The sequence below is a fragment of the Malaclemys terrapin genome, chromosome 20, assembly GCF_027887155.1.
Source record: "Malaclemys terrapin pileata isolate rMalTer1 chromosome 20, rMalTer1.hap1, whole genome shotgun sequence".
Classification (NCBI taxonomy): domain Eukaryota; kingdom Metazoa; phylum Chordata; order Testudines; family Emydidae; genus Malaclemys; species Malaclemys terrapin.
In genome coordinates, this window is record NC_071524.1 from 15,845,712 (window position 1) to 15,916,429 (window position 70,718).

The 70,718-nt window shown below is 56.6% G+C and overlaps 1 protein-coding gene across 1 annotated transcript; it reads left to right on the plus strand.

The window, feature by feature from the left end:
• Positions 1-7,553: 7,553 nt before the first annotated feature.
• LRFN1 (leucine rich repeat and fibronectin type III domain containing 1) lies at positions 7,554-59,377 on the plus strand. Its single transcript, XM_054010236.1, has 4 exons — positions 7,554-7,764; positions 45,003-45,060; positions 53,489-54,897; positions 57,164-59,377. Exons 3-4 carry the CDS (start codon positions 53,522-53,524, stop codon positions 57,987-57,989), a joined length of 2,202 nt encoding a protein of 733 aa, XP_053866211.1. The 5' UTR covers positions 7,554-7,764; positions 45,003-45,060; positions 53,489-53,521; the 3' UTR covers positions 57,990-59,377.
• Positions 59,378-70,718: the final 11,341 nt, after the last annotated feature.

Sequence of the window (70,718 nt, forward strand, 5' to 3'; positions counted from 1 at the left end):
GGGAAACCTTGGCCGCCTCCCTCGACCCGCACTTTGTGCTCCCTGAACCAAGGCGCTGGGGGCTGGGCTCGTTGAATAGCCAGGCAGGGCTGGGGCCGTGCTGGGAACAGAGACCATGACGGCTGTGCGTATCAGAGGTAGGGGAGAGTCACATGTTCCCTTCCATGGGAAAGGCCCATATACTTTTGGGGGGAGGGCGGAATTTGTTCTGTTTTGGAACAAAAAAGCAGAAAATTCAAAATTTCCCGCAGAGGGGAAATCCGGGGAAGGGGGAGGTTCATTTTGAAATAATCAACCCCCAGAATCTGAAATGCAATTTCATCCGGGAGCCCCACCGCCAATACTCAGCCATGGCCCCCAGAGTCTAGATCTGTGGCCTACAGTCACGGCTTCCACTGCTCCCAGCTCCGGGGATGGGAATCTGGGATGCCCTGGGGTCCCGGACCAGGCAGGCTGCCCCAGAGAGCAGAGGAGGGCTGGTGTAGGATACCAGGCTGGATCCTGGCAGGCAGGACTCCATTGAAACCGGCACTTTCCCACAGTGGCACTGAAACACTTGTAATAGTGGGGTGCTGAAAGCCAGCTCCCTTATCCCTTTCCCCCGTCCCCACTGAGCTGGGGCCGGGAGCAGGGAACCTGGACAGGGGTAAGGGGGCCGGCAGCCAGGACCCTGGGCCCAGGGGGCCGGCAGCAGAGCCCTGCATAAAACCTAGGGGTGCTGCAGCACACCCCTAGATCCCACGCCTACGCTTTCCCACCAGATCAGGGCAGCGAGCACAGGCCTGATGGAAGCTGTTGACGCTAATCCCATGCTCAGGCCCTGTGCGTGGCTGTGTGAAACTTTGCCCAAGTTGAGCAGTTTGGGTTGAAATTTCCCATGCTGGGTGCCCGCCTCGGGGAGACGTTTTCTGGAACATTTCTGCCCGCACGGTTCAGCTGTTTCTGAGAACAAGATAAGAAGGTGGGGGGCGGAGGGAAACCACACTGTTTGGCCCGTGTTGAAACATGTGGGGGACCGTTTCTTTGGAGAGCTCTAGCACCCTCTGGACTTTGGAATAGGGGTGTGTCCCCGGGGCCGAGGATGTGCCTTTTGCCCTCCCCAGGAAAGCCTGCCCAAATTTGGCCAAGGGATGAGCCAGTTTGCGGACGCTCACGACAGACTTGTTAGAGAGCAGGGAGCCTGGCCTCTCCTGTGCTCCCAACCAGCCCGTGCTGGGCCCGGGAAGCTGCCTGATTCAGTGTCAGAGGGGACAAGAGTCAGACCGATCAGATAATGAGCCGGGGGGGAGGGGATCTGGGACTGCTGGGCAAGGAGAATGGGACTGAGGCAAGGAGCCGGGGGTCGGGGGCAGACAGGGACAGACTGGAGGCGAGGGGCAGGATGGGATGGATAGGCAGAAGAGGCCGTGTCCTCCAGAGCCTGGAATGGAGCCCAAGGTCTGTAATTCTCACCATGCGTCTGTGAAACCTGGGGCAAAATGTCTGACCCCCCCCAGAGCCAGTCCACATAGAGGATGACAACCTACTACTGCTACCACTTCCGCCATTAACTCAAGTCGCAGAGGCCTGTGTGGTGGATCTAAAGGCGCCAGCCCGGCTGATGACCCATGGGGGCGTGTGTGTGTCAAGATGATGCCACAGGATGGAATTTCTGTTCCCCCCCCCCCCCAGATTGATTTTTTTTTTTAAATCTTGGAAGCGACACACACGAAACCTCCGTTCAAAGACTGGGTTGCAAAGTCAAGCACTTGAAAGTCCCGAAACACTGGAATCAAGGCTGCCCATGTCTCCGGGGTGGCGTACGCACAGCGATCCGCTCTTTAGTTACGTGGCCGCACACTAGTTTCCCCTCGGGCCCCCTGCCCCATTCCCGATGCCTGCGCACGGGACGCTCTTCACTCAGCAGGTGCTAACTTGGGCGTTCTTGATGCTGCAAGCTGAAAAATGGTTTTTTTTTTAATGTCGGGTTTTGTGTGGACCAGGTACCTAAGGAATCTCTTGGAGGGGAGAGCGACGGAGGGATGGAGACGCTGCGGAAGGATGGGTAGACAGTGGCGTGTGGGCTATGGGGTCAGTACGGGAATTAATAACCCCAGAATATAGGGCATGTCTATCTCTTTCTGCTGTGTCGCTGATTCAGAGGGGAGAGCGCCCCCTACTGAGCCCCCACCCCATTCCCTGCAGCACAGTGCCCCCTAGTGCCACATTGGGGCCAGCATTGCCTGCAAGGGGAGAGCGCCCCCTGCTGAGCCTCCACCCCACTCCCTGCAGCACAGCGCCCCCTAGCGCCATGCTGGGGCATTGGGGTCAGCACTGCCTGAGCAGGAAGGCAGTTTCTGTCCGTGTCCACCCCCGAGATGGGTAGATTGGGTAGATGCTGAGCTGGGGGAGATGGGGGGGGCACACACATGGCAGAAGAGACATAGCACATGTGGGGCTCTCTGATATGGGGCAGGCTTGGGGACCAGGGAGAAGCTGAGAGCAATGCCCCCTTCCCCAATCTCCATCCCCACAGAACGCCCATGGATTCATTCCTTATTTTCCAGGCCGGTTTACATCAATCCGAAAGGATTTAGCTGGTAGTTAGGGTTATGGGCTGGGGGTTCTATTCTCGGCTCTGGCAGGGGAATGGGGGCTACTGGCTTAGAAGAGGAGAGAGAGGCCTGGGAGTTAGGACACCTGGGTTCTATTCTCGGCTCTGGCAGGGGAATGGGGTCCAGTGAGTTACAGCAGGAAACTTGGAATCAACCCACTAGGAGGCGCCGTGCTGCAGGGAGCAGGGTGGAGGGGTCTCAGTAAGGGGCGCGCCCCCCAGACAGTCAGATCAGACCCCAGCATGGCAGAGAGGAGCGCCCTGCTGCAGGGAGGGGAGTGGGGTGGAAGCTCAGATCTGGCATCGAAATCGCACTAATTTCCCGTGGGCACCGATATCATCTGCTCCTCCAGCAGCCCCGCTCGCTCTGCCAAGCTGCAACGGGCAGCGCGCCAGCTGCTAAGGGTGGCAGGGTATGAGACAGCCTGTTATCGCACCAGGACCTGGCCACCGGCGAGCGGCTGTGGGGGTTGATCCTGGCCCTCGGGGGGAAAGCAAGTGCCGCCTTCCCCCTGCAGCCTCCTGCGGGGGGCGCTGGCACAGAGCACCCCGGGGCAGGGAGAACCCCAGGGGCCCACTGGGGGAGACAGGAGGTTGCCAAGGAGCCTGAACCCCCAGATCAGAGACCCCCAGCCCCCCCAGCATGCTGGATCGGGGTCCCGGCCTCAGGCCCACCCATTCTTACAGCCTGCAAGCCAGGGGTGTACGGAAGGTGGGTAACCACCAGGGGGCGCTGTTGGGAGACACTTGCATCGTGCTGTGAGACCCCAGAGCATGTGAGTAGGGCCGGGGGGGCACTGGGAGTCCTGGGTTCTATCCCCAGCTCAGGGAGGGGAGTGCGGTCTAGTGGTTAGAGCCAGGAGGACTGGGAGCCTGCACTTCTGGGTTCTCTCCCCAGCTCGGGGAGGGGAGTGGGGTCTAGTGGTTAGAGCAGGGCTGGGTCTGGGAGTCAGGACTCCTGGGTTCTATCCCCAGCTCTGGGAGGGGAGTGGGGTGTAGTGGTTAGAGCAGGGCTGGGTCTGGGAGTCAGGATTATAGGGGCCAGAGACATGAAGCGACATACCCCAGGGCAGTCTGAGGCATCGCCAGGAATTGAACCCAGGAGTCCGGGTTCCATGGCCAGTACCTTAACCACTAGGTAATGCTGCCTCTCATCTAGACAACCCCTCAGTCTCCCACTCCCCTTTGCTCTCCTTTCACTAGTCCAGCCTCTTCCTTCATTCGCCACCCCACCCCACCCCACTTCCTCCCTTCTCCCTTCCCAGGACAATTCGCCCTCTGGGGCCCAGGCCGCTCCTGGCTAAGAAGGAGCCAGCTCCAGGCTGATACATTTTGCCCTGGGATCTCTTCTGCCCTGGGGAGCTGGGCTGAGACCCACCCAACTTGTTTCACCTAAGCCGGCGAATGGGCCAAACTGGATTGGGCCCCTTAGTAGTGAAAAGCCACCCGGGGCCATGTGGTCCCCTGTAATGCAGTGCTCTCGGTCGCCCCCTGGAGGCCAAGCCAGGCACAGCCATTTGGGTGCCCTCTGTGCTTTCAAGGGTCATGGGTTCGATCCCCCGCTGAGTCAGCCGGTGACCGGCTGGGGAAGGGAACAGGGGCTGCACGTCTGGACCAGCTGAGATCACATCGCTGCCTGTTTAGCCTGAGATAAAAACCCAGCTCGGCTGCAGAACCGGGACAATGGTATTCTTGGACAGAAGCAGCCTTTGAACAGAAGCGCCAGACGCGCGGCCTCACAAATCAGATGCTAATGGCTGGGGGGGGGGGCTTCGCTCCCCAAGCAGCGCATGCATCATTCATGAATCTCCAGTCCTAACGAGGTGACTCCGTTATGATGCTGGTGTTGGAACGGCGGAGTGGTGGGGGGTGGGGAGGGTCAGCTCATCTGCCCTCCCCCCTGCTCCCCTTCAAAGCAGAAGCCGCTGTGGGCGCTCAGCATGAAGTGGCACGTGCCAAAGTGAATGTGGAAACGAAACAGTGATGATAGATCAGTGGACGCAGCTGGCCCGGTATCCCCCCTCCTCCCGCGGGGTCTTGGAGCCTGGTATCCTGCCACCCCGCCGCACCCACTTCAGATCTTATCTGTGGCCCACAGAATTGGGTCTTGCTTCACGCGGTTCCAGCTTGGCCCACGGCTCCTTCCCTTCGCCTTTTACAGGCCCAGCCACCAGTTTGGTTGCTGATGAAGGAATGCACTGAGAGTCCAATGAATGGAAACCCACTGTGGAGTGGATGGATGGAGGGTGTGTGGGGATGGATAGATAGACAGATAAGATAGAGGGTTTAAGGGGATGGATAGATAAGATGGGGTGTAAAGGGATGGATGAATAAGATGGGGTGTATCGGAATGGATAGATAAGATGGGGGTGTAAGGGGATGGATAGATAGGTGGAGTGTAAGGGGATGGATAGATAAGATGGGGTGTAAAGGGATGGATGGATAAGATGGGGTGCATGGGGTTGGATAGATAGAGGATGTAAGGGGATGGATAGATAGGTGGGGTGTAAAGGGATGGATGGATAAAATGGGGTGCATGGGGTTGGATAGATAGAGGATGTAAGGGGATGGATAGATAGGTGGGGTGTAAAGGGATGGATGGATAAAATGGGGTGCATGGGGTTGGATAGATAGAGGGTGTAAGGGGATGGATAGATAGGTGGGGTGTAAAGGGATGGATGGATAAGATGGGGTGCATGGGGATGGATAGATAGAGGGTGTAAGGGAATGGATAGTTAAGATGGGGGTGTAAGGGGATGGATAGATCGATTCTATAGGCATAGATAAGCTTGACAGATTTCAGTTTTTATTTTTGATAATTTCAACTGATAATCTCAATGTTGATTTTCAAGCATTTCCCCTGTTTAAATGTTGGGGGAAATTTTGGGGAAGGGGGATTAGACGGCGGTGGCGGGGGAGGGGTCAGATGCGAGCAGACCCTGAGATTCAAAAAGTGAAAGCTTGCTAGCTGTGAAACCACAAGTGGGCAACCGCCCATGGCAAAGCAGGCCAGGGAAAGGGCCGTCCCGCACACGCACTTGTCTTACTTTGTCTGTTTGTAAAGGGGGATTGTGAGGGATGGGAATATTTTGGGGGCGGTTTGAGTGCATCTGCGGTGAAATCGACAGGGAGCGACGTCTACTGGTGAAAATTAAATCCTTCCAAGTGCACACGCATGCACGCACACGTTTGCACACTGGACTACTGTGCTTCAAGGCTGGGTTGGGCATGGGAGCAGTGGAGGAAGTCGCCCCAAACCTGCAATCAGCTCTCCCAGGGCGGCTGGGGGGGGGTGCACATTGCTAAGTGAACACTGCACCAGTCCGTGATCCCCGTGTCTCACCCCTGCCTGTGGGGCCTGTGCCGAGCGGGGAAAGGGTTAATAGAACTGGGGACATGCGTGGCCATGTTCCCTTCCCCACTCGCTGGCTGCAGCCACTAATGGCTCCTGGGAAAACGCCCCCTAGTGGCCAAGCCCTCATGGACAGGGAGGGGCTCGGGGCTCTTGGCTGGCCCCAGCTGTGCAGGGAGGGTGCCTGGGGTACTGGCTAAGTCCCTGGTGTGGTGGGGGGAGCTTGGGCCTGCTAAAAGCCTACTGGGCCCAGAGCTGGGGGGCGGTAGTCTCCGGGGGGGGGCGCTGAGGCCAGAGGGGGAACTTGTGCAAACTCTTGCTTTGGCCTCAAGTGAGCTCCACTCTGCCCTCATGTGAGCTCGTGCCCTACCCTAGTGCAAGCCTTTACTCTGCCCTTGTGCAAGCTCCTTTCCCAGCCTCTTGTGAGCTTCTGCCCCGCCCTTGTGTGAGCTTCCACCCCACCCTCGTGCGAGCTTCCGCCCCACCCTCGTGCGAGCTTCCACCCCACCCTCGTGCGAGCTCTCTCCTGCTCCACCCATGTGTCCCCTTTATTTAGCTGCCATCTATCCCTCCAGCTGCCCTTCCCTCCCCCCCCGACCGATTTCTCCATTTCCTTCCATCCTTCTATTCAGTTCTTTGACAGATCCTCCCTCCCTCTCCTCCACCCCTTCATCCGCGTCCTCCTGGGCGCTGCCCTTCTGCCCTCACCTGGGTTCCTTTTCCAGGTGGAAAATACCCTCCCCATCCCTCTGCCTGCCTGGCTCTGCCTCTATCCTGCCCCCTCCCTGTCTATCTGTCTAGCCCCCCACACCTCCTCCTGCCTGGCTGCCTCTCTCAGTCCATCCCCAGACACACCCAGCCCAGCCTCTGTTCTCTCCCCCCGTCCTCATCCCTCTGTTCCTTCATCTCTCTCTTCCCTTCCCCCCCTCCCCCCTCCCAGCGCCCTGTCCCCTGGCTGCCCCATCTCTCTGCAGCTTCCCAGCTGCGCCTGTCCCTGCCCTTCCCCTTCCTCCCGCCCAGCTCCCCCCCTGCTCCGGCTCCGGCTCCTCCGTGCAGCTGCTGCAGTGCTAAAGATTTCCAATGTGGTGTTTCGCCCCGCCTCCCCGCGCGTCCCTCCCTCCCCAAATCCCTCCCTCTCCATCTGCAGGAAAGGGGCAGACCCGCCTCCCTCCCTCCCTTCCCCTCCCCCCCAGCCTCCCGCTTTCCCCATCACCCCACCCTCCCGTCCCTGGCGTGGGGCGGGGGGGCTGCGAGGCGACCCGATCCTGCCGTGCGCCCTGGCCCGTGCGCCCTGGCCTCTCCGCCCGGCTCCGGCGAGGCGCGTCCCCTTTGCGCTCCGCCTCCCCCTCCTCCTTCTTTCCAGCCCAGCCCCGGCTCTGCGGGCTGGGAAAAGCCAAGGAAGGAGCCGCGAACGGCGGCGGATCGGACCCCCCCCCCGCCCCTTCTTGATCCGGATCGCCGGGGAACCGAGCCGGGCCAAAGCCCCCCCCCACCCCTCTCCATAGCGCAGGATCATCGGGGGCAACCCCAGCCCAGGAGGGAGTTGGGGCCCAGCCAGCCCTCCCCCCCCCAACCCCCCGCCTTCCCTTTGCGGATCCAGCCCCGAGACTTGCTTTTGTTTGTGGATTTCTCCGATGGAGCCTGCAGGGGACCGGCCTGGTGGGGCCCCTTGAGCGCCCCCCCCCGCCCCCGCTCCGAGCAGGGCGCACGGAGCCCTCTGGATCCATCCGGCATCCCTGGGGGGCGGGGGGGGGAGAGAGAGAAAAATCCAGGATGGCACCTCCCATAGGCTGAGCGAGCCCCGCTGCTCCCCGAAAAGGTAGGTGCTACCTGGGCTGCGGCGCGGATTCCCCTTCGCCAGCGGTGGGGGAGGGGGGAAGATTTGGGGTGGGGGCTTCTGGGGCTGGGTTTTATCGGAGGGGGGGGGTTTGGAGATGTGATGCCCAGGCTTGGGGTTGGTAATGTGCGGTGCGGGGAGGGGGGTATGAGACCCTGCCAGGGCTGGGCTGTGTGTGTTGGGGGGGTGATCGTGCCAGGGATGGGGAGTTGGTGGGTTGGGGGGGAATCATTCCAGGAATTGGGGGGGGGGGGTTGGGTGGGATCGTGCCAGGGATGGGGGGGGTTGGTGAGGGGTGTGTGGTGGGGAAAGGGGGGGATTGTATTGTGTTATACCAGCACTTGGATTTGGCAAGGTGGTAGGGGGATTTTTTTGGTGTGGGGGGGTAAGGAGGGGGCATTGTCTGGCATCTCTGCCAGTTCTCTGCCTGGCTCAGATTCTCATCCGCTGCAGGGGCTGGGTGGTGCTGCCAGACACTGGGGTGGCACCTGGTTACGAAGCTTGTGTGTGTGTGTGTGTGTGTGTGTGTGTGTGTGTGATCCTCGCCAGCTCTCAGGGAACCCGGGTCTTAGACGCCCCAACCCAACCCAACCCAACCAGCGCAGGGTGGGATCTTTGCTCTGCTGCTGTCCATGGTGTTGAACTGCAGAGAGCTTCTCTGGGGAGACATTTCCTCACCTGGTGCATGGGATGGCGGGGGACGGGGGGGGGGGTTATCAGACAAATAACAGGGCAGAGCTGGTCCATAGACCCCCCCTCGATCTGGTGCATTTGCCTCTCCCCTCGGAGCCCTGCAGAGTCCTATGGAAAATCATTGCACCCGGGAAGCTGCAGCGCCGGCGCATCGCGACCTGGAAAACCTTGTCCAGGCTTCGGATTTGATCTGCCAGCTCCCACCCCAGCCCCCTCCACGGCCCCTCGGGTGGGGGGGTCGGTCACCATATTGGTAGCTGGGCGGAGTAGGGTGACCCCCCTCCTCCAGATGCGCATCCACACGGAACCCAGTCGTACCTGGCCCCGGGGTGCCGGTGCCCAGCTGCAGGTTGTTGCTAGACTGGCATGTTTCTGTCTCCTGCCCCCAAGGTTGCTGAATGATGCTTTTGGAGCTGGGCTCAAGGGTGGGTGGGAAGCCGGGGAGCACACGCAGTGTCGGCCGCCTTTCTGGTTTTTTAAAATTGTGGCTCGCTCTCGTCTATTCACACACACACACACACATACACTGACACACATTGGGATTCACACACAGTGACATGCACACTGGCACACATTCGCACACACACGGACACACATTGACATGCTCACACTGACACACTGACGTTCACACACACGGACACACGGTGACATGCTCACACTGACACACATTCACACACACACATGGACACACTTTGACATGCTCAGACTGACACACACATTCGCACACACACGGACACATGGTGACATGCTCAGACTGATACACACATTCGCACACACATGGACACACGTTGACATGCTCACGCTGACACACATTCTCACACACACACACGGACACACGTTGACATGCTCACGCTGACAGACATTCTCACACACACACACGGACACACGTTGACATGCTCACGCTGACACACATTCTCACACACACACACGGACACACATTGACATGCTCACGCTGACACACACATTCACACACACACGGACACACGTTGACATGCTCACGCTGACACACACACGGACACATGATATGAAAACAATGATACACACTGACACACATGGACACACATTCACATTCACACCTAGACACATTCACACACCCTGACACACATTCACACACTGACACACACACACTGACACACATTCCTATATAGACTCGGGCTTGCACTGACACACACACACACTCCCACACATCCTGACTGGGGCACACACGTACATTGGCATGCCCAATCTCTCTCGCACAGACATTTCACTCCTCGGATGAGTGCCAGCCGTGCATGTGAACCACCCAGGACAGCAGTCCTCGTGCAAGGAGTGTGTCAGGCAGGGAGGGGCGGAGCCACAGCTGGTGTAGATCAGCACAGTCCAGCAACTTCAGGGGAATGACATTGATTTACTCCAGTTGCTGATCAGCTCCACACTGGAGCGGGCCAGAAAGTGGCTTTGAAGTAGCCAGGCCCCTTGGCTTGGCTAAATTTCCCCTCTGTTGCATGCGGGCTGCTGGGGAGTTTGGGAGGGGGGCATGCGGTGCCCCAAAGAGGTTAGTCCTCCCCCTTCAAATATATACATGTATTTCATTCCGTGCCTTTCCTTCCACTGTCAGACACCTGAGACATCCCGCGTGTGTGGATGTGGGAGTCTATGTGTGTCAGTGCGTGACTGTGTGTTTGTTAGTGTGTGACTGTGTGTGTATCAGTGTGTTTGGGTGTATATCAGTGTGCCAGTGTTAGTTTGTGTGTATCATTGTGTTTGTGTGTATACCAGTTTTAAGTTTGTTCGTATGTGTGTTTCTGTGTTCATGTGTGTGTAATCATGTGTAGCTGTGAGTTTGTGTATGTTTGTTACCGTGTGCACATCAGGGTGGGTCAGTGTGTGTATTTGTGGGCCAGTGTGTATCTGTGTGTGTTGGTTTGTATGTATCAGTGTGTTTGTGTGTATCAGTGTGTGTAGTTGTGTGTGTTTGTTAGTGCTTGTGTGTCAGTGTGTGTGCAGGTGTGTATCAGTGCCTGTGTATCTCTGGGGATGTGTCAGTGTGTATGTGTGTGTAGCTCTGTGTGTGCTGTGTCATTCCCAATGTGAGAGTGTGACGAGTGTGCGTTACCTGGGTAAAAAGCAGCAACCCTGCAGGCCTGGCTCCCAGCTGACGTGAGCTGGTAATGAAGGACGGGAGCTCCCAGCCACTGATCCCAGCGGAGGGTCTGGCCCAATGGGGACAGTCACGGAGGGCCTTGGGGAAAGCAAAGAGCCTCATGTCTCACCTCCTGGGGTCTGCCCCTGCCCAGCTCCCAGGGAATCCAGAGCCATGAGCAGCCCCGTTTGTGACAGCAACAGGGCTGCAGGGCTGTCACATGTTCAGGACATGTGGCCTGGCCCCTTGCCTTGCTAGTCCTCCGGTCTGCTGCCCCTCTCTGTTCCTTCCAGAGCCGTCTACTCCTCCCATCCCTTCCCCTAGCATCTAGCTATCTAGGTCTTCATGCATCCATCCATCCATCCATCCATCTTCCTACACCCCATCCATCCATCCATCCATCCATCTTCCTACACTCCATCCATCCATCCATCCATCCATCTTCCTACACCCCATCCATCCATCCATCCATCCATCCATCCATCCATCTTCCTACACCCCATCCATCCATCCATCCATCCATCTTCCTACACCCCATCCATCCATCCATCCATCCATCCATCCATCCATCCATCTTCCTACACCCCATCCATCCATCCATCCATCCATCCATCCATCCATCCATCCATCTTCCTACACCCCATCCATCCATCCATCCATCCATCCATCCATCCATCCATCCATCCATCTTCCTACACCCCATCCATCCATCCATCCATCCATCCATCCATCTTCCTACACCCCATCCATCCATCCATCCATCCATCCATCTTCCTACACCCCATCCATCCATCCATCCATCTTCCTACACCCCATCCATCCATCCATCTTCCTACACCCCATCCATCCATCCATCCATCCATCCATCTTCCTACACCCCATCCATCCATCCATCCATCCATCTTCCTACACCCCATCCATCCATCCATCCATCCATCTTCCTACACCCCATGCATCTGTCCATCCATCCATCCTTGTACACCCCCATGCATCCCTACCCATGCACCCCATCTATCAATCCATACACCCCATATGCCATCCCTCCATCCATCCCCATACCCTCCTTTCTATCATACACCGCCTTGCTATCTACGCACACACAGATACACACACCCCATCTCTCTATTCCCATATGCACCCTCTGTTTCTATCCCCATACACTCCACCTTGCTCTTTCTACTCCCATACACCCCCTCTGTCCCCATACACCCCCATTGCCCCCAGACACCCCCTCTGTCCCCAGACACCCCCACTGCCCCCAGACACCTCATCTCTGCCCCCAGACACCCCATCTCTGCCCCCAGACACCCCCACTGCCCCCAGACACCCCATCTCTGCCCCCAGACACCCCATCTCTGCCCCCAGACACCCCCACTGCCCCCAGACACCTCATCTCTGCCCCCAGACACCCCCACTGCCCCCAGACACCTCATCTCTGCCCCCAGACACCCCCACTGCCCCCAGACACCTCATCTCTGCCCCCAGACACCCCATCTCTATCTCTATCTCCATACCCACTCCCAATCCCTATACGCACCATCTCTCTCATCTCTCTTGCTGTCCCCATGCACATATCTCTGTCTATCCCCCCAGCCCCATACAGCTTTCTTTCTTTCTTTCTTTCTTTCTTTCTTTCTTTCTTTCTTTCTTTCTTTCTTTCTTTCTTTCTTTCTTTCTTTCTTTCCCTGCCACTTCATTCTGTTGCTGGGTGGCTGGCGGGGGAAGGAGCAGGGGGACGGTGCAGCGGTAGGCGCAGAGGAGGGATGGAGTCCATGTCTATAACAAGATGTGCCCTGCAAATGCTCCTCTAGACATCATGTCTCTAAATGGGCAGCCGTGGCTGAGCTGGTGGATAAGTGGCGGGAGCAGCGGAGAGCCACGTCATGGGCACTGGCTGGACGCGTGCGGTGTCATTAGCGGTGCAGGTAATGCAAGGAATTAATCACAGGCAGGGCTGCTTCTCTAGCCGGGGTCACAGAGGGAGGCGCTGAGAGAAGCAGCATGTTGAAAGGTGCATTGGCAGTGTGATGGGGATGCACTGGGGCAATGGCAGGGCTGTACTGGCAGTGTGATGGGGATGCACTGGGGCAGTGTCAGAGCTGTACTGGCAGTGTGATGGGGATGCACTGGGGCAGTGTCAGGGCTGTACTGGCAGTGTGATGGGGATGCACTGGGGCAATGGCAGGGCTGTACTGGCAGTGTGATGGGGATGCACTGGGGCAGCGGCAGGGCTGTACTGGCAGTGTGATGGGGATGCACTGGGGCAGTGGCAGGGCTGTACTGGCAGTGTGATGGGGATGCACTGGGGCAGCGGCAGGGCTGTACTGGCAGTGTGATGGGGATGCACTGGGGCAGTGGCAGGGCTGTACTGGCAGTGTGATGGGGTGCACTGGGGCAGCGGCAGGGCTGTACTGGCAGTGTGATGGGGGTGCACTGGGGCAGTGGCAGGGCTGTACTGGCAGTGTGATGGGGATGCACTGGGGCAGCGGCAGGGCTGTACTGGCAGTGTGATGGGGTGCACTGGGGCAGTGGCAGGGCTGAACTGGCAGTGTGACAGGATGCACTGGGGCAGTGGCAGGGCTGTACTGGCAGTGTGATGGGGTGCACTGGGGCAGTGGCAGGGCTGTACTGGCAGTGTGATGGGGTGCACTGGGGCAGCGGCAGGGCTGTACTGGCAGTGTGATGGGGATGCACTGGGACAGTGTCAGGGCTGTACTGGCAGTGTGATGGGGTGCACTGGGGCAGCGGCAGGGCTGTACTGGCAGTGTGATGGGGATGCACTGAGGCAGTGTCAGGGCTGTACTGGCAGTGTGATGGGGGTGCACTGGGGCAGTGGCAGGGCTGTACTGGCAGTGTGATGGGGATGCACTGGGGCAATGGCAGGGCTGTCTGGCAGTGTGATGGGGATGCACTGGGGCAGTGGCAGAGCTGTACTGGCAGTGTGATGGGGTGCACTGAGGCAGTGTCAGGGCTGTACTGGCAGTGTGATGGGGTGCACTGGGGCAGTGTCAGGGCTGTACTGGCAGTGTGATGGGGATGCACTGGGGCAGTGGCAGAGCTGTACTGGCAGTGTGATGGGGTGCACTGGGGCAGTGTCAGGGCTGTACTGGCAGTGTGATGGGGTGCACTGAGGCAGTGTCAGGGCTGTACTGGCAGTGTGATGGGGTGCACTGGGGCAGTGTCAGGGCTGTACTGGCAGTGTGATGGGGATGCACTGGGGCAGTGGCAGAGCTGTACTGGCAGTGTGATGGGGTGCACTGGGGCAGTGTCAGGGCTGTACTGGCAGTGTGATGGGGTGCACTGAGGCAGTGTCAGGGCTGTACTGGCAGTGTGATGGGGTGCACTGGGGCAGTGGCAGGGCTGTACTGGCAGTGTGATGGGGATGCACTGGGGCAGTGTCAGGGCTGTACTGGCAGTGTGATGGGGTGCACTGAGGCAGTGTCAGGGCTGTACTGGCAGTGTGATGGGGTGCACTGGGGCAGTGTCAGGGCTGTACTGGCAGTGTGATGGGGTGCACTGAGGCAGTGTCAGGGCTGTACTGGCAGTGTGATGGGGTGCACTGGGGCAGTGGCAGGGCTGTACTGGCAGTGTGATGGGGTGCACTGGGGCAGCGGCAGGGCTGTACTGGCAGTGTGATGGGGGTGCACTGGGGCAGCGGCAGGGCTGTACTGGCAGTGTGATGGGGTGCACTGGGGCAGTGGCAGGGCTGAACTGGCAGTGTGACGGGGATGCACTGGGGCAGTGTCAGGGCTGTACTGGCAGTGTGATGGGGATGCACTGGGGCAGTGGCAGGGCTGTACTGGCAGTGTGATGGGGTGCACTGGGGCAGCGGCAGGGCTGTACTGGCAGTGTGATGGGGTGCACTGGGGCAGTGGCAGGGCTGTACTGGCAGTGTGATGGGGATGCACTGGGACAGTGTCAGGGCTGTACTGGCAGTGTGATGGGGTGCACTGGGGCAGCGGCAGGGCTGTACTGGCAGTGTGATGGGGATGCACTGAGGCAGTGTCAGGGCTGTACTGGCAGTGTGATGGGGGTGCACTGGGGCAGTGGCAGGGCTGTACTGGCAGTGTGATGGGGATGCACTGGGGCAATGGCAGGGCTGTCTGGCAGTGTGATGGGGATGCACTGGGGCAGTGGCAGAGCTGTACTGGCAGTGTGATGGGGTGCACTGAGGCAGTGTCAGGGCTGTACTGGCAGTGTGATGGGGTGCACTGGGGCAGTGTCAGGGCTGTACTGGCAGTGTGATGGGGATGCACTGGGGCAGTGTCAGGGCTGTACTGGCAGTGTGATGGGGATGCACTGGGGCAGTGGCAGGGCTGTACTGGCAGTGTGATGGGGATGCACTGGGACAGTGTCAGGGCTGTACTGGCAGTGTGATGGGGTGCACTGAGGCAGTGTCAGGGCTGTACTGGCAGTGTGATGGGGTGCACTGGGGCAGTGGCAGGGCTGTACTGGCAGTGTGATGGGGTGCACTGGGACAGTGTCAGGGCTGTACTGGCAGTGTGATGGGGTGCACTGGGGCAGTGGCAGGGCTGAACTGGCAGTGTGACAGGATGCACTGGGGCAGTGGCAGGGCTGTACTGGCAGTGTGATGGAGATGCTCCAGCTTTGGCAGGGCTGCACTGGCCCAGTGGTAGAAGCTGATCCCAGTGAACGAGCCCCTCTGTGCACTCAGGAGGCGGCATTTGGACAAAATAGATTGGAGCAAACTTTGGGGAGTGAACGTGTCCCCCCCCATGACAGGCTGATGCCCTCCAGACCTGGGCAGTGTGGAGGCAAACTCAGCTGAAGGGGGGCACTGAATAGTCCTTGCCCATGACAAGGGACCGTGAGAATGACGCAGGGGCCTTGTGGCAAAGGCCGACATACCTGAGCTCCCTGCATAGTGTGTCATCAGTTTCACAAGCCAGGGTTCAGAGCCCCCCGCCCCCCAAAAACCCCATAGGCCCTGCAATACCCTGGCTTCCCTCTTTCATCCCGGCCCGGCTCCTCCGCCTGCCACGTGGGTCATTGAAACAGTCCATCTTCTGCCCATGGGGGTTTATTGAATTGGATTGAACAGCACTCAGCCGCCACTTAGGGGTGTGTTGTTGGGATTTTGTTGTTGTTGTCGTTTTTTGTCTTCTTTCGCAAGCGAGCGCGGGGGAAGGAGCTTGTCAGCGGGGTGGGGGGGAGCGGGAGGGCCTGCATTTGGAACATGGCTGCCCACAGCTCGAGGGAGGGTTAAAAAGATGTCAAAGCGCCCAGGGCAGCCCATTGTCGGTCCCGTCGCTGCTCCAACACAGAGGGCGTCAGGGACGCAAGGTCAAGGGCGCGGGACAGTTGGTCTCTTCCGCAGGTGTCCGGCAGAAAGGCTGGCGAAGCGGGCCAGGACTTTCCCCACGCAGATGGCAGAGCCTTGGTGGGCCTGGCGAAGGGCCAGGGGTGGCTGGAAGGAGACGAAGTTCAGCTCTGGTGGGAGTCTTGGCCGTGATTTCCCTTGGAGAAGAGCACAGAGGTGGGGCTGGCTCGGGCAATGGTGCAGTGGGCTGGGTGCTAAGCTGGGATTTAGTTTTGCCAGTGACTCCCTGTATGGCCTGGGGCACATCATTTAACCTTCAGTCCTCCGGCTGTACGAGGCGGACGAGAGACTCGCCCCGCCTCCCGCAGTGTGTGAGGGGTGATTGCGGGTGCTCAGATGTTAGGATAATAGGGGCTGTAGCAGTACCATGGGTAGATTGCACCACCTGGCCCTGTTAGTAGGTGTAATATGGTAGCATAGTGGCGCCAGCTGAGATCAGGGCCCCGTCGCGCCGGGTGCTGCCCAGACCACAGCCAAGATCAGGGCCCCGTCGTGCCGGGCACTGCCCAGACCCCAGCCGAGATCAGGGCCCCGTCGCGCCGGGTCCTGCCCAGACACCAACCGAGATCAGGGCCCCGTCGTGCCAGGTGCTGCCCAGACCCCAACCGAGATCAGGGCCCCGTCGCGCCGGGCGCTGCCCAGAAACCAACCAAGATCAGGGCCCCGTCGTGCCGGGCGCTGCCCAGATTCAGCGTGAGAGACAGCCCCTGCTAGAAAGAGCTTCCAGTCTAAATAGACAAGATAGAATTATCCCTATCGATGGAGAAACCGAGGCACAGAGAGGGGAAGATGCTTGCCCACAGTCACCCAGGAGAGTCTGCTGCATGGAGAGGTGGCACATCTGCCAATGGATGGGCCTCTCCTGAACCAGGCTTGTTCTTGGCAGACACTGGGCCATCTGGTTGGCTGGTGATTCCTTCTGGGTTGTTGGCAGGTGGACTGCCCTGCATATTCCCCGTGCGTTACCCTAGCGGAGCTGGGACCCGATCCTGAAAACACTTACACACCCAAGTAACTTTCCTCACCTGAGCCGCCCCATGGGGCTCAGCGGAACTCCTCGCCGGAGGAAAGTGACGTAAGCCATTGCAGGGCTACCGCCTGGGGTTGTTGCCTAGGGCAGGTTTGTAGCTGGCTTTGTGCTTCAGGCACTCACTTGGGACCCAGGAATCGTGGGTTCAGTTTCCGGCAGTGTTGGTGGGACCCCGTGTTGCTTTTTTTCCCCCAAAGTGCCCATCCTGATACTTATGACCATGGTTTCCATAAAATAGAGCACCCAGAACGCCGAGAGCTTCTGAAAACCTGGCCACTGTCTTCGGTGCCGAAGTAGGAGACAAGCTCTTTAGAAGGGCAGGCCCTTTAAAAAACAACAACAACCCTCTGTGCCTCAGTTTCCCCCTCTGTACTATGGGAAGAATGATCCTTTGTCTTTTTAGATTGTAAACTTTTCAGGGCAGGGACTTTCATTGTGGCTGTGCAGTGCCTTGTGAAAAGGGGGCCCTGATCTTGGTTGGGGTCTGGGCAGCGCCCGGCGCGATGGGGCCCTGATCTCGGTCGGGGTCTGGGCAGCTCCCGGCAAAACAGGGGCCCTGATCACGGTCGGGGTCTGTGCAGCGCCTGGCACAATGGGGGCCCTGATTTGGGTTGGGGGTCACTATATACTTCAATAATAATACATCTGTTGTATAAATAATTCCTGGCAAGTGCCTCACTTGGCTATTTCATTTCGTTTTAAGAGGAATTGGGTTGGGTTCCTCTCTGTTTTATGCTGACATAACACAAATTGGCCACATCCCCAGAGAGTGTAAATCAACGTAATTCCATTAAATGGAGTGATGCCAGTTTAGACCAGCTGAGGACCTGGCCGACGGAGTCTTTAAAACCAGACACTGGGGGAGGGGAACGGGGTGGGGGGGGATAGAGCTGATTGGAAGAATGTCATCAGAATAATTTTCCGACGAAAAAAACGCCCTTTTCACAAAACCAACATTGTCCATGGGCAAAATCCAGTTTTGCCGAAGAAATTCGATTTGCCGGGGGGGGAATTGAGACTCTGCTGTCCTGGCTGCCCACCCCCCCGCCCAGGCTCTTGTCTATTTCACAGTCAGGGGAAAGTGCAATTGACAAAAGCGTGCGGGGGGGGGGGGGGGGGGCTGTTGAGGGTCAGCACCCGGATTCTCGGCCTCACAAACCCTGCAGCTGAGGTGGGTAAAGTGGTCTGGTTCTGCTCCTGCCACGGGAAGATTCTTGTCAATTATCCCCCAGCCAAACAATTCCCGGTCAGTTCTCCCGGTTTTTCTTGACATTCCCTCCTGTGACAAAATTGGCCTTTAACCGAGACTACGTGTTTGGCTCCACACCGTGCCGTTTTCCCCAGGGATTTCAGTTGTCCCGTCAGCTCTAGCGGGGAACGTCACCCAGGCAAAAGAAATGAATCCGGCTCATAATCATAGCAGAAGAACACCCCCCAAACATTTTGCGCACCAGCTGTTTCTTGCTCCCCCGCCATCTGATAAGGACCGCGCCTCGGAAGAGCCGGGCGTGTTTCAGGAGTGAAGCGTGGTTATCGGGGGAACAGAACCCAAGCAAACTGATCCGGCGCTATTCATATCAGCGAGCTGGCACTGTTCCTGTGCGGAGACCTTGCTCGAGACGTCCCTGTTAACGCTAAAAAACCCAGGGAGATAGGATGAAAGCTTCTTGAGAGGCACATTTACCTTGCATGAGAGCTCTCCACTCTGCAATGATTATTTCCTGCTTAATGTTTCTTGTTTTAAGCGCGGCCTGATGTTGCTACATGTCTGTTGCTCCCCGGTTCGGCGCATGGGCTCTTAATTGAGTTAACCCACAGGCTGATGTGTGGCTGAAGGGCTCTGGGTGAAGTCTCTTTTGTAGTCAGGGCTTGGCAGGAAAGGTTGTCCGTCCCGCTAGCAGACACGGCTGATCGCTGGCGGGGAGGGAAGGGCGGGGGAATCGAAAACCAACAGATTGTGAAAGAACAGGGGCACCAGCAAACAGCTCGGTTCGGAGCTGGTGGAGTTGGCCTCACTGGTGCAAACTGGTGCCGCCTCACTGGTTTGAGTGGAACAGGGGCCAGGTGCAAACCCAGAGCGTCCCCGTTGATTTCAAGGGCGTGTGTGTCGGCTTTGGCTCTCAGCGGCACACAGGGTGAGCCCCCCACCTTTAAAACCAAAGGTGTGTCTGTAATTCAGTTTAGCGATCCTCTCCCCATCTGCCAAGGTCGGGCAGGAAGGTCCCGGTTAAGTCTGCAGCAGGGAAGATTTAGGGTGGATATTAGGAGAAACCTGCTAAATCTCAGGATAGTGGAGCCCTGAGACAGTTGACCACAGGCGGTTGTGAGATCCCCGGCATTGGAGGTGTTTAAGAACAGGCTGACAACCCTTCTCTGGGGTAGTCTAGGGATACTTTATCCTGCCTCAGGGCAGGGCAGGACCCTGCAGGTCCCTTCCAGCCCACCATTGCTATGATTCTGTTATTCCAACCTGGGTCAAAATAGCACCAAAGTCATGGCGGGAATCCCGGCTCCCCTATAAACGTCAACCAAAGTCTCTGCATCTTCACGGCTATTTTAACCGGAGTTAAGGACCTGCCTTTTTTTGGCAGTGTAGACACACCCTTGGATGTGGAGTGAGAGACAGGGCCTGCCCCAAAGAGTGGGGGGAAACTGAGGCACAGAGCAGGGCTGTAACTGGCTCAAGGTCACCCAGGATGTTCATGGCCGAGGTGAGGATAGAACTGGGTCTCCAGACTCCCTTAGCTACTCGACCATGCTAAGAAGTTGGTCAACTGATAACATGGTGACTAGCTGGAGGGATCATGTGACTATAGATATGGGCCGTATACCAGTTTGACAAAGGCAAGGTATGACAGGTTCGGTCACAGAGACCCCCTTGGGACCGTCACCTGACATGCTGACGTTACCTTTGAGCCTGTTTCCCCTGCCAGCTTGGGACTTCAGACACGCTAGCCTGCTGCAACACAGACCCAGGGTCTGACCCATGCCCCCAAAGCTGCAGGCTTTAACTGAAAACCACTCAGCAGGTTAGCTATCTCCAGCACCCAGACACCCAGTTCCCAATGGTCTCCAAACCCCAAATAGATCCGTTTGACTCTGTATGAAGCTTATGCAGGGTAAACTCATAAATTGTCTGCCCTCTATCACACTGAGAGAGAGAGATATGCACAACTTGTTTGCTCCCCCAGGTATTAATCACTTACTCTGGGTTTATTAATAAACAAAAGTGATTTTATTAAGTATAAAAAGTAGGATTTAAGTGGTTTCAAGTAATAACAGACAGAACAAAGTAATTCACCAAGCAAAATAAAGCAAAAACACGCAAGTCTAAGCTTAATCCATTAAGAAATTGATTACCGGTAATATCTCACCCTCAGACGTGATCCAATAAGCTTCTTTCACAGACTAGATTCCTTCCTAGTCTGGGCGCAATCCTTTCCCCTGGTACCGTCCTTGTTTAACCCAGCAGACATCTTAGGTGGTAAGCAGGGGTTTTCTCATGACTGGCAGCCCCCTTTGTCCTGCTCCATCCCCTTTTATAGCTTTGGCACAAGGCGGGAATCTTTTGTCTCTCTGTGTCCCCACCCCTCTCCTTCTAAATGGAAAAGTACCAGATTTAAGATGGATTCCAGTATCATGTGACATGATCACATGTCCTGTGAGACCCTAGCCTCCATTCTTCCAGGGCTGGCCCACACGTACCCAGGAAGGTTTGCAAGTAAACAGAGCCATTTACAGGTCATTAATTCTGGAGCACCCTTAATGGCTTCCACTTAATATGTTTACATCCGTAATACAAGTTTATATCTTATTCTCCTAACTCCAGACATAGAAATAATACATGCAAACAAATCGGATTAACACACTCAGTAGATTATAAGCTTTGTAATGATACCTTACAAGAGACCTTTTGCGTAAAGCATATTCCAGTTACATCATATTCACACTCATACGCATACTTCCATATAACATATGGAGTGCAACATCACAGAAGGTCAAAGGGATGACTTGATCCCGATCTATAGATGTCTGGATGGGGAACCGACAACTGATCATGGGTTCTCCAGTCTAGCAGGCAAAGGTCTAACAAGATCCACTGGCTGGAAGTTGAAGCAGGACAAATTCAGACTGGAAATAAGCTGCCAATTTTTAACAGTCAGGGGAAATTAACCATTGGGACAACTCACCGAGGGTCAGGGTGGTGGATTCTCCATCCCTGGCAGTTTTTATGTAGAGACGAGAAGATCTGCTCACTTCAAACGGGAAATAATTTGTGCACGTTCACTGGCCTGTTCTGTGCAGGATGTCCGACTAGTTGATCACAGTGGATCCTTCTGGCCTTGGAATCCATGAATCTATGAACACCCCCTATGATGGCAAAGTGGTTACAGGAGTGAGATTGTTGCCACTGGGGGCTGATCGCTATCCCCTCATTGTCCCCTGGTGCTCCCCGTCTGTCGGTCTGGATCCATCTGCTGGCCCTTGGCTCACCCGTCGATTGTAAGATCCCTGGGGCATGCTCTGTGTTTGTACAGCTCCTAGCACCCGATCTGTGACCGGGGCTGCTAGGCGCTACGTGGGAACATTGGACGGGAAGAGACCTCCTGGGTCTTGGAGCCCAGTCCCTGCTGTCACAGCCGGCCCTATGAAATCATCCCATTCATAAATGGATCAAGTTATAACAGGGTTCAAAAATAGAACTAGCTAAGTTCATGGAGGATAGGTCCATCAATGGCTATTAGCCAGGCTGGGCAGGGATGGTGTCCCTAACCTCTGTTTTCCAGAAGCTGGGAATGAGCGACAGGGGATGGATCACTTGATGATCACCTGTTCTGTTCATTCCGTCTGGCGCACCTGGTATTGGCCATTGTCAGAAGACAGGATCCTGGCTAGATGGACCTTTGGTCTGACCCACTATGGCCGTTCTTAAGCTTTGTGTTCCCCCCACTCCTCGCGGCAGGAACTTTCCTCCTCTGATCATTAGAAACCGTCCTCTCCAGCCTCCACTGAACCCTGGCTGGTTCATCCCCAGCTGGGCTTGTCCCAGCGTCATCCCTGAGCTCCGATAGCGCTCCCCCCTGCCTGGTGTCTCCCAGACTGTGTGTTAGGCAGGGCAAGCCCAGATCCTTCCGTCTCCTTTCTAAGATCAGTTCTCCAGTCCCCGGATCATCTGTGCAGCCCTGGGCTGCCCCTCCTCTGGTTGGAATTCATCTTCCTTGAGCACAGGTGCCCCGAACTGGGCACAGGATTCCATCGTGTGAACACTCAAATGCTCCTCTTGAGAGCAGGCCGACGTTTCTCCAGGAGGCAAAATGTGGGCTGGTCGAAATCAAAGTCCCCGGTGGGAAAAGGTGGATTTTGACTCAGCTGCAGGTGGAGGTGAGGGGATAGATTTGGCCTTAACTTGCGCCATGGAGGTTAAAAACGGGCTGTGTCGTATCTCCGGGAGGATTTGGCACTGGGGGAAGCTATCGTGAGTCTGCTGTTTAGATGTGCTTTTTGTTGGTAGGGGAGGCAAAGCCGAAATTTTTCTGCTTTTCCGTTGGGAAGCCAGACTGGAAGCCAGGAATCGACTCACTTCAAAATGCGCCTTCTGACAGGGCAAATCTGGGTTGGAAATGTTGTCACAAATTGGTGTCGCCATGTAAAATGTCATCCACAGCAGAGACCTATTATTATTATTAATCCTGTTTATCATGGTAGCACCTCAGCACCCCAGACATGGCCCAAGCCCCCATCATGCCAGGTGCTGCACGTTTTTATTGTTATTAGGTGTATTATGGTAGAACCTCAGCATCCCAGTCATGGACCAGCCCCCGTTGTATCGGGTGCTGTACGTTTTTATTGCTATTAGGTGTATTACAGTAGCCCCTAGGCACCCCCGACATGGCCCAGGCCCCCATCGTGCCAGGTGCGGCACGTTTTCATTGCTATTAGGTTGCTTTGGACTCACCGTTTCAAATGAAAAATGTCCAACGGTCGCCATCAAAACATCGGCTTTTTTTGTTCCTGAATAAACGTTTTTCAGGACTTTTCGTGCGGTGAAACTTTTTCAGTTTGTTTTGACTTTTCGGTCCCAATTCGGAAGGAAAACGACTGTCAGCATGTAGGCCGTTCCCAGAGGGTGGACATTTCATTTGCTGACCATGTCATATGCCTGTCAGAATGATACACTCCTACGCAAACCCTACCAGTGACAACAGCCTGGCCAGGCAGACAAAAAGACAGAGAATCCTTCAGTTTCACCTATCGCTTTCCATCCATAGATCTCCAAGCGCTTTCCATCGAAGGCCAGTCTCATGATCTCCGCTTTCCAGAGGGGGAAACTGAGTCACAGAGAGAGGCAGGTTAGCGGCCGAGCCAGGAATAAAACACAGGTCTCTTGAGTCCTGTACTCTGTCCACTAGCTCATGCGACCTCTTTAAAGCTGCCCGCGTTCCAGCAAAGCTTTCTCTCTCCGCTGGCATCTGTCCAGATCCTGCTCACATCGCAACCTCGGGAGATCTTTTATTCAGGGCAGTAAATAGCAGGCTTCCCGGGCAGCCACGCTAGCACAGTGCAGCAGATTTGGTTTGCATTCGGTTGCATTTTCCAGGGGCCTGGGGAATCGTTCGTGGGCCAGGAATAACGTGAGATTTGTTCCCCTGACTTTATTTCCAGCATCAGGGAACGGAAAGTGGATCAGGAGGCTGGGCTGTGGCTTTGACCTGTAACTGGCTTGCTGGGACATTAACCCCAAATACTACCTGTGAAAATCTCAAAGAGGGATGGGGCTTGTGTGTATGTCCTGGAAACCAGGACTCCTGGGTTCCATTCCCAGCTCAGGAAGGGGAATAGGGTCTAGGGGGTTAAGGCAGCAGCGCTGGGAATTAGGATTCCTGGGGTCTGTCCCCAGGTCTGCAAGGGAGTGGGGTCTAATGGTTAGAGCAGGAAATTGGCAGGGGGGAGTTAAGACTCCTGGGTTCTATGGAGAGTACTGGGAGAGAGTGGTGTCTAGTGGTTAGAGCAGGGGCTGTGGGCATCAGGACTCCTGGGTTCTTTTGCTAGTTGGGGGAGGTCAACGGGGTCTAGTGATTAGCGCAGGAAACTGGAGGAGCAGGACTCCTGGGTTCTATTGAGAGTACTGGGAGAGAGCAGGGTCTAGTGACTAGAGCATAGGGTGACCAGCTGTCCCAATTTTATAGGGACAGTCCCGATTTTTGGGTCTTTTTCTTATATAGGCTCCTATTACCCCCCACCCCCATCCCGATGTTTTACACTTGCTGTCTGGTCACCCTACTAGAGCAGGGGCCGGGGGAGTCAGGACTCCTGGGTCCTATCCCCAGCTCTGCCTTTGTATGACCGTGTGCAAGTCCCTTGCCCGCTCTGTGACTCAGTTTCCCCATCTCTGCAATGGGGTTAAGGCTGTTCCTCTGCCCCTCAGAGGCGTTCTGGAGCCCGGGTGAGATATTGGCTGCAGGGGGCGAGGCAGGCCCTGCCGGGTGAGGCCAATGCCTGTTTGTTAACCCTTTCCCAACGGGAAGTGCCGCTGGCCGGTGCTCCCAACGCTCCACCCAACCGCGGCAGGTTCCCGGGTTCCACAAGCATCCAGTGGAAAGGAAAATCTGGACTGGGAAGCGCGTCAAGGGGGATTTATGAATGATGATGATTATGCGTGTCCAGTCAGGGAGCAGAAATGAGACCAGGTGGCTTGAGTGACCAATCACTGCCTCAGCTCTCAGTTCCACTAGTGTATCTCTATTGCCTCCTGATCCACGCCAGGGTGAGAGGGGAATCAGCCCCGTTGACTCCACTGGAGCGACGCCCATTCACACCCGCTGGGGATCTGGCCCCATTGACTCCAGTGGAGTGACACTGATTTAAACCAGCTGTGGATCTGGCCCTAGATTGCAACAAAGCTACAGCTGAGATACATGGCAGGGCGGGGGGCGCTAGCCTCAGAGTCACATTCATTCCTCCTCCTTCACCCCTAAAGCCCTGTGCCCCCCACTCGCTGGCTGCGGCCGCTTGGGTATTCTGGCCACCTCCGTCCCCTGGCGTCCATTAGCGACGTCCTGAGCTGCAGCCAACACCAACACGGGATCAATAGGCGCTTGAAACAGAAACGGGAGCCAAGCCGGGGCCGGGGACCCGTAAATCACCCTGCAGAAACCAGCTCCTTCTTCAGCCCAGCCTTTGCTTCCATCCTCCCAGCACCGCTGAACGCGGTGATGGAGCCAGCTCCACCTTGCCCGGGAGACGTCTTCCTCCCAGGGCTACCAGCAGCAGCACCAGAACCGACCCGCCTCCCTTCCCCAAGCTTCGAGCTCACCCGAGCAGAACCGGTCGGGAATTTTCCGATGCATCGACTGCCATCGAAAATCCTGATGTGTCTAAGTGGCAAATGTCTGCAAAAGGGGGTTGGACTGGAGGGCTGTCCCGGCTCCGTGGGGAGGCGAAGGGTTGAGATCTTCGAGACGCTGCCTCGGGACGTTTCGGGAATGAAAAATGCCGGCTCAAAAGGACGTTTTGGTTCCAATCGGAAGCAATTTAGGCTGGAAACCAAGAGGACAAGAAGGGACAAGCTCCAAAGCCGAAGAAAACGTTTTGAAACAAGGCGATCCAAGGGGAACCGAAACGTGGAGGGGTTTTTGTTTGGTTTTTTCGATTTCTGAAAATTTTGGAGTTTTCGACGCTTTGTCCTGGTTGGGAGAGTCCAAATTTTCGAGCTCTCAAAAACATTCACAAGATGGAAAAATCAGGACCCCCCCCCTCAATTCTCTAACTCCTGATCCACCCCCAAAGGGAGAAGCAGAGAAGACCCACAGCACAGTGTGCCCCAGACATACCCTCAGTCCATCCTTGATGGGCCCTGGGGGGCAGAGAATAGCCACAGCGCAGGGTGCCCTGGCCACGCCCCCAATCCCCCCCAGGCTGGGGACAGGGCCCTTGTGCCAGGGTTGGGGACCCTGCACGGGGTGGTGGATCTCAGGGGTCCATTCCCATCCCCAAAGCGTTACTCAGAGCCCAGCCCAGGGCGGGAGCAACCGAGGAGATGGAGCAGCAGGGGAAACGCTGGCTTTGGTGCCGGTATTGTGGCAGAGGTTTGGGGGTGAAATGGGGGACGGGGGACGCCCAGACTGCAGGGTTACCTGGCCGTTCGGTCCTGCTGCGAGCTGGAGAGATCGGGGTGCGAGCCGCCCTCCCCACCAAGGAGGGAGCTGGTGGCTGGGGGAATGGGATCAAGCGAGGTGGATTCAGTCCCTCGCCCGCTCCGTGCCCAGAGCTCGGGGGAGGCACAGCGGGGTCAGCCAGAGTGCCCCCACCCACAGCTGGCTGCCTCTCAAACAAAGGGGATTTTCTGCTCCATTTCCTGGCTGACAGACGGATGTTGGTGCTCGTCCGCTGGCTCTGTGCCTGCCTGCTCCCCTCCCCAGCATTGCCGGAGCACCCAGACGCCGTCCTCTGCAGCCCACCACTGGGCCAGGGGGCTTGCATGGGGCAGCCCTTGCATGGGGCAGCCCTTCTCTGTGCAAAACTCCTGGGGTTGGTTGGATCCTGGGTTAGGCTGGGCTGTGCCCGCTGGCATCGGGCACCGGATCTGTGGGGAGGGAGACGGCAGGGCGCTGCCAGGAATGACAACCCGCCGGGGGGATCTACTCGCCGTGCGGCCTGAGATCTCACCCTGGCAGCCTGCGGTTGTTCCTCACCCTTTTGCAGCACGTGCTAGGCCAAGATCGTCTCCTTGCAGTGAATCTCTTCCAGCACCGGCCCATGCCGGCTTCACACTTCATGAATCCACCCGCCCTGACTGTGTCCTCCACCTGCTGTCCGGGTGACCCATGCATCATGCGGGAATCTTTTATAATGCCATCCCCATGCTCCCACTAGCAGCATGGCACTCATGGCCACTGGCTCCCTGGACTTTCCACTCGGGACTAGGGCCTTTCTCGGCTGCCCACTTCTCCCCTGGCCCCCTCTGGCAGCGGGCTCTGCTGGGCAGGATGGCAGAGTCAGGACTCCTGGATTCTAGCCCCAGCTCAGGGGTGGGGGCAGTGGGGTCTAGTGGTTAGAACTGGGTGGGCTGGCAGTCAGGCCTCCTGGGTTTTATCCCCAGCTTGGGCAGGGGAGTGGGGTCTAGTGGTGGAGCCAGGACTCCTGGGTTCTATTCCCAGTACTGGGAGAGGAGTGGGGTCCAGTGGTTTGAGCAGGGGTGATTCAGAGCCGGGCCTTCTGGTTGTCTTTCCTAGCTCTGCGTGACCTTGGGCAAGTCTCTCTACCCCCACCCACTCCATGCCTCAGTTTCCCCATCTGAAAAGTAGGGCTAATAACCTTGCTCTGTCTTTGTACAGAGCTTTGGCGGCTAGCCAGGCACGGTCCCCACGAGCACTCGTGCTGCCCAGAGAACAGGCTTTCAGGCATCTGTCTGTCGAGCAGGGCCTGGGAGTCAGGACTCCTGGGTTCAGTTCCGACTTCTGCCACTGACCCACTGGGTGACCGTGGTTACGCCATTTTCCTCTTGGAGGTAAGAAAGTGGCTTTCTCCTTCAAGGCATTGCAAGTGGCCTCATTGACTGGGGACTTGGCCCTTAATTCTTTGAGAGCCTTGGCTTCGAGGTGCAGGACGGCCCATGCCACACGACGGTCCGTTTGAAGACAAATATTAGGGCGTTATTTGTATTCATTTAAAGAGACAGGGCCCTCCAGAGCTTGGGCTGCATCCCCAGCTGTGTAATCGGGAGTCACTGAGGCCAGATCTCCAGCTGGTGTGAATCAGATGATGCCGCTTGCCCTCAGTGGAGGGTTTGGGCCTGAGTTTCTGGCTTCCAAGGGCTGGCTCCTTGCACACCTGGGAAGAGCCAGTGATGTGAATGGGCAGCTCCCCCTGCACTCTGCAGAGCAGGCCGGTTGTTTTGGAATCTGCTTTCTCCAGGCTCCTTGGAGACCTTCCCTGGCAGCAACAGGACCCGAAGGGAGCATGAAAGGTGAAATTCCACCCCCGGGAGCCCAGTCAAACAGCAGGTTAGTCTCAAAGCCGGGGCTAGAGCCCAGCTGGCCTGATTTATTGCACCTCGCTCCAACCACTAGACCCCGCTCCCTTCCCAGAGCTGGGACTAGATCCTGGGAGCCCTGCCCACCTGCTCTAACCACTAGATATCACTCCTCTCCCAGAGCGCGGAATAGAACCTGCCTCCCGGCCCCTGCTCTAACCACTAGGCCCCACTTCCTGCCCAGATCTGGGGAGCGAACCCAGGATTCCTGGTCCCCAGGCTGCCCTGCTCTAACCACTAGACCCCGCTCCTCTTCCAGAGCTGGGAATGGAACCCAGGAGTCCTGACTCCCAATCCTTTACCCATTACTAGACACTGGGTCCTTCCAGCGCTGGTATAGAACCCAGGTGTCCTGAGCCCTAATTCTTTGCTCAGACCACTAGACAAATGCTTTTTCCCAGAGCCAGGAATAGAACCCAGGAGTCCTGATTCCACGCCCCTCCCCCCGGCTCGACCCACACTTATTTGCTAAATGCTAATATTTAATTACAGACAAAGGCTTTGGAAGTGGGATACAGTATGCGATGGAGGGGTGGTGAAGGCAGTGAGGTCAGATGGTGCTGTTTTAGCCTCCCCTACCCCCATCATCCCCGTCCCTCCCATTTCTCTGCTTGTTTTGGTATTTCTGTTTGTCAAACCTTGTTTATATTAAAACATCAGCTCATTAAAATTCCCTTTTCCTGCTCGGTGAGTTTTTTTATTATTTATTTTTAATTGGATTCCTGCCTCATGCTGCCCTTTAAAAAAATTGTGTTTATACAAAGACGCAAAGTGAGTCGAGTTTGTTTTCCAGAGGTTTAACCTTTGTCCAAATATTATTTATTATGAATCATTATTTATTATGACTACGTCATAATTAATACCATTTGGGTAGATTTTCATTTTCGTGAGTATTTTCCTGGCTTGTTGGGTCACTTGGTTTTGGGTTGAGTTTCTTTGAGTTCCTGAAATAAATAGATAAATCGATAGATGGATAGATAGAGGTATATGAATGGAGATAGGTAGATGGGTGTGTATGGGGATGGACAGATGGCTAGAGGTGTGTATGGGGAGGGATGGATGGAGGGCTGTGTATGTGGAGGGATGGAGGGGTACATATGGGGAGGGAGGGAGGGATGGGGGGTGCATATGGGGAGGGATGGGTGGATGGATAGAGGGGTCTGTGAGGGGATGGACAGATGGATAGAGCTGCGTGTGAGGCTGGATGGGTGGATGGAGGGGTGTGTATGTAGATGAAGGGGTGTGTATGGGGATGGATGGATAGAGGGGTGTGTATGGGGATGGATGGATGGATAGAGGGGTGTTTGAGGATCAACAGATGGATAGAGGGGTGTGTATGGGGATGGAGGGATGGAGGGATGGATAGAGGTGTGGGGGGATGGATGGAGGGATGGAGGGGTGTGTGTGGGGATGGATGGATGGAGGGACGGCTAGAGGTGTGGGGATGGAGGGATGGAGGGGGCGGTGTGGGGATGGAGGGATGGATAGAGGTGTGGGGGGGTGGATGGAGGGATGGAGGGGTGTGGGGGGGATGGATGGATGGAGGGATGGATAGACGTGTGGGGGATGGATGGAGGGGTGAGTGTGGGGATGGATGGATGGATAGAGGGGTGTGTATGGGGATGGATAGAGAAATGTGTATGGGGATAAGATAGATGGGCGTGCATGGGGATGGATGGATGGATAGAGGGGTGTGTGAGGATGGATGGGTGGATGGATGGAGGGGTGTGTATAGGGATGGATGGGTGGATGGATAGAGGAATGTGTATGGGGATAAGATAGATAGATGGGAGTGCGTGGAGATGGATGGATGGATAGAGGGGGGTGCATGGGGATGGATGGGTGGATAGAGGGGTGTGTGAGGATTGATGGATGGATAGAGGAGTGTGTGTGGGGATGGATGGATAGAGGGCTGTGTGTGAGGATGGATGGCTAGATGGATAGAGGGGTGTGTGTGGGGATGGATAGAGGAATGTGTATGGGGATAAGATAGATAGATGGACTTGCATGGGGATGGATGGATGGATGGATGGATTGAGGGGTGTGTGTGGGAATGGATGGATAGAGGGGTGCATGTGAGGATGGATGGATGGATAGAGGAGTGTGTGTAGGGATGGATAGAGGAATGGGGATAAGATGGATAGATGGGTGTGCATGGGGATGGATGGATGGATAGAGGGGTGCATGTGAGGATGGATGGATGGATGGATAGAGGGATGTGTGTAGGAATGGATGGGTGGATGGATAGAGGGATGTGTGTGGGGATGGATAGAGGAATGGGGATAAGATGGATAGATGGGTGTGCGTGGGGATGGATGGATGGATAGAGGGGTGCATGTGAGGATGGATGGATGGATAGAGGGATGTGTGTGGGGATGGATAGAGGAATGGGGATAAGATAGATAGATGGGTGTGCGTGGGGATGGATGGATAATTTGAAGACATCTTCTATTCACGGCGACATAAGGTCACTGCTTGGATAGTCTTTGCCTGGTTTCCAGATGCAGGATGTCATGAAAGGCTCTTACCGTGAGTGTGTGGGTCAGGCCTTCAGCTGGTGTAAATCAGCAATGTCTTCCATGGGAGCCGCCCCCGTTTTCACCAGCTGGGGATCGGGTCCCGGTGCCTTTCGGCAGTTGAGGGTTGAGTAAGGGGTGTGCTCCCAGGAGAAGAGGAATTGGCGCGGGAAATAGCAGGCCCATTAGCGACTATATTTAATGAATCTGTAAACTCGGGGGTAGTCCCGTTAGACTGGAGAATAGCCAATGTGGTTCCTATTTTCAAGAAAGGGAAAAAAAGTGATCCGGGTAACTACAGGCCTGTTAGTTTAACATCTGTAGTGTGCAAGGTGCTGGAGAAGATTCTGAAAGAGAAACTAGTTGAGGACCTGGAGGTTAGTGGCAAATGCGATAAATTACAACATGGTTTTACGAAGGGCAGATCGTGCCAAACGAATCTGATCTCCTTCTTTGAGAAAGTAACGGACTTATTAGATAAGGGAAATGCGGTGGACCTAATATACCTGGATTTCAGTAAAGCGTTTGATACTGTACCCCATGAGGAACTATTGGTTAAAATGAAAAACATGGGGATCGATATGAAAATCCAGAGGTGGATAGGGAATTGGTTAATGGGGAGAATGCAGCGGGTCGTATTAAAGGGTGAATTGTCAGGTTGGAGGGAGGTTACTAGTGGAGTGCCTCAAGGTTCGGTTTTGGGACCCATCTTATTTAATCTATTTATAACTGACCTCGGGACCGATTGCAAGAGTGGGCTGATAAAGTTTGCGGATGATACAAAGGTGGGAGGAGTTGCAAACTCGGAGGAGGATAGGGATACTCTGCAGGGAGACTTGAATGAGCTTGTGAATTGGAGTATCAGAAATAGGATGAAATTTAATAGTAAAAAGTGTAAGGTGATGCACTTGGGGACGAATAATAACAATTTTAGTTACAAGATGGGGACGCATTGGTTAGAAGTAACGGAAGAGGAGAAGGACCTAGGGGTCCTTGTGGACCGCAGGATGACTATGAGTCGGCAATGTGACGTGGCGGTGAAAAAAGCCAATGCGGTCTTGGGATGTATTAGGCGAGGTATATCTAGTAGGGATAAGGAGGTCCTGCTTCCGTTGTATAAGGCGCTGGTGAGACCTCATTTGGAGTACTGTGTGCAGTTCTGGTCTCCCATGTATAAAAAAGATGAACTCAAACTGGAACGGGTGCAGAGAAGGGCGACTAAGATGATCAGAGGAATGGAAAACCTGTCGTATGAAAGGAGACTAGAGGAGCTTGGGTTGTTTAGTCTGACAAAGCGAAGGCTGAGGGGGGATATGATTGCTATGTTTAAATATATCAGAGGGGTTAATACAAGGGAGGGAGAGGAATTATTCCAGTTTAGTACTAATGTGGACACGAGAACGAATGGATACAAACTGGCCGGGGGGAAGTTTAGGCTTGAAATTAGACGAAGGTTTCTGACCATCAGAGGGGTGAAATATTGGAACGGCCTTCCGAGGGAAACGGTGGGGGCGACGGACCTGTCTGGTTTTAAGATTAAGTTGGATAAGTTTATGGAGGGAATGGTTTAATGATAAAACATAGTAGCCAAGGAAAATCAAGCAATGGTACATGAACAGCATAATGGCCAACAAGGGTCAGGCTAGAGACTCTTGCCTATATGCTCGGGGTATTACTGATCGCCATATTTGGGGTCGGGAAGGAATTTTCCTCCAGGGTAGATTGGCTGAGCCTCTGGAGGTTTTTCGCCTTCCTCCGCAGCATGGGGCAGGGATCACTAGCAGGAGGGTCTCAGCCGATTGAAGTCACTAAAACACAGGATTGGGGACTTCAACGGTAGAGTCCAGGGAAGGGTCTTGGGGCCTGCAGCATGCAGGGGGTCAGACCAGATGATCATAATGGTCCCTTCTGACCTTAATGTCTATGAGTCTATGAGTCTATGGAAGAGAGACGGGGGGATTCTGAGGGGTGTTTTCACTGTTTCTCTGCTGGTGTAGATCAGGAGTCACTCCACTGCCGACACTTCGGTGCAAATCTAGTGTGACTGAGCTGCGAATGAAGACCCCCGGCATGTGCATCGCATGGGGGCCCCGTGCGCTCACGTACACCAGCCCAACGTGGGTGTGACGTGCTCCCATTCGGATCCAGTCGTGTCACACGCCCAGTTTGCGCTGGTGTGCAGGACGGCACGCGGTGCTCACCAATCAGCGTGGCTAACCAGTCCGCCCACGGGCGAATCAGCGCTAACTAATCAGCCCCCGCCAATGTCCACTCAGCCACGGCCTCGGGGCATCTCCAGAGAGCCATGAGCGAGGGACAGTTTAACGCAAGTCTTCGCATTCCTGCTCCCACCCTGGGAGAGCTGGCAGGGGGAGGCGGCGTGGCCTCGTGGGCTAGGACTTTTAGTTCCAGCTCTGCCTGCTGGGTGACCTTGGACCAGTCACCCCTCTCGGTGCCTCAGTTTCCCCATCTGTCAAATAGGGATAATGCTCCTGACCCCCACAGCTCTCCTTCCCCCACCCGCCCACCCACTCCTTTCCATTCTGAGCATGGCCAAGAGATCAAAGCAGGGACCAGTTAAACAAGGACAGGGGCAGGGGCCAGGATGTTCTGAGTCTAGTGTGGTGAATGGGTGAATCCCTTAAAATGGGTGTGTTGGGCCTATTGCATGGGACCATACTGAGTGGTTCCTGCTCCTTTTGGTGGATTATTATTATTAGCTAGCAGCACTTAGTGGCCCCCCGACAGGCCAGATGCAGCACAGGCCCCGGGCCAGAGAGCTCACAGTCTACGGAGACAGGGGACAGGAGGAGAAACCGAGGCACAGAGCAGGGCAATGACTTGCCCCAAGTCACCCGGCAGCGCCAGGACTGGAACCCAGGCATCCTGAAGCCCAGCCCTCTGGGTCACTCCATGTGTGCAGGACTCCGCTCTGCTCCCGCCTGCCCTCTGCCGGCCGAGCGGTCCCCCCGCCTTGCGAGTCGAGCGGTCCTGGAAGTGGTTGGAGGTATGCGGAGAGCGCCCGCCTGTGATGCCAGCCCTGTGAGTCGCTCCAGCCTGGGGCTCACCTGGGCGGAGAGAGGGGAGCCGAGGCTGCACGCTTGGGAGAAGCGAGGGCCGTTCTCTGCAGCCAGACCTGGGATGTCCTGATCAGTCCGGAGCCAGAAGGAGCTGGGGGAAGGACGGCCTAGTGGTGAGGGCGCCAGTTGGGCACCTCGGGTTTGAATCCCTGCTCTGTTGCCCTCCCTGTCAGGATCCCGGGTGAAGGCAGGCAGGACTAGTGGCAGGAGCTTGGGGATCCGGGAACCGACGCTGGGGGTGTGATACCAGGTACCAGGTCAGTGTTGGGGGGGGGCGCTGGGAGTCAATTGGGAATCAGGTTCCTAGTCAGAGCTGACGTCAATGCCGGGAGCTCAGAAGCAGGGTGATCACAGCAGCTAACTGAAGACCACCCCCATTGCTACCTGAATGCTTCCTCGTATGCCCCTTATATAGGATCCAGGAGCCGATCGTGGATTGCCAATACAACTGTCCGTCAGATCACTCGAGGCGGAACTTCCTGTGGTGTGCCGCCTCTGAGGAGGGCGGGGAGCAGGGTGGGGTTGGCTGTCCTGCGTTCGAGTCCCACCAATCCTTACACTTCGACCAGGATCCCTCAAAAGAGAGCTGGGCCTCTCCTCCCCATGGGACTGATTCCTTTGAAATACCTTTGAGGAGCCGGGCCTCTGAAATGGGGATTATTGCCTGAATTGGGCCCCTGCCTGACCTCCCAGGGGGCGTTCTGGGGATAAATACTTTAAAAGCTTGTGAGGCACTTAGATATTACAGTAGTAGACTCAGAAAAACCTAAGGTGGGTAGGTAGCTCCGAGAACAGCCACGTAGGTTGACGTACTAGGGAAGAGCTGTGTGTGTCTAGTGTGGTGTATCGAGGACTGTGATGGAATTGCAAGTTGTGATTACAGGAGTGAAGGGGTTTTCTGGATCCTGCTGGCAAGCTAGAGGGCTTTGTAGGGAAGTGTGTGATCAGATTCAATCTGCTGTGAGCCACCTACAGCAAGGTGGAGTGAATTACGCCCCTCTGCCTTAGTGAGCAGCCTGCTTTGTCTCTCTCTGTTTTGGGGTTCTTGCCTGTTAAGGGTCTGGATTGTGAGAAATAAAGTCGTGTTAAGTTGCAACCTTCCCACAAAAGTGTTGTATGTTTTTATCTAACTTCTCTGGGTATCTGCTGGGAACACAACACCTAGCTTCCAGGATTGCTAAGAGGGGCTGTGACTCCACCCACAGGGTTCTCTGCTTAAACAGGGCCGGGCACAACCACAAGGGGAGTTGTCAGTCCAGCCTTCCATAGGGTGGTACTTAAAATCATAGGACTGGAAGGGACCTTGAGAGGTATCTAGTCCAGTCCCCTGCACTCCTGGCAGGACTAAGTGTTACCGCGACCAGCCCTGACAGGTGTTTATTTAACCTGCTCTTAAAAATCTCCAACAATGGAGATTCCACAACGTCCTTAGGCAACTTATTCCAGTTCTTAACCACCCTGCCAGTTAGGAAGTTTTTCCTAATGTCCAACCTAAACCTCCCTTGCTGCAATTTAAGCCCATTGCTTCTTGTCCCATCCTCAGAGGTTAAGGAGAACAATTTTTCTCCCTCCTTCTTGTAACAACCTTCTACATAGTTGAAAACTGTTATCACGTCCCCTTTCAGTCTTCTCTTCTCCAGATTAAACAAACCCAATTTTTTTACTTTCCCCCATAGCTCATGTTTTCTAGACCGTTAATCATTTTTGTTGTTCTTTTCTGGACTTTCTCCAATTTGTCCACATCCTTCCTGAAATGCGGCGCCCAGAACTGGACACAATCCTCCAGCTGAGGCCTAATCAGCGCGGAGTAGAGCGGAAGAATGACTTCTCGTGTCTTGCTCACAATACTCCTGCTAATACAGCCCAGAATGATATTCTCTTTTTTTGCAACAGTGTCACACTGTTGATTCATATTTAGCTTATGGTCCACTATGACTGCTGGCATTAGGGTGGCCAGACGCACAGTTCTCGACCGGAAAGTCCGGTCATAAAGGGGACCTGATTGTGTCCGGTCAGATCTACTGACTGGACACCCAAAGTCCAGTTACTGTCAGCGGGGGAGGCACCAGGTCATCACCTGCGCTAGCCCCTACTCAGCCGTGGCCGCCTCCTACCTTCATTAGGCAGCTCCCAGCCCCAGCTCCACAAGCAAGTCCCTCGTGACTGAAGGGCGGCGGGATGGGAGGGAAAAAGCAACTAGTGAGGGGGGGGCATAAGGAGCGGATGGCTGGGGACTAAGGGGAAGAGGTGGGGCCTTGGGGGGAAGGGGAGGTTCCGGCATTCATGCTGGAGTGTCTGTTTTTTAAATATTACCAAGTTGGCCACCCTATCCGGCATCGATGCACCAGGTGGCACGTGGCAGAGCGCGGGCGTCCGGACAACCAGAGAGCTCCAGGGGGCTGCGTGCGGAAAGCCGCCGCGTTGGCATTTGGCCCGGCGGTTGCACCAAGGACCGGGCCACGTGGTGGCAGGCCTGCCCGGGTAACGGGAATATAAACCCATCCTGAAAGAAATGGCACGGGTCTTCGCCCTTCCTCCCCGGCTGCCCGCACCGGCTCCAGAAGCCAGCCAACGTCTCGCTGCCTCCGCTAACCTAATTGGAAGCAGCCTGAGGTGGATGACATATGGGTTAATTAAGCCGTGCCCGAAAGGAACTGTTGAAATGGGGAAGATAATTCACTAGGACTGCGTGCGTCCGCGTCACCCCCACGGGCACGCCCCTTGACTCCCCGGGCAGGGAGGTGGCTGGATGCGACAGGGGAAGGAAAGGAGGCTGGATGGCTCGAACTTGGGCCCCCTTGCAGCTGTTGTGTCTCAGGGGCTGGCCCTCCAGGGCGCTGGTTCGAATCCAGGCTGGCCTGCTGGGTTTGTTAGGGGTGAAAAGTTGATGTTCTGTGCTCATTTCACAGCAGGGCTGCTCCCTGCGTGGCAAAAAGCGTCGGATGGGGCCAGATCCTCACCAGCGTAAACTGGCATCACTCTACTGACATCCAGGCAGGTTTACACCAGCCTCTACACCCTTTGCAACCCCGGTCAAGAGGGAGGAGATCAGATCAAGCGCCGAGAAAAGGGGCAAATGCCACGCAGTGGTATAATTATCTTTAATACGAAAATAGCCGGCCTCAGACGCTAATATCAGTTCTTAGACAATCGCGGTTCAGGTCAGCCCTGTGGTTCCTTCATGATCTCAGTGGAAGGGCATCAGGCAGACAGCGTTTCCAGGAGCATCATTATATGATTCAGAGGAATGAATAAATAATTACAGACACACGCAAAAAAGCCCCTGTGGTTAAAAGAACGTTATGTTGGTTGCAAAGTTGAGGCCTGGGAGAAAGATGGGAAATGCTAACTCTGTGATTGCTTGTGCAGTTCTGTGCCCAACCAGCAATGAGGCAGGGCCCGGAGAAAACCAAAGGTGAGATTCCCATGTGCACGCACGAGGGGACAGCAGTCAGGGCACTGGCATTGCAAACGCTGGACCTTGCACACTAAATACCGTTTGAATGGAGTTTTTTGCATTGCATTTCCTACCTTTTTTGTTTGTGAAAGGTAAAAATAAGGTAGTTTGTGCACCCTTTGCAGGACTTGCGGCCTCAACCTTCACTCTTAAGTAACAGGCTTTTTGCACCTTGGGCTACAGAACTAGCTATTAGGGTGGCCAGGTGCCTGGTTTTCGACTGGAAAGTCTGGTCGAAAAGGGGACCTGACCGTGTTCGGTCAGATCTACTGACTGGACACACAATGTCAGGTTACTGCAGGTGGGGAAGGCACCAAGTCATCACCTGTGACAGCCCCTACTCAGCCAGGGCTGCCTCTTACCTGCCTCAGGTGGCTCTGCAGGCGGGTGGGGGAGTAGGAGGGGAAAAGCAGCAAGTGACAAAGGGGAAGGGGGAAGAGGAGTGGACAGGGGTGGAGCCTCGGGGGGAAGAGGCGGGATAGTGGTGGGGTCTCAGGGGGGAGGAGGCGGGGCAGGACAGTGTCCAGTTTTTAAATATTACCAAGTTGGCAACCTTATGCCGGCTCCGTGGGTGGTTGGGAGAGGCCAAAGTGAGGGGCTGGGCTTGGGGTGGGAATACAGGGGGAAGTCAGCCCACCTCTCCCCACCCCTTATTCCCCCACCATTGCTCTGCCGATTCCCGTGCATTCCCAGCACAGCGTCTGCTGCTCCTGCTTTGGTGTCGTCAGCCCGGCTTCAGAACGTTCCTGCTCCGTTGTTAATTTGTCAAGTATTATTTTGGGGGGGGGGCTTAGTGGTCAGAGCCCTGAACTAGGACTCAGGCAACCTGAGTTCAAATCCCAGTTCTCCGACTGGCATGTCATCACTGCCCCCACCCCGTGCCTCAGTTTCCCCCCTCTGATAATGCCTCCTTTGCAAAGTGGTTGGAGACCTACGGCTTCGGATAGGCTACCACCACTTCCCTTAGCAATGCAAGTGATGGAAGAGAAAGGGGGATTTGTGATGGCATCAGCTAAACTTGAACGGAAGTGGCTGCAACAAAGAAAAGGCACTTTCCTGGCCCAAGGGTTTTCTCCCTGCCTCATATCATAGGCCTGCTGCAAGCGATGAGGGCTTAGGGTCCCAGGCCTCCTTTTTAAGGGAAAGAATTCGGCAACTTAAATACAGGGATCCCCGGTTATTCTAGGGGGAGCTGGCAAAGAGTCACATAATGAAGGTAAGATTGTCCATCATTTCCACCTGGGCAAACTGGTGCAAAATATTCCCCCTCGGATGACAGCGGTGGGAACGTGTTACTCTCAGGGCCGGATTCCCAGCTGATGTCCGTCTGTCTGCAGTTCAGTGCGGGAGCTGAGTTGCTGTGGCGATCGGGGAGAGGGTCAAAAGACAGACAGCTCCTGCAGCGGAAGGCGAGGATGCTACTGCAGGAGGATGGGGACGCGGCGGAAGGATGGGTGGATCGTCGCGGGTGGGCGACGGGTTCTGTGCGGGACTTGTGGGGAGTGTCTCCCTCTCGCTGCTGCCTGGCTGGTTCGGTGGGGGAGAGCGCCCCCTTACTGAGCCCCCCTGTGCCCTGCAGCATAGCGCCCCCTAGTGCCACGCTGAGGCATTGGGGGCAGACCTCCCTACCAGGGGAGAGCGCCCCCACCCTGTTCCCTGCAGCACAGCACGCCCTCGCTGTGCATGCTGCTGGTTCCTTAGCCAGGGCCGTGCGATCCAGGCTTCGGAGCCAGCCGGCCTCCCTTCCCCCAGTGCGGCCACCTGGGTGGTTGGCTGCGGGGGCGGTGTTATTAGCAGGCTGTGCACGGCGCGGGGGGGCTGCTGCTCCGGCAGCTGGCGGCTCTGTTTGTCGACAAGCAATCTCACTTTTATCAAGCGCTGATTTCGAGTCAAAGCATGTCAGGCAGAGCCGGGTCCCGCTGCGCTATTCCCAACACGGCTGTGTGTCCCGTCCCCCCACCCGCTCGGAAACAGCGGGGAAAGGAAGAGGGGGCAGCCCATGTGGGGGGGAGAGCAGGGCTCAAGGGGTCATCACCCAGGGCTGGGATCTCACCCACTGGGCCCGGCTTGTTCTTCGATGCTGGTGGCTCTGGGCCTCCCATCCCAGCAGGAGGAGAGAGCCCCTGTCCCGGAGGAATGGGGGGCCTCAAAACGGTGCCGGGGGGAGGGGCAGGATAGTGACTAGGGAGATGGGGGTGGAGGCAAAGTGGTTGGGGGTGGAAGAGAGGGATGGGATGGAAGGGAAGGGAAGGGAGGTTGGGACGAGGATGGGGAAGGAGGGGAGGGAAAGGAGAGAAGTGGTGACGAGGGCTGGGGTGTGTGCCGGGGGGGGGGATCTGGGCCTGCGGGGGGGGGGGGGGGGATTGTGCTTGGCAGCCTGGCACCCGGCCTGTTTCGTGGGGTTGCTGAGCCCCTCTTCCTGGTGGCAGGGGAGCGGGGACCCCCGCGGGCAGTGCCAGCTGGAGGGAGGGGCCCCGCTCTCAGAACTGGGGCTGGGCGAGGGGATCCTGGTGGCTCCGGTCAGCGAATGTCTGGTTGGCAGTGCCATGCAGCGGGGCTGGCGGGTTCCCTGTTAGCCTCTGCGCAGCTCCCTGAAGCAGCCGGCACGTCCCCCCTGTGGATCCTACGCGTAGGGGCAGCCAGGGGGCTCCGCCCGCTGCTCCCGCACCAAGCGCCGCCCCTGCAGCTCCCATTGGCCAGGAACCGTGGCCAATGGGAGCTGTGGGGGCGGCACCTGTGGACGGGGCAGCCCGCAGAGCCGCCTGGCCGCGCCTCCGCGTAGGAAGCAGAGAGGGGGATGTGCCGGCTGTTTCTGGGAGCTGTTTGAGGTAAGTGCTGCCCAGAGCCTGTACCCCTGAGCCCCCCATGCACTCCCACCCCCCTGCCCCATCCCTGAACCCCCTCCCACCCTCCGAACCCCTCAGTCCCATCCCAGAGCCCCTCCTGTACCCCAAAATCTCTCATCCCAGAGCCCACACCCCCAGCCAGAGCCCTCACTCCCCCCTGTGCCCCAACCCCCTGCCCCAGCCCTGAGCCCCCTCCCACCCTCTGAACCCCTCAGTCCCAGCTCTGAATTTGATATCGGGCCGGTGCGGCATAGCCCTGGGGGTCCCGGGGCCCCTGGGGGTCCCGGGGTAGGGCAGGCTGGATGCCAGGGAGCTCACAGGGTCTGTCCTGATCCTGTCGCTTTGGGTTCATCTCAAGCCCTTCCTAGCCCCTGTGCCCCTTCCCTTCCAGCCTGAACCCGCTGGGTAACGCCTCCGTCCCTCCCAGTGCCGCCGCCTCGCACCAGAGGTGGGCGCTGTCTTCCCCGGGCCAGTCACGCTTTGCTCTCTCCCCACTGAAATCGGCTGCTCCTGCCCTCCCAGTCTGACGGGCAGGGGGTGAACTCCCTTCGCCGGGGCCAGGCTCCCAGCCGGGTCCCCGAATGTAGCCACCTCCTTCCCCTTCTGGCCTGCGGTCTTCCCCCAGCCACCCCCGCAACCACAGCCGCCCCCTTTTCCCCAGGCCCGCTCTCCATCCGTCGAGAGAGGGGCTCGGGGTGGGGGGTTAACCCGTGACATCCCAGTGCTGACCCCGGGCGGGATGGGGGGGGCAGGGCTCTGACACCCCTCCCTGGCCGGTTGGCGGTCAGAGGCTTTGGCCTAAAAGGGCCTGGCTGGGAATGAGGCAGATCAGGAGCGTCTCATGCCAGCGAGAGTGAGCGAATCGGTGACAACAGGAGGGAAAAAACCAACCCATTTGATCCCCCTCTCTGCCAGCCCCCCCCCTCGCACTCCCACGATCGCGTCGCCTTATCGCCGAAATTGAATAAAAGGTGCATTAGCCGCATCGGCTTGACCGAGGGCCCTGGAGCCGGCGGCTCTGGTGGGGAGGGAGACGGGAAACTAAATAAGGATTAGGATATTAAATCCACCTCCCAGCCCAGCAGATAAGGGTTGTAATATTCCTCCCTCCCCGCCCAGCCCGGGCAGCTGGAAGGTCCCAGCGAAGGGAGTTCAGACTTTTTTTGGGGGGGGAAGGGAGGGGGAGTAGATTTTGGCCCTGTGCCCAGGGCCTTGTTCTCTGGCAGCTGCTGGGTTCAGCCGTCCTGCTAAGCCAGGCCGGACCCCGGCTAGAGAGCGGCTGGGACACGTGTTGCGGGGAAGGCTGGGGGGCTTGGTAGGCGGTGCTGTTCCCAGCGCTAGGGGGCGCTGTGTCTCGGAGTGGGGCCGGGGCTCAGTCAGGGGTACTCTCCCCTGGCATTCAGTGCTGGCCCCAATGCCCCAGTGTGGCACTAGGGGGTGCTGTGCTGTGGGGAGCAGGGCGGGGGCTCAGTGGGGGGCACTGTGCTGTGGGGAGCGGGGCCGGGCTCAGCAGGGGGCGCTCTCCTCTCCCAGTCAGTGCAGCCCCCAGAAGGGCACTAGGGGGGCGCTGTTACCACAATTTGCCCACCCGAGTCTCCCCAGTACCTTGTCAACAGGGCATGGGGTTGTTTTTCAGGCCCTGTTCTGGAATGGGGTTGGGGAGGGGGGTGAATTCGCCTGTTAAATATAGCTGCTGTGCCCCCGACCCAGGAGTGGTCAGGCTCCCCGGCAGGGGGGCAGTCCCTAGGGAAACTGATGCCGTGCGTGCTCTGCCCAAGGGGCACGGCCCCACACAGAGAGGGGAAGTGACTTGCTTGTGTTTGCACAGAGCGGGAGAGGTTGGAATAGCTCCCACAAGGACAAACTCTCAGCTCCCCCCTCTCCAACCACCAGCCCCCCCTCCCCTGACAGAACTTGGAATAGGACCCAGGAGTCCTGGCTCGCAGCCCCACCTTTCTCTAACCACCAGACCCCCTTCCCCTCCCAGAGCTGGGAACAGAACCCAGGAGTCCTGGCTCCCAGCCCCCCTGCTCTAACCACCAGACTCCACTCCCCTCCCAGAGCTGGGAACAGAACCCAGGAGTCCTGGCTCCCAGCCCCCCCGGCTCTAACCACACTCACGTCAACAGTCTCCTCCTGCTCTCTGTTCTCCAACGCTCCTTTTCTGTCTTTGCCTCAGGTTAGAGCAGGTGAGGTGGGAGCTCCCTGCCTTTGCAGGCCGGCTCCCCCTCCCCTCGCCCTTGTTCCCAGAGCCTTTGAAACAAAGCTCGCCCGGTCCGAGGGGGGTTGTCCTGTCCCCGGGCTCTCGGCGGGTCCCCGTGCTCACTAGACACCCCCTGCTGGGCCGGGCAGCGCTGCAGACTCCAGCAAGCTCTTTTAGGTGCTGGCGTTCAAACGCGCCTGCAGCCAGCGCCCGCTGTGCTAAGCCAGGCAGGATCTCCATCGCTGCGCCATGGCACTGCCAGCCGGGGGCTGTGACGTGACGGTGGAGCCCGGCTCAGCGGCTGCCGCTGTGGGAATCTTCTCGGGCATGTGCCAGCAGCAGCTTTCAAAGCACCTCACAGAGAGAGCTTGTGAGCAACCCGAGCTTTGGCTGCCCTCTCCCAGCGGGGAAAGCCCACCCGCCTGCCCGCCCTTCCCTGCCATGTCTCCTGCCCCACGTGAGCCAAAGGGCCCTGTCACCTGGCCCCCTTGTGCCATCATTGGCACGGGTACGAGGTGGGCGTGAGACGCTTCTGGATGGTCCCAATTCGCACAGGGTGTGCCAGGGGGAGGAAGGTCTGGGGGAAAAGGTCTAAGATGCCCACCAGAGGTCAAAGCATCGGGGGCAGGGGGAATCCCAGATTCTCAGCAGGGTCAATCAGGGAATCACCCAAGATGGTCAAAGCTGGCCCCACGGAGTTTCATCTCTCAGACCTTAAGCAGTTCAACTGGGTGTTAACTCTGAAACCTAGTGATGTTCACTAGAACCTTATGAACCATTTCAGCACTGAGCCTTTTAGTGAGAACATCCAACTGATGTGCCTATCTTAAACCTCTTCCCCATATGCTGAGAGCTCCCCCCCACACACACACACTCCCCGAAACCCCTGCACTGCCCTTCGGCTTCATCTGGAGTGGGCAAAACTGAACATTTCGGGTATTGTCAAATCACCGGGATATTGTACTGAGCTAAATAATGCTGGGTTAGCCCACTGACGAGGACAGTGAGTTCACGGCAACACTGCTTTGATTAATTTCCTTGAAACTGCAACTTTCTGGTGATGAATGGATGGATAAATAGGTAGATAGATATTTTGATTCTATGGTTCCTAGATGCTACATAATACAAATAGCCAGTTAGCTATAATAAAGCAAGAGAAAGATTTGCTAGGGGAATACAGAAGGGAATAGATAGACTAAAAGAGAGTTTGTGACATACGGTGGAAGGATGAACGGAGACATGGTTAAATCCTGTGTATGTATGTATGGATAAAGAGATGGACAGATACTATAAATAAATGGATAGGAAGAGAGAGAGGTAAATGTGTATGAATGGAAGGTCGAGGAGAAGGATAGAGTGGTTGATGAATGGATGGCTAGATAGACCCAGGGAAGAGATGGATGAATGGAGAGAGAGATGGATGAATGGATGGAAGGATGGAGGGATAGATCAAGATGGTTAAATATTGAGGATGGATGGAAGGGTGGTAAAGAGATGGACTGATGCGTGTACGGGTAGGTAGAGCAATGGATAACTAGTGGACAGGGTGAGTGAGGGATATGGCCAGATTTGGGGTGTGAGTGTGGCCTGAGATGGGCCTGGGTTGCACAGAGCAAGCCCAGGGCAGCTGTGCTGTGCTTGTGAGGGCATCACAGGGCCTGGCTGGCGTTGCAGGGCCTGGGGTGGACCTGGCATGGGTGTTGGACAGAGATGGATGGAAAGATGGAGAGATACCAGGGACGGAAGGTGACATAGAAAGATAGAGAGATGAATGGATGGATGGATAGGTCGAGAGGTGGATAAATTTTGTGGATGGAGAGAATGGTGGGTAGGAGGAGAGAGAGGTAGGAGGAGAGGATGGATGGATGGAGAGATACTGGGGAGGGAGGGATGGAAGGGTGGATATAAGGATAAAGAGATGGTTGGATGGCTAGTTAGAGCAATAGATAACTATTGTGGCTGGTTGGAGGGAGATGGATGGACAGACAGAAGGATGGAGAGATACTGGGGATGGGTGGATCCCCTGGCTGGATGCGTAGAAGGAGAGATTCGAGGACAGACAATGTCTACAGGCACTGGAAGGGTGAAAATGACACAACCACCGTCATGAGCCTTCCAGTGCGCAGTGTTCCAACCATCACTGCTTGGGCTAAGGGAGGGACTCCTCCAGCCACCTGCGGCAGTAGGCTCTTATCCGCTGCAGACACGCAACACCCTCTGAAGAATAGGCTCCACAAACACCAGGCGGGGAAGGAGCTCTCGAGAGTGTGACAATGGGGTATGAGCGGGCCCAGGGAAACGTGGATTTATTCTTGCTGTTGCTTGTCGTCCGTGTCACGGTAGCACCTAGGGGCCTGAGCCCGGGATCAGGGCCCGTTGTTCAAGGCTCTGTCCTAACGCACAGCTGAGGGGTGGGCGTGATTCCTCCTGATGGGAGGGGGGGCACGGGGAAAGCATGGTGGGTCTCTGGAGCTGACCCCGAAGATGGGCAGAATGAGATCTCCTAGGGACCAAAAGGGACAGGGTCAGAAGGGGCCCAGCAGGCCTTGAGATCAGGTTAGCACCCAGGTGCCCCAGTCATGGCCCAGGCTCCCATTGTGCCAGGTGCTGTATATTTTCTTTTGCTATTAGGTGTATTACGGTAGTGCTGAGGCACCCGAGTCATGGCCCGGGCCCCCACGGCGCTAGGTGCTGTACATGTTTATGGCTATTAGGTGTATTACGGTAGTGCCGAGGTGTGGCGCTGGGTGCTGTGAGCCACTATGCCGTGGGGCGGGGCGGGACACCTCGCCCTCAGGCCTCCCCCCCCACCTCTGCATGCCCCTCGCCCCTGGGCTTGGGGAGGGTGATGATGGGGGCAGGCGGGATGGCTGCTGACATCTCTCTTGCTCTCTCCCCAGGTAGTGGCGGCGGAGACCTGCATGCCCGGCGGGAGGCGGGATGAATTCCTGAGGAGAGGTAATTGCCAACGTGCCATGGGCTGGGTGGGGGCAGGGCGAGGGGCGGGGGCATGGCCAGATTTGGGGTGTGAGCGTGGCCTGAGATGGGCCCGGGTTGCACAGGGCGAGCCCAGGGCAGCTGTGCTGTGCTTGTGAGGGCATCGCAGGGCCTGGGGTGCACCTGGCATGGGTGTTGCAGGGCCTGGCGCAGGCCTGGAGCAGGTGTGGCCCGGGCCAGGCAGAAGGAGCGTTCGGGGCAATGAGCAGTGAGGAGAAGCGCCGAGCGAGCGCAGACCCACCGCCGTGCCGAGAAGGCAGGTTAAGAGTCAGCAGTGGGCCCTTGTTGCCAAGACGGCCAATGGCATATTGGGCTGCATTAGTAGGAGCATTGCCAGCCGATTGAGGGAAGTGATTATTCCCCTCTATTTGGCACTGGTGAGGCCACACCTGGAGTATTGCATCCAGTTTTGGTCCCCCCACTACAGAAAGGAGAGAGTCCAGCGGAGGGCAATGAAAATGATTAGGGGGCTGGAACACATGACTTACGAGGAGAGGCTGAGGGAACTGGGATTGTTTAGTCTGCAGAAGAGAAGAGTGAGGGGGGATTTGATAGCAGCCTTCAACTACCTGAGGGGGGGTTCCAAAGAGGATGGAGCTCGGCTGTTCTCAGTGGTGGCAGATGACAGAACAAGGAGCAATGGTCTCAAGTTGCTGTGGGGGAGGTCTAGGTTGGATATTAGGAAACACTATTTCACTAGGAGGGTGGTGAAGCACTGGAATGGGTTCCCTAGGGAGGTGGTGGAATCTCCTTTCTTCGAGGTTTTTAACCTCTTGACAAAGCCCTGGCTGGGGTGATTTAGTTGGGGTTGGTCCTGCTTTGAGCAGGGGGTTGGACTAGATACCTCCTGAGGTCCCTTCTAACCCTGATATTCTATGATTCTAAAGTTGAACGCTGGGCACATCCTGATGAACTTGTATAGGGCACGACGGCGCTGGGAGCCGCCCAGACGCCTCTCTGAGAAATGTGCTGCATCACTGCTAGGCTAGACTCTGGGGTGACCCACTGGCAAGTGTGTGTGATATGTGCACAGAAGAGGGTCAGGGACGGCCCTCCCTTGGAAGCATTAACTCAAGCCATAGCCATTCGTGCTGTTAGCCCCGGAGGACCCCAGTTCGGTCCTTGGGATGCCAGCCACGGAGGTGGGCATCTCGCCAATCCTTTACAACGTTATCCTTATTGATTATTGGAATCCGAAGATTCTATGTTTGACTCCTGGCTGTCTCGCCAAATCTGTTACCCAGGGTTTTTAGAACCCCGAGCAGCGGTTCCTTAATTGTTTTGTTTGAGGCGGCATTAGGAATAAATTAATGGCAACGCGGAGCTTTTGGCTGATGAAAGACTAAGCCTGCTTTGATTTAAAATGATAATTCATTAGATTTAAGCACATATAGACACAAGCCATAGGTTTAGAATATTTTAAATAATTCCTTAGCATTTGAGATGGTATCGCGGAATTAATTGCAGGTTTGCAACGTTCAGTTGCAGGCACGGACTAGGACCCTATTGTGCCAGGAGCTGTACCTTTTTATTACTATTAGGTGTATTATGGTTGCACCTAGGAGCCCCAGGCGTGCACCAAATCCTCATGGTGCCAGGAGCTGTACATTGTTGTTGCTATTAGTTGTATTATGGTTGCACCTAGGAGCCCCAGGCGTGCACCAAATCCTCATGGTGCCAGGAGCTGTACATTTTTGTTGCTATTAGGTGTATTACAGTAGTACAGTAGCCCCACTGCTGGGCCAGGGCGCCTGGTGCTGTACAGACACAGAACACAAAGCCGGTCCCTGCCCCAGAGAGCTGCCCATCTAAACAGATGAGGCAGCCCAAGGGTCGTGTCTTGGGACGGAGGAGGGTGGCAGGCTTGTTGTGAGAACCCTCTGCCCCTTGGCTGATCAGTGCCATGTTAACCAGCCTGATGGCCCGTGGAAGGGGTCTGCGGAAGGAAACGCCGACAGGAAATGAAGCAATGGCAGAGAGAAGGCACCAAGGGTAACCCACTTCCCAGGCCCTAGAACAGCTGGCTGGTGGCTGCCTATGTGGCTCTGTCCCAGCTGACTCCTCCCGAGGTAGATTAGTTAAACCGTATTACCCCCCTGTGTGGACGCTCTGATTCAGAATTATAGGGGCCTTAATTCTGTTTAGCTTTATTCAATTCCAAAGCCGCTCCTCGGGGAGGAGCCTTTTGTGCCATCATGGAGAATCCCCCTCCCCCCCCCGACTGATGTCTGCGGTATAGGTGCTATGACACGCAGTCCGCTTCCATCCGTCAGGGGACAGCGCCCACTCCCTCCTCTGCCTCGTTACTCCGCTCGTTGGTATTTTCCGGGATTGCATTATCGTGCTTACAGGATTAGTGCCAGTGCCGCTGCAAGGAACAGCCAGCTCCCACTTCCAGCTCGTCAGGCCTTACGAGAAATTAATTGTCCTATCTCCGGGGCTCAGGGCTGCAGACCGCTGTACGGGCTGAGGAGGGGGCGCACCGCGGGAAAGAGCCGCGAACCCCACTCTATCTATGGAAGGGTCGGGAAGCCAGGCTGGGTAGAGCAGGGGGTGCTGGGAGTCAGGACACCTGGGTTCCGTTCCTAAATATAGCCCCTGAGAACAGCAGGTGGGGAGGACAGTGCTTCTGTCCCAGCTCCTCCATAAACAGAGGTGTCAGTGCAGCAGGCTGTGAACGTGGGCCGGCTAAGATGTGTGTCTAAAGAAGCACCCCTGGGCGCAGCGTGGCGGCTGTGTCCCTGCTGTGCCATCCACCGGATAGCCGAGCGGCAGCTGGCAGGGTACAGCTTCCCCAGTCTGGGAAGTGTCTGCGGGGCTAGAAGAGGACCTGGATGGACCCCAGTAGAGGCACTGCCCCTCAGCACTGCCAGACCCGGGGCGGGGTTATGCCAGCAGAAAGGCATGGATTGCTCTTGTTTGACACTCAGACCTCAGACCTCCCCGCCAGAATACAAGTCCTGCCAGCACTGCATTTGTAACCCCCCCGCCACAATAGCAGCCAGCAGTGCTCTCTTCAACTCGTACCCCCCCACCACAATAAAAGCCCCATTAATGCTCTTTCTGTACCTACCCCCCACACACACACACCCATAATGGGGCAGGGTGCTGGGGTAGCCAGCCAGGAACAATCAGCCCGGCCTGTACCATAATTTGCTGCCTGCCAGGACTAATTGGGATTTCAGCCAGCCTGAGAAATGCCTGGGAACTACGGGGAGTAAGTGGCGCTGGTCTGGGGGAAGGGCTCCTGGGAGTCAGGGCTCTGCCCCGGCGTGGCCAGGCTGAATGGGAGCCCCTCAGCGCGTGGGAGGTGGGTAAAGAGGAATCTGACGAGCGACTGTTTGTTTGCCTGGCCTGTTGCCCTGGGAAGGGATTGCACACCGAGAGTGACCTGGGGAAGACCAAACACCAGGGGGAGGGGAAACTGAGGCAGGGCATGCCTGCACCGCCAGGCTTGGCCAGCAGTGGGTGCACCATGGTAGCTGAGCCTGTGACCCCCCCCTCCCCGCCATAGTAAAAGCCCCAGCAATGCCCTCTGTAGCTCCTATCTTCCCCCCATGATAAGGTGCTGGGAGGGGGCACTCGGGTTAGCGGGGGGAGGGTCTGGCTCCCAGCTGTGGGGAGGGGCTGTGGCTGACCAGCTGTGCTTAGCAGGGCAGTGACTGTAGCCTGTTCCCCCGCCCTCCATTTCTCTCTCTTTCACTCCATTTCTCTCTCTTCCCCTCCATTTCTCTCTCGCTCGGTGTAATTGATTCTCTTCTCCTTGGGGAGAGCAAGAGAGATAAAGGCTCAGAGCTGGCCGCTGACTTCGATCCACATCTGCCTGGCAACAGCAGAGGTTGTTTTTGTCCGCACACAGGAGCGGTGTTCTAGGGTTTAGATCGCGGGCTGGCTGGGAGCCAGGACTCCTGGGTTCTATCCCCAGCTTGGGGAGGGGAGTGGGGTCTAGTGGTTAGACCCAAGGGCTGGGAGCTAGGATGCCTGGGTTCTATCTCCGGTTCTGAGCAGGGAGGAGGGGGTTCTGGTGAGTTGGGGGCTTGTAGCCAGGACTCCTGGGTTCTATCCCTGGCTCTGGGAGGGGAGTGGGGTCTGGTGGGTTAGAGCTCGGAGGGCTGGGAGCCAGGACTCCTGGGTTCTGTCCCTGGGTCTGGGAAGGGAGTGGTGTGTAGAGGTTTGAGCCAAGCCAACTGGCTGTCAGGACTCCTGGGTTGCATTCTGGTGTTTCGTGAAACTGTTCCACATTAAGCAGCTGCTTACGAGCTTTCCTGGAGCTGGGTTGGGCAGCTGCATGTGAGCGGCAGGACGCCGCCGAGCGTAGGGCGCTAGCATCTCGGCTCTCCCACAGATGCGCCTCCTTGAGCAGCTGCTCTGTGCCTCAGTTTCCCCATCAGTACAATAGGGATCCTGTGGGGGTCGGGTAGTGTGAATAAATACACTGCAGCCTGGGAGGTGCTCAGATACTGCAATGACGAGGAGCAGAGGCTCTCACTCACGCCCGGGGACGGCTGCTCCCCAGAGGGGGTTAAAAACGTGAGGTGGGGGGATTGTAGGGTATAAGGAGCCATAACAACTCAGGACCCTCCCTCCGTTGCATGGTGCTTTCTTCCCCCCGCCCCTCGAATTGCCAGTGAAACAAGATCATAGTAGAGCCAACTGGGGCTAGGAATTTGCCCCCCAGATCTCAAATCGCAGCCATTTGGAGCGGGGTGGTCCGTGCGGGGCCGAGGGTGAAACTTTCCCCATCACCTGTGTTGGATGATGATTGAGTGTAGCACCTAGAAACCCCGGCTGTGAGCGGGGGTGATGGGATCCCCCGTCGGGCCGGACGCTGTGTCGGACCTCGGCTGAGGACCTGTCGGGCTGGCTTCTGCGAGACCCCTGCCACCAAAGAGCTCACGGCTTTGACAACTAAAGACTGAGAGGGGAAACTGAGGCAGAGAGCAGCGTCATGACCTGCCCAAGCTCACCCAGCAGAGAAGTGACAGAGACAGTGATTTAGTCTGGGGATTGGTCCTGCTTTGAGCAGGGGGTTGGACTAGATACCTCCTGAGGTCCCTTCCAAGTTCCAACCCTGATATTCTCTGAGTCTATGACTGGAACCCAGGTGTCCTGAGCTCTTCTGCACTGGGTCACAATTTCTCGCAAGTGTAACCTTATTTCACAGCAGCTGCGTGGCCCAGTGGGAAGGGCACCGGACAGGCACGCAGGACGCCTGGGTTCTAGCGCTGGCTCTGCTGCTGACTGGCTGCTCGCAACTCTTTCTGTGCCTCAGTTTCCCCAACATGCAAAATGGAGATGCTGGTGGCAATCTCCTTGGTCAAGCAGTTGAGAGCCTATGGTTCGCAGTGGGGCTCCCCTTAGTTTGTTGGGGGTGGCTTTGGGAGTTCGTAGCTACCCCATGCACCAGGCTCGGTGCTGGCAAAGACACCCCCTGTCCCCCAAGGGTTGCGTCTCCAAGGAAAGGCTGGTAACATGACGGGGCCTGCCTGGCAGGGGCCTCCCCATGCCGGGGATCTGCAGCTGGGTGGCTGAGATCTCCCTGGCCAGGAGTGTGGGGAGCGGGGGTGCTCGGGGACAGCGGGGCCGGGCTGAGAACCTAGAGGGACGGATGGAGCGACAGGGTGGAGGGGACAGGCTTGAGCCAATGGACATGACCAGAGATTCTGTGATGAGTTTCCAGGCCTCTGCCTTGTGGAGTGTGTGGTCAGTGCGGGGCCGAGGGTGACCTCTGCTCGCAGCCATCTCACCAGCCTCTGTGGGGTAATAGTGCCTGGAGGGTGGGGCCCCCCAGCTACTCCAGTCCTGGCCTTTCCCAGCAGGGCGCGCTGTGGGGAGCGGGGCGGGGCACTGGCTGTGGGGGGAACAGTCCCAGCCTCTCCCAAGAGGGGGCGCTGACTCTGATCCAGTCCAGGGCCGGGGACTGGCTGGCTCAGGGAATGGAACATGGGGCCTTTCCCCTCTAGGAGACGCCGGCTCTGAGCCTGGGCGGCCGATGGGGGCCAGGGCCGTGGTGGAGTCGGCTCCGTCTCCTGGGCCCAGTCAGGGCCGTCACACTCGGCTGCTCCGGATAAAAGTCACATCGCAGCTGTCAGCTGCGATCCCATCACCAGCCTGCCTGCCGGGGTGCAGGCTGACAGCGCAGCGCAGGGCCGTGACTAGACGCTTCGGGGTGGGGTGGGGAATACAGGTGGGTCAAAGCCGCCCTCCCCCCCATGGAGACAGGATGAGGGGCTAGCCAGGTGCCTGAGGGCGGCTGCTTCTCATTGCCCAGAGGGTTTGCATCAGCCCCTGATGCTCCTACGGGGCACCTGAAAGTCACTGGAGAGAGATTGTGTGGGTGTATTGGGATATGTGCCTAGCCCGTGCTTTGGGGGGTCTCCCAGGGTGAGGCTGTGTGCCTGGCTCCACAAGAAGGGTAAGAACCCCACAGTAGCAGATGGGGGACAATCTGTCCCCCACATTCGGGCTCGTGCTGGTCTCTATTAGCCAGAGACTGGTGTAAGCAACTTTTCTAACCCTGGCAATTTTTCACCCCCGAGCCATGCACAATCCCTCTCTGAATCCTGACCTGCGTGGGATTCATGTGGCTGTGAGTTCCACAGGCCAATGGCGTGGCGTGTGGAAAGGGACTGGCTTTGAATGTGTCCTCTTTCTGCCCAACATCCCTTCGCCCTTGGGTGACGAGACGGGGTGAGCCAAAGCTCCTGACCGCCCTTCTCCCTCCCCTCCTCGTGGTTTTGTAGCCTGTCCCCTTCTTATCCGTCATGTGGGAGGCGCCTCCTGCCTCAGACGGAGTTGATATCTACTTCAGAGAAATGTGAGCAGCGGTGTGACAGGGGGGCTGTACTTGTCTGGAGAGCCAACAGTCCTTCCCCACCCCTGATAGCCTTGTGAAAAATAGGGGAAACTGAGGCACACATAGGCTTTATAAAAATATGACAGAAAATTCCCACTTTGTCACAGTCCATTGCCCCAGGATCGGGAGGGGGGGCACTCTCTGAAGTGGCTTGGTGGGAGGAATCAAGTCACACTTATGGCTGAAGAGCATAGTGGGGAAACTGAGGCACTGTGTCTGGGCCACAAGGAAACTGGTATTTAAGGATCTGAAGGTTTCCCAGTTGATCCTGTTGGAGGGTTTTCTGAAAGGGTGGTGGGGGAATTTTTTTTTTTTTTAATATTTCTTCACCTCTGATCGTGGGCTGGTCTCAAGGTAATTCTATTATTAGGTAGATGACGGTGGTGCGTAGAGGGCCTGATCAAGACTGGAGGGGTCCCTGTTTGTTCTGGGCACGGGGGGGGGGGGCGGGGGGGGAGTTGCATTTGTACACAAAGATCAGTAAATGTCTGTGTCAACGGTGAATTGGGGGGAACACGGAACCTGAAAGGTACAACCCACAGGCCGTGATTAGAAATGGAATTTCGCCGCTGTACAGAATGATTGATGCCCCGGGACAGGGTATCAGGGTATCACAACAGGCTTTCCTGACTTTCAAATCTATGAAAAAGGGAGGGATGGGAGGGGCTGATTTTAAAAAACAATGTTATACTGGGTGGGGGGGCAGTGACTCGAAACTTTTTTTTCTTCCTGTTTTTGAAGATAGAAATTTTCCCAAAATGATTTTTTTCATCAAATGATGGGATATTCCCCCCCTCCCACCAGTAAAAAAAAAAGTTTCTTTCTTTCTTTTTTTGTTTTTTGGAAAATGACAAACCATGCAAAATTAAACCAACAAACAAAAATCCCAGCAAACCACAAACAACTGTCCAATAAAACAAAAACAAAAAACAAACTTCCGGGTGGGGGGAGGGGAAATGAGGAGGGTTTTGGGGGGGGTTGGAAAATCCCAAGCAAATCAAGTGTGAGGAAGCGACCCAGGGGGTGTTGACCGTCTTGTCACCGCTCACGATTTTATCCCAAGCCTGGCAATGTCTGGTGTTTTTCCTTCAATCACCAGCTCCCGGAGCCACGAGATCCTGTAAGGATTTAAGCTTTTCTTTAAAAATAAGCTAGTGGTAGCTGAGAAAAACTTGGCAACGGGACCCCTAACGTCTCAGAAACCAGGAGGCGACTGAAAAAAAGAATCTGTATGAAGCTTAGCTTAGTGTAAACCCTCATGATTTTCAAGCAAGATCTCACGATTTTTCTAGAGGCGGGACTCATGATTTTCCACCCCTGGAAAAAGATCCTTTGCTCGGCAGTGAGATGCAGCTGTCTCTGGGGTGGGACACGGAGGCTGTTTATACATCCAGCACTGAGACGCAGCTCCCTCTAGGGAATGGGATGCAGCCGCCTGAAAACTCAGACTGGCTAGTAGAGGGGGACAGGGCTTGGGAAGCAATTTGCCGCTGTAGGTTTGTCGCCACTGATTTTTGTGCCTCTCGCCCGCAGAGCCCGGGCAGGGAGGAAGCGAGGGCCAGTACCATGGAAAAACTCCTCCTGCCCCTTTTGATGCTCGGCACCATGGCGAAGGGTCAGCACTGCCCCGGCCGCTGCATCTGCCAGAACATCTCGCCCACCCTGACCATGCTGTGCGCCAAGACGGGGCTGCTCTTCGTGCCGCCGTCCATCGACCGGCGCACGGTGGAGCTGCGGCTGACGGACAACTTCATCACCATCATCCGGCGCAAGGACTTCTCCAACATGACCAACCTGGTGCACCTGACCCTCTCCCGGAACACCATCAGCCAGGTGATGCCCTTCGCTTTTGCCGACCTGCGCGCCTTGCGCGCCTTGCACATGAACAGCAACCGGCTGGCCTCCCTCCGCAACGAACACTTCAAAGGCCTGGGCAACCTCCGGCACCTCATCCTGGGCAACAACCAGATTAGCAACATCCAGCCGGCCTCCTTCGACGAGTTCCTGGCCACCGTGGAGGACCTGGATTTGTCCTACAACAACCTGGAGACGCTGCCGTGGGAGGCCATCGGGCAGATGGTCAGTCTGAACACCCTGACCCTAGATCACAACCTCATCGACCATATCGCCGAGGGCACCTTCTCCCAGCTCCACAAGCTGGTGCGTTTGGACATGACCTCCAACCGGTTGCAGAAGCTGCCCCCAGACAACCTCTTCCTCCGGGCTCAGGTGCTGGCTAACGTCCGGGGCTCCCACCCGTCCACCTTGACCATCAGCTTTGGAGGCAACCCCTTGCATTGCAACTGCGAGCTTCTCTGGCTCCGGCGTCTGACGCGGGAGGACGACCTGGAGACCTGCGCCTCTCCCGAGCACCTGATGGATAAGTACTTCTGGTCCATCTCCGAGGAGGAGTTCATCTGCGAGCCGCCCCTCATAACGCGCCAGTACTCCACCAAGGCCTTTATCATGGAGGGCCAGGGAGTCAGCCTCAAGTGCAAGGCGGTGGGAGACCCCGACCCCTCCATCCACTGGATCGCCCCCGACGGCAAACTGATCCACAACACCACGCGCGCCACGGTCTACGACAACGGCACGCTGGAGGTGCACATCACCACGCTCAAGGACAACGGGGTCTTCACCTGCATCGCCTCCAACGCCGCCGGCGAGGCCACCGCCCCCGTGGAGGTCTGCATCGTGCCGCTGCCGCTGCTGGTCAACAACACGGGCCACATGAAGGAGCCCGACCCCGGCTCGTCCGACATCACCACCTCCGCCAAGTCGGGCGCCAACGACACCAAGAACCACCTGGAGAAGAAGATTGTGGCGGCCGAGCTGACCTCCACCTCGGTGGTGATCCACTGGCCCTCGGAGCGGCACATTCCCGGCATCCGCATGTACCAGATTCAATATAACAGCTCCCTGGACGACTCGCTGGTGTACAGGTGAGGGCTGGGCTGGCGGATGGGGTCCATGGGTCATCAGCAGGGCTGGAACCAGGGGCATTAGAAGCAGGTGCTAAAGAAGAGCTACTGGTGGCAGTAGTAGGTTGTAATCCTCTTAATACAACCCCCAGCTTGTATGTGAAACTGAACGAGCAGGTGATGCACCGGGTGTAACTGGCCTCTCTTGTCCACGGGTAGCCCCACTGACCTCAGTGCAGCCTGAGGCAGAGGAAGGATAGGAGAGTGGCCGAATACGGACAGACTCTACTCACTACCTCCCAGCCCGCGCTGCCCTGTGGCGCCACCAGGGGGGTCTCTCTCAGTTCTGCCCTTGGGGAAATGCCGTGGAAATCAGGGGAAATCACTGGCTGGAAATTTCCGTGGGCAGGGGATGGGGGGAGGGAACGGTGGCTCACCCCAATGCCAGGGCGAACCCGCGCCAGGAGCAGCAATGCTGCGGGGAGGGTGGGGGCAGCGCAGAAGGCTTTGAGCTCCAGTTACCTGGCTCCATATAATTAGATTTCCCAGAGCGACAGGTTCAAATCCCACCACCGCTGACTCAATTTCCACAGCTTACGAGGCCCAGCTTTGCTTCAGATCCAAACCCCTCTGCCCAAGAGTCCCCCTTCCTTGTGCACCAGTTGGCTGTCGCCCTCCACCCCAGAGGTGGCTGCATTCCAGTGGCGCGATCCAGGCTAGCGTTGAGGTGAACGGCAACCGAACCCTTTGGTTATCACCAGTAGTGAGCCCGGCCACGCGGCTGGAATCTGTTTCAGGGGATGGAGGGGTTTCCAGTCCAGCGAGCTGCAGTATCCGGGCCCTGTGACTCCACTCCTGGGTGGGATGAGCAACGGTTGGGTGAGCAGGGTGTGGGAGCGTGGGGAGGGGGGCCATAGGGCAGGGAGTCGATGGAGGGGAATTACAAAGGGTTAATGGCTCCCTCTGCATCCTTTGAAAACAGGGGCAGTAGTGTGTGTGTGTGTGTGTTATAAGCCATTACCCTGTGTGTGTGTGAGCTCCCCAGTGTGCGTGTGCGTGCGTGTGAGCCACAACTGTGCGCACATGTGTTGTGACACTCTTGTGTATGTGACATTATTCTTTGTGCGTAGGTAAGTGCAGGAGTTGCTCTCCCTGCTGCTCAGATGCAGCCACCTCTGGGGTGGGGCATCACAGCTGTTTATACAGGAAGCGCTCCCTCAGTGCTGAGGTGCAGCCACCTCTGGGGTGGAGCAGTGAGACGCAGCTGCCTTTAGGGTGAGGCGTGGGGGCTGTCACGGACCAGAAGTAGAGCTGTACAAATAACTGATTGTTTGGTTCGCTGGCAGTTTTAAAACAAATTGGTAGGGGGGGAGGAAAAATTGATTCCGGACCAACTGAAATTAAAATGTGTTTTGAATTTTTCGGCAAACCAAAAAAATCATGTCAGGTCAAAGAAATCAGTTTCTTTCAAATGCGAGGGATTTTTATTGTATGTTCTAAATTTGACGGAAATTTCCAAGCGAAAGGTCAAAAAAGAAAAGAAAATTACGACACCTTCAGAATTATTATTACTGCTTGGCTGATTTTCATGACACAGACAGGTCGACGAAACTGGCTCAGATCTAGCACTTCTCTGAACCTGGTTTTTTTATTGCTATTAGGTGTATTACAGTAGCCCTGCGGGTCCCAGCCCATAACTAGGCCTCCCATTGTGCTAGGTGCTGTACGTTTTATTGCTATTAGGTGTATTACGGTAGCACCTAGGAGCCCTAGTTGTGGGCCAGGACCCTATTGTGCTAGGTGCTGTACGTTTTATTGCTATTAGGTGTATTACGGTAGCACTTAGGCACTCTAGTTACGGGGTTGGATTCTTGGGATCCTACTGTAATACACCTAATAGCAATAGTATGTACATTACGGCAGCCCGGAAGGTCCCGCCCCATAACTAGAGTGCCTAGGTGCTACCGTAACACCCCTAATAGCGATAAAATGTACAGCGCCTAGCACAATGGGGTCCTGGCCCATAACTAGGGGTCCTGTTGTGCCAGGTGCTGTACATTTTGTCGCTGTTAGGAGTGTTACGGTAGCACGTGGGGCCCTTAGTTCTGGGCCGGGACCCCGCGGCGTGAGGTGTTGTTTGAACACAGAGCAGGAAGATGGTCCCTACCTCAGAGAGATTTATGGGGTTAGGGTTACATCCCTAGGCTGTGCCAAGGGGCTGTGGCCTGGGCTACGGGGCAAGGGGCTGTCCCAGCTATTAACCAGTGTCTTCCCTCTCCCCCGCAAGGATGATCCCTCCGTCCAGCAGGGCCTTCCTGGTGAACGACCTGGCGGCGGGGCGGGCCTACGACCTGTGCGTGCTGGCCGTCTACGACGACGGGGTGACGGCGCTGACGGCCACCCGGGTGGTGGGCTGCGTCCAGTTCACCACGGAGGGCGAGACCGCCCAGTGCCACGCCCTGCACACCCAGTTCCTGGGCGGCACCATGATCATCATCATCGGCGGGATCATCGTCGCCTCCGTCCTGGTCTTCATCATTATCCTTATGATCCGCTACAAGGTCCACAGCGGGCACGAGGGGCCCAAGAAAGCCAAGGTCAGCAACGTCTACTCCCAGACCAACGGCGGGCAGCCCCCGGCCTCCAAGCCCACCGAGGACAAATACGAGACCTTCCAGGAGGCAGGGCCCACGGAGGCGGGGCCTACGGAGGCGGAGCCCAAGAAGGACACACCCGCTGCCCCCGAACCGGACAAGAGAGACCCCAAGCCGGGTGCAGACCTCCAGACTGTGGCCCTGCTGTCCTCGGAGGAGGGCCAGCCCGAGGGCAGCGTGACCGGCTCCTTGGGTCTCCTCCGGGAGAGCGGGCCGGGCGGCCAGCACCGGGCCACGCTGGGCAGCGTGGGCCTCTTTCCCCGGGAACTTTCGAGGACTCACCACCACCGTCACTCCTTCGACGGGGACTATGCTCTGTTTCAGAGCCACAGCTACCCGCGCCGGGCACGGACAAAACGGCACATGTCCACGTCCCAGCTGAACGCGGAGGACTGCCCGCTGAGCCAACGCCGGGTCATCTTCAGCAGCACCGAGTGGATGCTGGAGAGCACCGTCTGAGACGGGCCCCGGGGGGGGGGAGCTGCGGGGGTGGCAATTTTGTCGGGCCCGCGGGGCGCACGCCCGGTTCCCCGGGGGCGTGGAGGGGACGGCTCCGGTTTCACCCACCCGCCCCGGACGGGGGTCCTGCGCCGATCCCGCCGACGCCGGCTCTGGTGCCTTAAGGAGCGGAGACGGAGGACAGAAATGAAAAACCCCACGCAACGGACGGAGCGAAGGCAAGCAAGGAGGGGACTGCCCGGCTGCAGGGAGAGGAAAGGGCGTGGGGGAGGCTACGGGATGAGTTTCGAGAGACCCCCTCCACCCCGTCTGCGCCGGGCGGCGCGGGAAGGATAGAGCAGGACTAGCAAAGACACATGCACAGATGACACGAAATTACAAAGATCCTTTTACCTTGAGTAAATCTTTATGCATTAATAACTGTCCGGGACGGGGGACGGAGCAGAGTTTAGTTCCAAAATAAACCTATTTCCCCCTGCCCCCCCCAAGTGTTTCTGGGAAGGGGGCGACAGGCACCCGCTCCCTGACACAGACTGTGGGGGGCCTATTTATTGTATCTGGCTGGTCTAGATCATTTTCTGTGTTCGGTGTATTCAGTATCGAAAAAGTCATCGCCCCTTTTCCCTGTTATTCCAAACTGTACCCCACTCTAGCAAACTCCCCCCTATGCCCTGTGCCCTCCTGCTCTTCATCCACCCCAGTCCCCCAGCAGTATCCCATTCCCCCATCATCCCTCCACTATCTGTCCAAACCCCAGAGCCATCCCCCAGCCCCCCCAGCAGTACCCCATCCTTCCCCCACAACCTCCACAGCTGTACCCCATTCCGCTCCATCCACCCAGCCCCCCAGCAGTATCCCATTCCCCCACTATCCCCCCACAATCTGCCCAACCCCCAGAGCCATCCCGCATCCCCCACCATCCCTCTCAGCCCCCCAGCAGTACCCCATTCCCCATCCTTCCCCCGCAACCTCCACAGCTGTACCCCATTCCTCTCCATCCACCCCAGCCTCCCTGCAGTACCCCTTTCCCCCACCATCCCCCCACAATCTGCCCAACCCCCAGAGCCATCTCCCAGCCCCCCAGAAGTATCCCATTCCCCATCCTTCCCCCACAACCTGCACAGCTGTACCCCTTTCCTCTCCATCTACCCAACCCCTCCACTGTACCCCATTTCCCGTCATCCTTCCCCATCATGACTTTTTAAAAGGAAAACGCTGTTTGAGTGTCGAACACAAGTTTTTACATTAAAAACCTGTGCCCTCTGCCCCCCCGACCGAACCTCCTTATTTTCTCATCCCCCCGATCCCTCTCCACCCCCACTGTCCCCTTTTGGGGCACGGCCCCCCCTTTTCAGGAGGTGATTAAAACCTTTTCTGTGTGAACTGCAGCAGGGTCCAGCCTGTGTCTGTTGTGTCGGGGGTGGAGGGACTGGGGGGAAAAGGTGCAGAGAGCGAGGTGGGGGAGGGGATGGGGGTGGTGCCCAGATGTGGCAAGGGGGGGGCACAGATGGCAGAGGGGGGCGCCAGGGAGCAGGAGTCTGAGGGCAAATCCAGCAGTGGTGTGGGGGTGACAAGCGACCAGCTGGGATCCAGGCAGGTTGGGGCAGGGGACAACCTGGGTGCTGGGGGGCTACGGGTAGGCACCGAGGCTGGGGATATGGGACTGTATGCAAATCATACTAATTAACAAGCCCAAGAGCCGAGCAAAGCGGGGAGGGGGGAGCCGGTTCTTCTGGACCCTGTCGGCTACATCCTTTGCCCCCATCTCCCGACCCACTGGCTCCGCTCCCGTCCTGCCCGGCTGGCGGAGACAGGATGAGCCCACAACGGCACACCCATGAACATGGAATTAGTAGCCAGAAGGGCCCCCCACCATAGCCAGTGCCCCCTGCCCCACTCCTCACAGCGCCCCCTGCTGGGACAGGCCAGAACTGGTGTAGCTGGGAGCCCCCCCACAGCCAGCTCCTGCCCCACTCCCCACAGTGCCCCCTGCTGGGACAGGCCAGAACTGGTGTAACTGGGAGCCCCCCCATAGCCAGATCCTGCCCCACTCCCCACAGCGCCCCCTGCTGGGACAGGCCAGAACTGGTGTAACTGGGAGCCCCCCCCATAGCCAGATCCTGCCCCACTCCCCACAGCGCCCCCTGCTGGGAGAGGCCAGGACTGCAGTAGCTGGGAACGCCCCCCACAGCTGTGTGTGTGTGGCTGGGCCCTGACCCCGCTCACTGGGCGCAGGAAAGCCGCTGGTGGCGGAAGATTGGCGGAGCCGGGGGGAGGTCGCCGCATTGAAGGAAGGGCCAGGAAGGTGCCCCTGGCCTGTGCGCCCGCCCCAGAGCTCAGCCTCCCCTGGGCCGGGAACGGGACGGGGCACCGGAGACACCCTGTGAAATTACAAACAGGCTCTGTGAAGATCCAGCCGGTGGAGGGCAGAGCCAACGTGTGTGTGTGTGTGTGTGTGTGTGTGTGTGCTGATTGGAGGTAGTGTGTGTGTGTGTGTGTGTGTGTGTGTGTGTGTGTGTGTGCGCTGATTGGAGGTAGTGTGTGTGTGTGTGTGTGTGTGTGTGTGTGTGTGTGTGTGTGTGTATTAGGAGTAGTGTTTGCGTGTTTGCCTACAGTACATACAGTGGAGGATGCATTGCACAGTGCTGACCGGCCCCTGCGTGTCCTGGGGGCCGTGTCAGCCAGCCAGGTTCTGCCCCCCGGCCTGCCCAGCTCTCAGCACTGCTGACTTCTCTCCCCCGCCCCCCAAGCTGCATGGGGCAGTGCCAGGCCCCAGAGCCCGGATGCCAGGCTGAGCGGCCGGAGCAGCTGGACGAGCAAGGCACGGGAGCTCCCCAGAGAGCCCGGCTGCTTGCATTTTATGGGATGCTGAGCAGTTCACTGAAGCCATTGGCAGATGCAACAAGAAGAGCTCCTACAACGTGCGTGTGAGTCAGTCTCTGATCTGGGCTTAATCTCTCACCCCCCACCCCCCCGGCTCATCTTTCCCATAACTTTGGTCCAATGCCCGCAGCTAACAATCTTTCTTGCTGCGAATTCTCTCGTCCCTTTTTTCCACTTGCTCATAACTTTCCCAAGCGTTTTCCATCCAGGCAGCAGTTTTCCATGCTCCGGGGTGGAAAGTTTGCAGGCAATCAGCCCAGGTGCTTTTGAGTTAGTCTAAAGAGAGACCCAACCAAAACAAAAACAAAAAACCACCCACACTCTCCTTGGAAAGCTTCCCTGGGTTCACTCAGAAGCAGCTGAGGACAAATGTCAAACTTGTCTTGTCTGGTAGATCTCACTGGGAAAATGAAAAAGCAAGCCCAGCTTGGTAAGATATTTAGGTCACAAGAGCCCAGCTTCTGGTCTTTTTTTGGGACAGCACAACCTGTTGCCACGTCTGGCATCTCAGCATGATGCCACCCTGTTGTGATGTAACATTGTGACTTTTTTTGGCTCAATGCACAGGTGACTAAGCCCTGACAAACTGGCTTTGACTAATTTCCAGGAAGTGTAATACAGGAATCAGTGTGACCCCCGTCTGGTTCTCTTATACGTTCCTGATGTCTTGGCAATTTTGAGAAAGGCAAGAAAAATTACCAGTGAGAAGCCAGTAAAAGAGATCAGATGCTTCCATGCAAATAAGCTAATTAGTATGCTAATGATGCACCATAATGAGCTCATTATTGTGGTAATTAGCTTGTTGCTATGCTAATGAGGGGCTACAGTAAGCACCTTGTTGCAATTAGCTTGTTATGGTAAAGAGGCTCATTGTTATGTTAATGATTTTACATGATAATTAACTTATTACGGAAATAAGCTCGTTATTATTATTATTATTATTATTATTATTGGCTTACCACCAATAGTCAAACCATGCTGGAAATGTATAAAATCGTCAAAAGATAATTAGCTGGGATTGGTTGGCTCGGGGGGGCGGGGAATGGGATATGAGGCCTTTCCCCTCTAGGGGGCGCTGGCTGGAGGGGATGGGAATCGGCACTCCTGGGTTCTAGTCCCATCTCCGTGAGGAGCGTGTGATGGAGCTGGCAGGTCGGTGGGATCCTGGACTCCTGGGTTCCCCTCTGGGCAGGCGCATTGCCTGGAGGAACCGGCTCAGTACCTGATGACCCGGGGGCCAATCTGTCCCTCCCGGCTGTGTGAGCAGAGAGAGGGCGTAGTCGGCTTGGGGGTGCGAGCGAACACCGGCTGCGGAGAACAAGCCACATGCGGAGCCCAGCGCTGCAGCCTGGAGGCGAAGACACGGAGCTCGAGGGAGATTTGGAAAGGTTGGTTTGGACGATGCCCGGGGGCGATACGCCAGCAATGACACCTGACCCCCATCCAGCCACAACCCCCCAGCGCCTGGCTGGAACACCCTGTGGTCACGGGGCTGGCACCACTGGGGGGGGAGGAAGGGGGACAGTCTCGGGCTCAAGAGAGTTTCCCATTGGAGCTGCTCCCTCTAACCGCCCGCCCGGTGACCTGACAATCAAGGGCTGCTACAGTGGGGCCTATGGACAGAGCAGTGCACTGGGACTCAGCACCATCTGCTCCCAGTACTGCCCCTGGCTCGCTGGGTGAACTTGTCCCTGCCCCGCTCCGTGCCTCAGTTTCCCCAGCAATAAAAGGGGGCTAACGCTCCATTGTAAAGCGCTACAGGTGCTCTAATAATAAGAGCCAGGGATTCTTACCGTCCTCTCTGCCTTTCCACAATCGCCCCCCCCCCCCCCCCCCGCCGACCCTGTCCTCCTGCTGCTATCCCACAATGCATCACTTCCGACCCCTCCGGTTACTGCGCCCCCTGCAGTGCCGTAGGAGTGTTGCTGCTACGTCGTTGGTCCCAGAGAAGCAGAGAGACAAGATGGGGGGAGGCAATGTCTCTTGCTGGCCCAGCGGCTGGCGGGGAAGGAGACAAGTGTCCCGGGTTGGCTGGCACGCTGGAGGGGACTGCAGCAAGGGCTGCTATGTCATGAGCTAATCAGCCAGGGGGCTGGGGACCTGGCTTCCCTAGGCCCAAAGCCCGGCTCCCAAAGGGGTTGCGATCTCGGCCGCGCGAGGCCCAGCGGCCGGAAGTTCAAGCCAGTCTGACCGGTGAGGGTGAGTAACCGGCGGAGCCCGCGTCTTGAGCCCATCAAACCCCGACGGGAGGAGGCTTTGGCCCTGCACCAGGGCTCTGGGCTCAGCACAGCGGGAACAGGGGTGGGGGAATTCTCGGGCCTGGGTTCCCAAGGAGATCAGACAAGACGATGCAATGGTGCCTCCTGGCCCCAAACGTGGATTGTTCCCATCGGTGCTCCACGGCCTGGCAGGCCAGGAACCGGACAGCCGTCAGACTAGGGCCGGCTTTACCCGGGGAAAGGGGCCTTAGCTAGTGTGGACACGGCAGTTGTACTTTTAACAGGGGCTAGCTGGGGGCAGCCAAGGGGGGATGAGCAGGACAGTCAGCACCAGGCATCAGGAAGCCTGGGTTCTATCCCCTGCACTGGGAGCGGAGGAGAGGGGAGCGGGGTCTAGTGGTTAGAGCAGGGGGGCTGGGAGCCAGGACTCCTGGGTTCTATCCCCGGCTCTGGGAGGGGAGTGGGGTCTAGTGGTTAGAGCAGGGGAGGGCTGGGAGCCAGGACTCCTGGGTTCTCTCCCCAGCTCTGGGAGGGGAGTGGGGTCTAGTGGTTAGAGCAGGGGAGGGCTGGGAGCCAGGACTCCTGGGTTCTATCCCCAGCCCTGGGAGGGGAGTGGGCTCTAGTGGTTAGAGCAGGGGAAGGCTGGGAGCCAGGACTCCTGGGTTCTATGCCCAGCTCAGGGAGGGAGGTCTAGTGGTTAGAGTTGGGAGTGGGAAATCTGGGGGTCAGGATGTAGGGACCTGGGAGGAGGGTGCTGGCCTATGTCGGCTGCGGGGGTTTCCCCCGGAAGAGGGGGCTCGGGGGCAGCCCCCCAGCAATCTCTGGTGCTGTGGCGGGCTGTGGTCTCTGAGCTCTGGGGTCTCTCCCGCCATGCCCCCAGCGGATACGTGGGGGGGGGCCCCCCCTTCCCGGCTCTCTGTCACGCTCCATCTTTCAGCGCCGCGGCTCCAGAGCCGTTTCCATGGCAGCGGCAGCCATCTGGGTTGGGGTGTTTGACGATGGTTCTTCCTCCTGTCTCCCCTTCACCCCTAGGTGTTGTGTCGACTGCCAATACCCCCTCCCTACATGCACCTGGCCGGGGGGCTGGAGGGCACCCCAGCCCTGCGTCCCTAGTCTGGACAGGCCCTGGGCCCCGGCTGCATCCCAGAAGCTCTGCCCCCCTTTGCTAGGAAATCCCCCCGCCTCCAGCCTCTCAGGGGCTGCAGAGCCAGGGCCCGGGGGTGGTAGGGGCTTGAGATACCTGCTGTGGGGGGCCAGCGGGCATCACTGCAAGGAAGCCGGCCGGCCCCAATCTGAGCCGTGCTTGGGTGGGACTGGCCCCCTGAAAAAAACATCTTCTCCCCGAGCACAGGACCAATGGGGAGCTGGCGTAAGGGTCCTGCTCCCAGTCCCTGGCATATGGGGTGCATCTTGGTCATGGCCGGAGCCCACTGTTCTGTGGCTGTTCTCTGCCCCCCAGGGCCCATAGGGGGCGGAGGGTGAGTTAGAACAGTCCTAGGGACGCAACGGCGGCTCCATCACCTGGCATCTTAGCACGGATAGCGGACAGCGCCTTCTAAAAGACCAGCCATTGCTCTCTGCCACTGCCCTGCTGAGTGACCTTGGGCTGCTCACCTGGCCGCTCCGTGCCTCAGTTTCCCCATCTGTACCCGGGCTTGGGGGGGGGGGTCACGACACTGCTCAAATCAGATGATGATTACGACGGTGTCTTGTGGCTGACGGAACTGGGATGCTGCCTCTTGTCTTTGTCTCTCCCCTCTCGTCCCAGCTCCCCTTCTCCCTTTCCACCGCCCGCCCCATCCCCTGTGAACCCTGAGTCAATAAAGATCTTACGGAGCTCAGGGAGAGACCGGGGGTGGGGGGGGTGCCGAACAATAATATAATGAGCGGTGCCCTTTGAAATCGCGCTGGGCCCTTCTTTCTTGTGGGATTAATTTCTAAGGCTTCTTAATCATCTTTGCCGTAGTTTCTGGACTCAGCCGCTCTGAATCAGTTGGGAAAGGGGCCTGGGGCCATGAATAATGAACAGGGGGATGTGGGGGTTGGGGGGAGGTTTCTTGCTTCTATTTTGAAAGGAAATTAGTTCGGGTGCATTGGAGCAGTGGAGATGGGGGCTGGGAGCCAGGACTCCTGGGTTCTGTTCCTGGCTCCGGGCAGGTAAGGGGGTCTAGTGGTTAGAGCAGGGTGGGGCCTGGGGAATCAAGACTCAGGCGTTCTATTCCTGGCTCTGGGAGGGGAGTGGAGGCTATTGGTTAGAGCAGGGAGTCAGGACTCCTGGGTTCTATCTCACGTACAGCACAGGACATCGCGTTCACTCCCTTTGCAGGGTCAGCGCCAGGTAGCTGAGGCTTGGATCCCCCAGGCGGTTACGGGGGACGACCCCAGGAGAGGCTGTCGTGAGTGTTGCAGTTGAGAGGGGCCAGAACTGGGCCGGGATGAAGAGCGAGGGGTTTTCATGGAGGATGCCCATCACATGTGGACTCCGTGGGCCTGCCAAGGATAGAACCAGGAGTCCTGAGTCCCAGCCCCTTCCCCCTCCATACCCCACAAGACTCCACTCCCCTTCCAGGACCAGGAATAGAACCCAGCAATCCTGATTCCCAGCACCCACCTGCTCTAACTACTGGACCCCACTGCCCTCTCAGTGCCCGGGAGAGAACCCAGGAGTCCCGACACCCACCCAGCCTCCTGAAACCTCGAAACCCCTGCAACTGCCCATTCGTCTCTGGGTCCCGGCCAGCAGTCGCTCGCATCTCCCCCATTTGCCTCTCCCAGCGCTGCAATGCCCAGCCCTGCTGCTCCCTCTTCAATTTCCGCAGCGGTCGCAGGGATCTGCCAGGGCAGGAGGGTCCACGCTGCACCAGGTCCAGGCCTGCTCCCTTCTCTCTGCCTCTCCTTTGCAGGGAGGGTTTCTTTTGACACGTCGTATTTCCCAGAGCATAAGACTCGGCAGCTCCTTGGATGTGGTTTCAGCAGCGAGAGCTGGTTTCAACCCCGCGAACTGGAGATTGACACACACTCATGCAGCTGTGTGCACACACACAACTTGTAAGCACACATGCAGAGATATGCAACCCACAATTTATAAGCCCCGACACGGATACACACACGGATACACACACAAATAGATACGCACACACACAACTTGTAAGCACACACACACCGCTACACACACAACCAGCTATGCACACAACTTGTGCCCACACAAACACAGAGATGCACACACATACAACTTGTAAGTACCCCGACACACATGGATAGCCACAACTTGTAAGCCTGCATACACACAATTATGCACACACACATTCAACTTGTCAGCACACTGACACACACACCGATATGCACACACAAACAGAGATGCACACACAATTTGTAATCACAAGTACTGGTCCATACACACACAACTAGTAAGTGCACACATACATAGATGCAGACACATTCAACATGTAAGCACACCGACACACACACACACACACACACACACACACTGATATCCATACACACAACTAGGATGAGTGCGTGCACACAGAAATGCATGCACACACACAACTTGTAAGCACACCCTTGTGAGCACAAACACACAGAGATGCACACACACACACAACTTGTAAGCCCAAACACTGATACACACACGGCTATGCACACATCTTGTGAGTACACACTGATACACAACCCCCCCACACATCATTAGACTTGGCAGAATGTGTGGTTTATTTGTTGTAATTTTGATGATATACAGATAATATACAGCTAATTTCGCTGTAGAGGGTTAAACTTTTTTTGGATTTGTATCACTTTAAATAGTCACAGTTGCAGAAAATTGGGGGGGAAGGTGGTCACTGGTCAGCCATTTATTTAATGACAGGAGATGCTTTATAAACACAAATTGTCAACACTGTATGTCCAAATATACAAAGAAAACAGCCTTAACTCAACAAACCCGGCCTGTATAGAACCATTCATTCGCTATCCCAGTTGTAACAAGCCTAATGCAACAGTCTAAATCACTGGATTTTGACTCCTAAATTCTCACGCATATTTTTCTTACTGCGCCTATTGGTAAATTTCGGTGATTATCCATGGAAATATTTTCGCTGCTTTGCATGAAATCGACGCTTGCCGACATTTACTGAGAAAAATGGAATTGTCCCAAGACCACCCGTAATATGATCACCCCTTTGCCAAGCCCTAGCTGATTTCATGGCCTTGCAGTTTCCCATTGGAAAATAAATGTGTGATGCAGATTAGTTTAACTATATGCCCCAGTCCTGGAACAGGGGTGGTCACAAATGGCACCTAGGCAACCCCCACTGTCAGGGATCTCAGCCCATTAAGCCCCACACCAACACCCAGGTCCCAGCGAGCATTTTGGCCCCGGGAATTGGCTCTAATTAGACAGCTCCCCGTGAAAAGAACATCGTGAAACTAACAACAATGCAGCGCATCCGGAAAGGCTGAGAGTGGTCCGGCTGCAAAGCAAACATTCTTGCAAAATTAACAGTGACACCTGGTGGCGCCCGCTAGCGCAACGTACCGGCTGTACCTCTACACACATACATTGACAACACATACATTCAGACACTGGCCCTGCAAGCACGTGCGCTGTGCCCTACACTCAGTGTTTGTGGGAGCCTAGAAACAGGTGCGTGCACAAGCGCACACACAATATTGGCACAGGCCCATACGTTGGTGCACAGACATACCCATACATGCAATTAGTGTGTAGGCCCAAACCTGGTGTACACACACATACACAGTTTGTTTATGCCCCCCCCCCAACATTGGTGCACATTCTCAGTCACACACACATACACACACACACGCACACAAACACACGCATGTACAGTTTGCATGAGCCCATACACTGGTGCATGCACACACACACACACAGAATTGGTGTGAGTCTGTACACTGGTGTAAGCACACACAGAATCGGTGTGAGTCTGTACACTGGTGCAATCACACACACACACACACACACACACACAGAATCGGTGTGAGTCTGTACACTGGTGCAATCACACACACACACACACAGAATCAGTGTGAGCCCATACAGTGGTGTATGCACACCTGCCCACCCACCCACAATTAGTGTGAGCCCCCCACACCCACCCACACACGGAGTATTGGGGTTGGCTCTGTGACGGGGTGTCCACCCCACGCTTGCCCTGAAGGGACTGACGGAGGCCAGATGGGCCAGTGAACCTATTAAGCAGCAAAGGAGGAAGCTACCGGCTGGGCGGAGACCCTGGATTAGAAGGGAGCTCACCTGGTGGAGATGGGCAGGGCTGATATAAACCAGGGCTGCCCAGAGGATTCAGGGGGCCTGGGGCAAAGCAATTTCAGGGGCCCCTTCCATAAAAAAAAGTTGCAATACTATAGAATACTATATTCTCGTGGGGGCCCCTGTGGGGCCCGGGGCCTGGGGCAAATTGCCCCCACTTGACCCCCTCTGGGCAGCCCTGATATAAACCCAGGGAGCTGGCAGCAGCAGGGGTGGGAGTGGCAGAGACTTTGACAGACTCTACCCCGGAGTGTCCTGGCTGGAGTCACAAAGAGGACGCTGCGGTGCTTGGAGTGAGGGAGGGGCTGCCGGCTGACCGGGAGATGGGGCGTAACCGCTGGAAGGGGCGCCAGCCTCGGGGAGCTAATCCCCAGAATGGCCAGGAGGCGGCGCCATTCCTGTGGTGAGTGGAGCACGGGATGGTGCACATTCACACACACACACACATGCAGTTTACCTGAGCCCATACACTGGTGCACACACACTATTGGTGCAAGCCCATGCACTGGTGCATGCACACATGTGACCACCCCCCCCAAAACAAATAGGGGATTTCCATGACCCGTTGACAAAACCCACGTAGCCCAAGGCCGAGATCCCCACTGGCTGCATTGCACCCCACAAACCCAGTGCCCAAAACGGCCGGCAAGATCTGCCCCCCCCCCCAATCTTGGGCGAGTCACTTCCTCGCCTCGTGCCTCAGTTTCCCCTCCCACCTTCTAGCTCTTTCGTCCGTAAGCTCTTTGTTGCACATGTGTCTGTGCAGCGGCTGGCACAATGGGGGGCCCTGATCTCAGTTGAGATACCGTACGGCACAGAATAGTAGCTTGAAGACTTGCTGGCAGTGGAGTCCTTGTATAGCCCACCCCAGCCCCCCATGCTAATGGCCTGTGGCTGCTTTAACTCATGGAATCATAGAATATCCGGGTTGGACGGGACCTCAGGAGGTATCTAGTCCACCCCCTGCTCAAAGCAGGACCAACCCCAACTAAATCATCCCAGCCAGGGCTTTGTCAAGCTGGGCCTTAGAAACCTCTAAGGATGGAGATTCCACCATCTCCCTAGGGAACCCATTCCAGTGCTTCACCACCCTCCTAGTGAAATAGTGTTTCCTAATATCCAACCTAGACCCTCCCCACTGCAACTTGAGACCATTGCTCCTTGTTCTGTCATCTGCCACCACTGAGAGCAGCCGAGCTCCATCCTCTTTGGAACCCCTCTTCAGGTAGTTGAAAGCAGCTATCAAATCCCCCCTCATTCTTCTCTTCTGCAGACTAAACAATCCCAGTTCCCTCAGCCGCTCCTCATAAGTCATGTGCCCCAGCCCCCTAGTCATTTTCGTTGCCCTCCGCTGGACTCTCTCCAATTTGTCCACATCCCTTCTGTAGTGGGGGGACCAAAACCGGATGCAATACTCAGATGTGGCCTCACCAGTGCCCAATAGAGGGGAATAATCACTTCCCTCGATCTGCTGGCAATGCTCCTACTAATACAGCCCAATATGCCGTTGGCCGTCTTGGCAACAAGGGCACACTGCTGACTCATATCCAGCTTCTCGTCCACTGTAATCCCCGGGTCCTTTTCTGCAGAACTGCCGCCTAGCCAGTCGGTCCCCAGCCTGTAGCAGTGCCTGGGATTCTTCCGTCCTAAGTGCAGGAATCTGCACTTGTCCTTGTTGAACCTCACCAGATTTCTTTTGGCCCAATCCTCCAATTTGTCTAGGTCACTCTGGACTCTATCCCTACCCTCCAGTGTATCTACTTCTCCCCCCAGCTTAGTGTCATCCGTGAACTTGCTGAGGGTGCAGTTCATCCCATCCTCCAGATCATTAATGAAGCTGTTGAACAAAATCGGCCCCAGGACCAACCCCTGGGGCACTCCGCTTGATACCGGCTGCCAACTAGACATGGAGCTGTTGATCACTACCCGTTGAGCCTGACGATCTAGCCAGCTTTCTAGCCACCTAATAATCCATTCATCCAGCCCATACTTCTTTAACTTGCTGGCAAGAATACTGTGGGAGACCGTATCTAAAGCTTTGCTAAAGTCAAGATATATCACGTCCACCGCTTTCCCTATATCCACAGAGCCAGTTATCTCATCAGAGAAGGCAATCAGGTTGGTCAGGCATGACTTGCCCTTGGTGAATCCATGTTGACTTTTCCTGATCACCTTCCTCTCCTCCAAGTGCTTCAAAATGGATTCCCTGAGGACCTGCTCCATGATTTTTCCAGGGACTGAGGTGACGCTGACTGGTCTGTAGTTCCCCGGATCCTTTTCAAAGATAATGGCCAATGGCTCTGCAATCACATCAGCCAATTCCCTCAGCACCCTCAGATG

Bases quoted from the DNA above. Each gene is read 5' to 3' on its own strand.
- LRFN1 (XM_054010236.1), top strand. From the start codon at position 53,522: ATGGAAAAACTCCTCCTGCCCCTTTTGATGCTCGGCACCATGGCGAAG. The intron at 54,898-57,163 runs GTGAGGGCTGGG...CTCCCCCGCAAG, and splicing joins GACGACTCGCTGGTGTACAG to GATGATCCCTCCGTCCAGCA.